This window comes from Pyrus communis, chromosome 7 (genome assembly GCF_041283825.1).
Source record: "Pyrus communis isolate YQ-2024b chromosome 7, ASM4128382v1, whole genome shotgun sequence".
In the NCBI taxonomy this organism is placed as follows: Eukaryota; Viridiplantae; Streptophyta; class Magnoliopsida; order Rosales; family Rosaceae; genus Pyrus; species Pyrus communis.
In genome coordinates, this window is record NC_142571.1 from 20,755,839 (window position 1) to 20,813,656 (window position 57,818).

At 36.4% G+C, this 57,818-nt stretch overlaps 2 protein-coding genes and 3 pseudogenes across 4 annotated transcripts; 3 read left to right on the plus strand and 2 right to left on the minus strand.

Moving 5' to 3' along the window:
* Positions 1-8,891: 8,891 nt before the first annotated feature.
* LOC148695875 (uncharacterized) lies at positions 8,892-10,568 on the minus strand (annotated as a pseudogene).
* A 5,950-nt stretch (positions 10,569-16,518) lies between these two features.
* On the plus strand, positions 16,519-17,103 carry LOC137733591 (ras-related protein RABA3 pseudogene; annotated as a pseudogene).
* A 4,310-nt stretch (positions 17,104-21,413) lies between these two features.
* On the minus strand, positions 21,414-23,588 carry LOC137735092 (AAA-ATPase At2g46620 pseudogene; annotated as a pseudogene). The gene has a single exon (XR_015964018.1). The product of XR_015964018.1 is annotated as an AAA-ATPase At2g46620 pseudogene (transcript).
* Positions 23,589-41,101: 17,513 nt separating this feature from the next.
* On the plus strand, positions 41,102-43,297 carry LOC137734361 (uncharacterized). 2 transcript variants are annotated; one of them, XM_088697602.1, is made up of 5 exons: positions 41,102-41,369; positions 41,560-41,820; positions 42,202-42,361; positions 42,480-42,677; positions 43,060-43,297. In XM_088697602.1, exons 1-4 carry the CDS (start codon positions 41,160-41,162, stop codon positions 42,656-42,658), a joined length of 810 nt encoding a protein of 269 aa, XP_088553728.1. In that variant the 5' UTR covers positions 41,102-41,159; the 3' UTR covers positions 42,659-42,677; positions 43,060-43,297. The 2 variants fall into 2 exon arrangements, with proteins under 2 accessions (XP_088553728.1, XP_068329739.2); XM_068473638.2 differs by lacking the exon at positions 43,060-43,297 and having other exon boundaries at positions 41,103-41,369; positions 42,480-42,862.
* Positions 43,298-48,230: 4,933 nt separating this feature from the next.
* On the plus strand, positions 48,231-50,090 carry LOC137734362 (uncharacterized). Its single transcript, XM_068473639.2, has one exon. It carries the CDS (start codon positions 48,366-48,368, stop codon positions 49,791-49,793), a length of 1,428 nt encoding a protein of 475 aa, XP_068329740.2. The 5' UTR covers positions 48,231-48,365; the 3' UTR covers positions 49,794-50,090.
* Positions 50,091-57,818: the final 7,728 nt, after the last annotated feature.

The window sequence follows — 57,818 nt, forward strand, 5'->3', positions numbered from 1 at the left end:
ATATATCAAAATGAAAATACGAAAGTGTAGAACAAGATTATAACTATTTGGAAGCCCAATGATTGCCAGAGATGGTCGGAAAATAGCTTGAAAGGTGACTGGTCCGAGGGAAAACTGGAAAATTCGCCGAAAACTAGGTGAAATTTAAACGTTCATAACTTCTTCAATACTCAACGAAATCAAGTGATTCAAAAACAAAAAGCATACTTCTCGATGAGACGAAGAGAATGGTATCTTTCTTTACTGCTAACTCGCCATGGTTTGGCCGGAAAACTGCTCGAAAGTGGCTAACTCGAAAATGGTTAGCCACTTTCGAGCTGTTGTCCAACCAAACCATGACGATTTAGCCTTCAAAAAAGGTATTATTCTCTTCATCTCGTCAAGAAGTATTATTTTCATTTTTGAATCACTCAATTTGGTTGAGTATTGAAGAAGTTCTGAACGTTTAAATTTTACCCAGTTTCCGGCAAGTGTTCCAGTTTTCTCACGGACCAGTCACCTTTCAGCCTATTTTTCGGCCATCTCCAGCAACCATTGGGCTTCCAAATAGGTATAATCTTATTCTACACTTTCCTATCTTCATTTTTGATATATCATGGATCGAATTTGGTTAAGAAACGATTGAGTTACAAAACTTTGAAAATTGCCAAAAATCATTTTTAACAGAAATACCAAAATCATGGATGGTGGACAATCTCAGAAACCATTTCTATTGATCATGCAAATCTTAGGGACCATTTTGTATAATAACCCTCCCATTTAATTAAGAAAGTTCATTTGTAGGCCCTATTCATTTAGTTTGATTAATCTAGCTTTTCGCTTTCTTTTCATTAAAAATCAAGTTGGGTAGGTAGCAAATCAAATGTTATCAATTGCTGCAATTAATACTTTATTTTTGGTCTTGAAAATCTAACAGCTTTTTTTTTGGGTTTTTATCACAAATGATCTTTGAAATTGACCTTCACCATTAAGAAGGTCCCTAAAATTGAAAATCAATCAATGTAATCCCTGAAAATAGGTGTCACAAATCAATGTGGTCATTCCATTACAATTTTGTTAAAAATTCCGTTAAGTGCTGATGTGACACATAAATGAGTCACATAAGTTCTTTATTCTCACAAATGGTCCTTGAAATTGACCTGTGACATCAAAATGATCCCTAAAATTGACTTACGATATCAAAATGGTTTCTGAAATTGAAAATTGATCAATGTAGTCCTGCAATTAAGTGTCCCAAATCAATGTACCCATTCCATCACAATTTTGTAAAAAATTATGTTATGTGTTGATGTGACATATAAATAGATTACATAAGTCTAATTAAATTAAAAATTACAAATAGGTTTAATAATTTAATAGTTAATAAAAAGTTGTGAACCCAAAAACTCATTCCTGCAATCACCTCCGATCCCAGTCCACATTCCTCTACCTCCTTCGCTGTCTATTCTCTAAAAAAATATCTCAATACACCCATCTTTACACCCTTCACCAAATTGAACCTGGATCGAGATCACCTTAGGTGATGTCTTGGCTGATTGGCAACGACTTTTGGGATATCACCGTTAACATTTAGGTGATCAACATCCACACAACCTTAATCTTGGAGAGCTTATTCGATGCTTTCCTGGTGGTCTGGTGACTCAAATAACTCGAGGTCTGCTGTGAGATAATGAGGTTGTAACCGAGGTGCGTCTATTGTTGGTTGAAAACTATTTTCAAACCCTCTCTTAGACCTTGGTTAAGCCTTGTGCCCTTGAGAATTTATGGAAGGGAATTCTATTCGGAGTAGGTCCTACTATGAGAAAAAAAAAAATCTATTGTGCAAAAAGGTATTTAGACAACTTTTTTTAATTAATTATTAAACCCACATCTGCACATAACAAAAAAATTTACAGAATTGTGGAGGAATGATCATATTGTTTTGCGACACTTATTTTCAAGGACTACATTCATCGATTTTCAATTTTATGGACCATCTTGATGGTGTGAGTTAATTTCAAGGACCATCTTAATGGTGTGAGTCAATTTCAGGGATCATTTATGATAAAAACCCATAAATCTTGTGAGGCCCATTTATGTGCCACATCAGCACTTAACGGAATTTTTAACAGAATTGTGACCGAATGACCACATTGATTTGTGACACCTATTTTTAAGGACTACATTGAATGATTTTTAATTTCAAGGACCATCTTGATGGTGAGGGTAAATTTTAGGGACCATTTGTAATAAATTAAAAAAAAAAAAAAAACCTTATATTTTTTATTAGGGTAAATTACAAAAAACTACCTCAACTATTGAGTTATTAACAACTTCATATCTCATCTTTAAAAAGTTGCAATGTCATACCGTATCTTTCAAATTTGTTGCAATGTCATACCTTCAGTCAGTTGATTGTCAATTCCTCTATTAAATGCTGACGTGGCATGAGACAGGGTTCTTTTTTTATTAAAACATTATTAAAAACATAAAAAAAAAATAAATATTAACTAAATATTAAAAAATTAAAATTAAAAAATATAAATAAATAAAATTAAAAAAAACCCAACCCCCTACAACCCAAAAGAAGAAGAAGAAAGAAAAACCAAAACCAAAGCCCAACCCGCAACCCATCCTCCACCTCTTCCACACACCTATCTTTCCTATCTTCCTCCCCCTCCACCCGAGCCCAACCTGCAACCCAAAAAAAAAAAAATAAACAAAAAAAACCATCTTCTTCTTCTTTTAGGTTGCAGGTTGGATGAGGGAGAAGGAGGTTGGGTTAGGGGGGACAAACTGGGGTTTTTTTTTTTTTTGTTTCCTTCTTCTTCTTCTTCTTCTTCTTCTTCTTTCTGGGTTGCAGGGGGTTGGGTTTGTTAGGGGGGACGAACTGGGTTTGGTTTGGATGGTTTTTTTTCTTTTCTTTTCCTTCTTCTTATTTCTGGGTTGCAAGGGGTTGGGTTTGTGGGCGCGTAGGGATGGGGGACGAACTGGGTTTGGTTTAGGTTTTCTTTTTTTCTTCTTCTTTTTCTTCTTTTGGGTTGCAACGGGTTGGTTTTTTTTTTTTTTTTTTAAGTTTTTAATAATAGTTTTTTAGTTTTTAATATAAAGTGTGCCACATCAGCATTTAACAAAGGAATTGACAAACAATTGACGGAAGGTATGACATTGCAACAAATTCGAAAAATACGTTAGGACATTGAAACTTTTTAAAGACGAGGTATGAAATTGTTAATGACCCAATAGTTGAGATAGTTTTTTGTAATTTACCCTTTTTATTAAGAAGAACTTCCAATATATTAAAAACTAGTACAAAGCTTAAAAAGAACCAGGTAAATAACAATAGATAAAGTAAAAGGTCCAAGCAAAACAAGAGCCCCAACCCAAGATATAACAGAAGGCCCACATAAGCTTAGTCTCGAAGATTGAAAAAACAAACAACAGAAAACCTTAATCTCAAGAAACATAAACCAAATTGCCGTCACCGCCACATTGTCGGAGGAAGCTAAACTCCAAACCGAGAAAATAAACACCATATCCAAGTTCCTATCACAAATCCCTGCAAATATATACAAATAAAGTATCTTCTAGGTAGAAAGTGAGGATAAGGGGGTATGTAAAATATCCTTATTGTGGCGAAGGCCCCAGCACACTTGGTCTCAATGGGGATCCGGCATACCGGTTGGGGTGGGGATGGAATAACACGGCTAAGAAAGAGGGAAGAAGGAAAGACAAAAGATAGAAAGCAGTAAAAACAGGTGAAAAATGCTAGATAAAGGGCATGAAGCCCAAGATAGTTTAGACTTGCTTCAAGGAAAAATTGAGATTAAACTCAGAGGAGAATTGAGAACTAAAAAGGAAGGGAGAAAACTGGAAAAAGAGGAAGGATGAAGATGAGGGATGCAGGGGAGGGGAAAATGTAGAGGAAATGAGAGGGGAAGAAAAGAGGGAGATGGCAAAGGAAAGAGAAACTCAGGGGAAACAGAGAAACGAGAGAAAAAGAAGAAAAGAAGAAAGGGAGGAAGGAATGAGGGGTGGATGCCTTCGGCACCCAAGCCAAAAGCTAAGGCCGACAACAAAAGTTTCCTGAGTTTCTGTTTCACATAGAGAAAATTTTAGAGAGAGGAAAGGGGAAACTTTTTGAAATCCTTCCTAAGAGATATTATTGACACTAACTAGGATAAAAAGTGATTTTCAATAGCATAAACTTGTTAAACTATTAGAGAACCAAGGATAAAAAGGGGTGACTTTTTGAAATCTATTATTCTTTGCAAAGTTTTATTTCTTTTTTTAGGAAGGAATGAGGGGTGGATGCCTCTGGCACCCAAGCCAAAAGTTAGGGCGGACGACGAAAGTTTCTTGAGTTTGTGTTTCACATAGAGAGAATTTTAGAGAAAGGAAAGGGGAGACTTTTTGAAATCCTTCCTAAGAGCTATTATTGACACTGATTAGGATAAAAAATGATTTTCAATAGCATAAACTTGTTAAACTATTAGAGAACCAAGGATAAAAAGGGGTGACTTTTTGAAATCTATTATTCTTTGCAAAGTTTTATTTCTTTTTTGAGGAAGGAATGAGGGGTGGATGCCTCCAGCACCCAAGCCAAAAGCTAGGGCCGATGACGAAAGTTTCCTGAGTTTGTGTTTCACATAGAGAGAATTTTAGAGAGAGGAAAGGGGAGACTTTTTGAAATCCTTCCTAAGAGCTATTATTGACACTAACTAGGATAAAAAGTGATTTTCAATAGCATAAACTTGTTAAACTATTAGAGAACCAAGGATAAAAAGGGGAGACTTTTTGAAATCTCTTATTCTTTGCAAAGTTTTGTTTCTTTTTTTTTTTCCTTTAGATTAACTATTAGAGAACCAAGGATGGATTTTCAATAGCATAAACTTGTTAACAAAGAGTCCACAACAGTTCCATAAGTTTGTTTTAGTTTAAATTCAAGATATTTGTAATCATGCAGATGAGATATAGTTAAGAGACTTGGTACTCTTGATAGAACTCTACATCATTTTGGACTCTTGAAAACTGAAAGTAATTACCAAATTTTTTTTTCAGTTTTCAGTTTCAAATGGTCCTTAGTGTGCGGCTATCATTTTCCAAGAGACATTGCACGTGGGCGAGTGGAAATGACTTTTTCTAGTGCTTTCTTTCACGAGAAAAATATCAGTCACCATGTTCACCTTGCTCCATGCCTAATGAGATTTTGAGCACCGCACATTTAGTAAATCCATCTTCAAGATGCAATGAAGAAAGCATTGACCAAATAGACTTTGAACACCCTCCAAATGTAGCAACTAGCAAGGCACTCATAATTAGTGCACACGTTGTGATTGGCCAAATTTGTCAATCCCCCAAGACAGGATTATCTCCATTATCTTCTCTATCGACCATTATATTATATTTTTAGACAATAAGTAAATTGTTATCCTCTTGCCCAATAATTCTTTCTAGTGATCATTTCCAAGTATCGAAGACATTATACAAAACATGAGCATTATTGAGCTTACAAACTTATTCATTTATCCAATTTCAATGTTTGGATGGAGATATAGTTAACGGAAATTATTTTTACACACTATTTTTTTTTCAATACTCTATTTATTTTTGTCTCTTCTTGATTCTCCTATAATTGTTCGACTTAAAAGATAAAAAATCAATATAAATTTCCAGGAGAAAGAAAAACAACGTGCGAAAATCATTTTTTGGGTTGTATACACCATTGCTTGTGCAAAGTTTGCATTTTTTACAGATTGCAAATTTTTGCAATCTTCACATTTCTTACATTAATCATACATCAAAGGAAGTTTGCAATCTGTACATTTCTTACAAAAATCATACATCAAAGGAATTCCTTACCAACTTCACTTTCACATTCCCAAACAAGTCACTGTAAATTCTCAGGAACTCCTCCAAAACTTCTTTCACAATCCCCACCTTCTTTCCCACCAACATCTTCACCAAATCCACCAAAGATGGGGTTTTGGTCGAGATGAAGATGCTAGGTTTGGTGGTGGTGGAGTGGAGGTTGTGGAGAAAATTTGTGGATTTTTTATGGGACTTTAAGGACTGAATTGATGAGGCTTGCGAGATGTGCTAGAATGGAGGGTGGGGACATTGAGGATTGAGACAGAGCTTGAGAAGGTATCCATGAAGGAGAAGGAAGTGATGAGGATACATGTCAACAAATGAATTTTGGCTACTGAAGGCATATACTCATTCGTTCTTCCTCTATTCTTTATTTACCTCATTCATGACTTCTCTAACTTCAAATAAACGTACGAGCGAATTCCGACATATCCTTAACGGATTATTGTCATGCATATGTATTGACGTCCACTTTATTAGCCTTGTAGGCTTCCCAAATTATATGTAAAGCAATAACTGTAAACACGATTTCTACTTTATTAGCCTTGTATTGCGTGTGGAAGATGATAACAAATCCGGAAAAGCCGGTCTTTTGAAATTCAGAGAGTGATGCCTTTTCGATCTCTGAACAAGTGGCCTTGTTGCCTCTTTGATTTCTGAACAAGTGGCCTTATTGCCTTTTCGATTTCTGAACAAACGGCCCGACTTTTGGAGAGGTGCCTCTTTGATTTCTGAACGACTATGTTGCTTCCTCGATTTCTAAACAGGCCCTGTTGCCTTTTTTTTTTTTTTATAAAGGCATTAATCGTGTTCCAAAAACACACTTAGAGAGGTGCTGTCTGTAGGAATTTCCTTCCTTTTGTATTTCTAAGAACTCGATTTACACGGCCTCTACTTCCTTCATCATTCCTGCAAATGGCTTGCCCATCTGACCTTTGTCTTGATTTGAATGTTGAGGATGACACTGACACGTCTTCTCAAGACAACATATGTCACCCATCCTTCTTATCCCCTAGCGGTCCTCTAACAGTTGGGGACTCTGTGATGAAGAACGACATAACCGCCACGGTGGTTGCTAGAAATCTTCTCACCCCAAAAGATAACAGGATAATTTCCAAGCGGTTTGATGAGTTGACTGTTCAAGACTCTTTGGCTTTCAGTGTTTAGTGTGCGAGCTCTGTATCAAACATGGGTCAACGCCTTCTTGCTTAAACTCGCCAGGTTGAATCCTTGATGGCTGAGGTGGCGAGCCTTAAGCAAGAGATTAGAGGGCTCCGGCACGAGAATAGAGAGTTGCACATGCTTGCCAATAGTTACTCAACGAGTATGAAGAGAAAGCTTGACCAGCTTCAAGAATCCGAAAGTCGGATTCAGAGTGACCATCAGATGTTTGTGGCTTTACTCCAGAGGCACCTATTACCTTCGACCTCTAGAGTCTTACCGAGTGTTGAGGCTCTAAACAATCAACTTTCGACACCTCTTCTTCTTGGAGTTCCGTCGAGTGATGAGGCTTCACCTGATCAATGAAGGCTCTTTTTTTGTTTTTTATTTATTTTTAATTATTTTTATTTTTATTTTTATTTTTTATTTTTTTTATTTTTTTTAACTCATGTACATCCACATTTCTGTAATTTTTTTTCAAAGATACCAGTAAATGAGCTTTTATTTGACTCAGTGCACTTTTTATTTTTTTTTTCTTTTTATTTTTTAATTTTTTTTTAATTTTTAATTTTTTAATTGTTTTTTGGTTATGTAAATTTTAGATTTGTTGTGAAAATGGATGGTGAGTGGATGGTAAATGAATGCCCACTATGTAGTGGATGTTGTAGGTGAAGTAAGTGGATGATGTAGGTGAAGTAAGTGGATGATGTAGGTGAAATGAGTGAGGATTGTAGGTGAAGTAAGTGGATGTTGTGGGTGACATGAGTGGAGATTGTAGGTGAAGTAAGTGGATGTTGTGGGTGAAATGAGTGGAGATTGTAGGTAAAGTAAGTGGATGATGTAGGTGAAATGAGTGGAGATTGTAGGTGAAGTAAATGGATGATGTAGGTGAAATGAGTGGATGTTGTGGGTGAAATGAGTGGAGATTGTAGGTGAAGTAAGTGGATGATGTAGGTGAAATGAATGGATGTCGTAGGTGAAATGAGTGGAGGTTGTAGGTGAAGTAAGTGGAGGTTTTTGATTTGTCATTTTGCATCTTCATTTTCCTATATAAGAAAGACCAAATGTATGAGGAATTGTACATCTTCTACATATATCTCTCTTTTATCGTGCACATTGTCCTTGCTGCCGCCGCTGTGAGTCTTTGTCACTGCTGCTTGGAGCTCATTCCAGTGCGTCACTTTTACCATGTGGGGTTGTGCAAAAGATTGCAACGAGTTTATGCTGTGTAATGCCTTTTGGTCATAACTTTCCTCGGTGGTGACGTTGTCGTGCACACCGACCTTGCTACTTGTCGTGGGCTCTTTGCCGTTGCTGCTTGGAGCTCGTTCCAATGCGTCACTTTTACCGTGTAGGGTTGTGCAAAAGACTGCAGCGAGTTTATGCTGTGCAGTGCCTTTTGGTCACAACTTTCCTCGGTGGTGACGTTGCCGTGCCCATTGACCTTGCTGCTTGCCTGGAGCTTGTTCCAGTGCGTCACTTTTACTGTGTAGGGTTGTGCAAAAGACTACAACGAGTTTATGCTGTGTAGTGTCTTTTGGTCACAACTTTCCTCGGTGATGACATTGATGTGCCTCTTGCCGCTACTTGGAGCTTGTTGCACCGTCGTCGATGCACTGTTCGCTGCACACCATTGCACTGTCTGCCGTCTCTCGCTTAAGGAGGGATCAAGTCATGACGTAGTTCAAATGAGTGATGGTTTTGATGATGATTTTACCGTACACAGTTTATGCTCTTGCGGGCAATGAGTGTTTGTTGTCGCCTCTTACGCTCGTGCAGACAATGAGCTTTTGGTGCCTTTTGCAGTTTTAGCTCGTGCAGGTAAGAAGCGTTTAATGTCGCCTTTTAGGCTCGTGCGAACAAGGAGCTTTGTGAATTTGTCAAACGATCTTGGAGAGGCATTCTTTGTAATTTTCATAGCAAAGAGTCTTGATCGAGTGATTGAAGAAGACTTTGAGGAAGAAATTGCACATCGTGATGGCAACGGACAATCTTCATGTCACAATTTCATCATCCTCAACACTTTCATGTAGCTTTGGAGGTTGATGAGAGCTGCTTTGCCCCCTTTCCGATTGGTGAACTTGTGGAGAAGACGTATGCTTCTTGTGCATTTTCTTTTGAGTGACATGAGTTCATCCTTCAACTTCACTTAACTTGACTGACATGGTTTTGGAGCATGCCCCTAATGGTTGAGGTGAAGATTTTGAGTCGAAAGAACCAGAAATGACGGTGGTGTAGTTTGACTTCACCACATCGTCAAGATCTAGCTCGATGATTCCTTTCTAAGCCAGCTTCATGATGAGATCTTTCAGCACGAAGCACTTTTTCGTCGGATGATTGTTGAAGCGGTGGAGTTTACAGTACCTTGGACTGTCAGTATGATTCATCTCTTTCGGCCGTCTACACTCAGGTAGGTCGATCACCTTCTTGTCAAGCAAGTCTTTCAACATGGCAACCACATCAGAGTCGGGGAATGGATAAGTCTTCTCCTCAAGCTCCTTTAAAGTGCGTCTACGTATCTCTTGATCACGAAAAGCTTCGGTTTGAATTGCTTTGCCTCATGTAAAGATTTTGACTGGAGTTGTGTTGACCGTCATTGCTTCCTTGGTGGGTTTCCACACAACCTTATCCACCTTTGGCCCTAAAACTTTGTCGTTTTAGTAGTCGGCGATCGGTTCTTTCTTCCCATGATGGGCGATGCTTAACTCCATATCATGGGCGCAGGTGGCTAAATCTTCAAAGGTTCATGGTTTGATGCCTTGAAGGATGTAGTGTAGTCCCCACTGCATTCCTTGAACGCACATCTCAATGGCAGAGGTTTCAAAAAGTCAATGTTTGCAATCCAGACTTAATAAACGCCATCTATTGATGTTGTTAACGACAGGTTCATCCTTCCATTGTTTCGTACTGGTTAGTTCCAACATGCTTACAATGCGGCGAGTACTGTAGAAGTGGTTGAGAAATTCCTTTTCTAGCTGATCCCAACTATTCATAGACTCGGGCTCGAGGTCGGTGTACCAGTCAAAGGCGTTATCTTTCAGCGAACGCACGAACTGTTTGACGAGGTAGTCTCTCTCCGTCCCAGCATTGTTGCAAGTTTCAATGAAATGGGCGACATGTTGCTTTGGGTTTCCCTTCCCATTAAACTGCATGAATTTTGGCGGCAAATAACCCCTCAACATCTTCAAGGCATCAATCTTCTTGGAGGAGGGTTTCGAGTACAACATGGAGATGTGTGAGCTCCCTTCGTACTGTGCCTTGATGGTGTCAGTGATCATCTACTGCAGCTGATGGATAAAAAGAGATCCCATGAGTGTTGCCACTTGGTCTGGCTCCTGCTCTTCTTTGACTTTCTCCACCGGAGGCTCCTCTTCTTCATTAGCACCTCTCTTTAGTGGATTAACCTTTATGTCGGGTTTCTCGTCATCATGCGTCTCCAGTTAGTTGATGAGTGCGGTGGTTTGCAAGTCTTTTTCCTCCACAGCCCTTGTGAACCTTGCAATTGCTTCACTCATTTGAGCTAGTTGTTCTTCAACAGAGGTGACGCCGATGGTCATGACTTATGCAACCAATAGACACGACTTTCTTTCAGACATCTAGGGTGCTGACGAATAACCCCATTGGCCATTTTGGGATGTCATCTTGTGTGCCTTAGCAACATGCTTTGGTGCTCCGAGCAAGGTCAGGTTGATGACCGACTTGCACCTTTGATGCTCCTCTTGCTTGCTTAGTTGTATCAACTTTAAAGCGGCATGTTGAGGAGTGATTGTGGCGCCAATGGATGCTCTATTCGCGAAGGAAGTGCTCAGGCTTCTTTCCTTGATGGTTGCAAGAACGGCTTGTCCCTTGCTTGATGCCATTGATTTTGGAGGTGTGCTTTAGTTTTCTTGAACGGAGAAAGAGATGACAGATAGAGATTGTCCCACTGGGCGTGCCAAATTTGTAAACATGAATTTTCCTGACGACGAACAAGACAAGAACACATGTACAAAGTAATATTTTGTATTAATGATTTTGGGGTTACAATCTCTTTGTAATTTGGTCCTCTAATTCGATCTCCGTAAGATGTTGGTTTGTTGACGTGTTATTGATCCAAGGGTTGTTGAGGCTTGATCTTGGATGAACAGTTGGAAGTTTCTTCAAGGGCCGTCGGGGCTTGATCTTGAAGAACATGGATGAACAGATCGTCAAGGGCTTTTGGGCTTGATCTTGAAGTTGTTAATCCAAATGGCCGTTGGGGCTTGATCTTGAAGTTGTTAATCCAAATGGCCGTTGGGGCTTGATCTTAGGATAAATAGGTGGAAACTTCTTCAAGGGCCGTCGGGGCTTGATCTTTGAATAATGGTTGTGTGGATTTCTTCAAGGGTCGTCGGGCTTGATCTTAAAGGTTGATGGATGAGTGGATCTTCAAGGGCTTTTGGGCTTGATCTTGAAGAACGGTTAGATGTCTGGATTTGTTGATGTTGTTGATCTAAAGGGCCATTGGGGCTTAATCTTGGGATGAACGGATGAAGAACAATGAACACTTTCTTCAAGGGTCGTTGGGGCTTGATCTTGAGTTGGTGGAAGTTCTTCAAGGGCCGTCGAGGCTTGATCTTGAAGGAGAATTTGACGAATAATGAAGAGAGCTTTCTTGATCCTTCGGGATTTTCTTGAGAGCTTTAGAGTTTCAAAGCTTCAAGGTTTTGGTGTGATATCAATTCCCCCCATTCATGAATGCCTTGGCTTCCTATTTATAGAATTTCAAAGCTTGATTTTTGGATTTAAATAATCAGATGAAATAAATCATTTCTGCCAGGTATTGACACGTGTCTTATTTGATGACTTTTCTGATTTATTTGGATTTTTCGTTGAGTCACACGCTACATGTAAAATTTATGTGACACGTGAACGTTGAAATTTTATTTATTGGTCAACATTGATTTCACCGAAATTTCGATATCTACAATAACTTTATAAGCACTGATCATGTAATAATAACTATTAAGCATTGGCCTATGTTCCCTCCACTTAACCAAACATTTTGTCGGTGCAAACATCACAAATTGAGGTCACTCACTTGTATAGTAGTTTCAGTGTAGACAGAAAAGCATACAAAAGATTTTCATATGTCGGAATTTCAATGGGTCACAAATACGAAATGTGGGAATACAAGTATATGATAAATGACAAATACATTATCCAATGTTGTTTTAAGTTGGTATGTGACAAGTTGAAAATTTTATACACTGATACATACTAAATTTTTTTTTTTTTTAAATGATTTTTTTTTTAATTAAAAAGGGGGGACAACTGGTGGTAAGCCACAGTTACCCACCCCTTCCGGGCCTGGAAAGGCTATGGGAATTTCACCCTACCCATGGCCTTAGTGAAATAGACTTAGTAGCTTAGAGCATTGAACCTGAGACCTCACATTATTTTTTTGTTTATTGGGAAGATAGAGTCCATACCTTTAGCACTGGGCCACTTACTGAGGGTTTTTATTTTTATTTTTTATTTTTTTTATTTTTTATTTTTTATTTTTTTTAAGATGAGTTGATTCATGATACATTGTTAATAGAGAAAATTTGTAGCTTTGCCATTCAAGATTTAGAAATATAGTCGTTTGAGTCCTGCTAGAGCAATGCTTTAATTTGAATCCACTTGGGTACAAGGAAAGCGCAGGCCAAGTGCGGGTTGGGCAACCGCCCTGGGCCCAAAAGAATTTGGTTTACCAAATTGTTAGGATGACATATTCATATATGTTTTCATAAAAGTATAAATTTATAAAATTTAGTTAAATAACCAAGAAGTTTAACCAGAACTAGTGATTGTTGTTGTTTAAAATTAACAAGGAGGTTCCCAAGTTCATAACACTATGTGTGTTTATTTACTTTTCAATTTTTACAAATTTTTTTTCATAAGAGTATAAATATATAAAATTTGGTCAAATGATTAAGAGGTTTTACTAGAAATGGTGGTTTATTTTGTTTAAAATAAACAAGGAGGTCCTGGGTTCAAATCATTATGTGATTTTTTTTTTCTTTCTAGTTTTTACGAATTTCTTCTTATAAGAGTATAAATTTATAAAATTTGGTTTGAGAGATTATATTCACACACCCAAAATTACTTCCCCCACACCCTTTTAATTTTTAATGTTTTTCTATCAAGTGTTAATGGTGTGTCAAAAAATATTAAAAAACAAAAAGATGTGGGGGAATTAGTTTGGGTGTGTGAATATAATCTCTATTTGGTTAAATGATCAAGAAGTTTAATCAGTATCAAAGGTTTTTGTTGTTTAAACTTAACTAAAGGTTTTGAGCTTGAATTGTTGTGTTTTTTTTATGAATTTATGTTTGGTTGTTAATTTCTTTTTAATTACTAGCTAGTTGCTACGTGGGTTGTACTTTTTAGAAATTCATTCCAATTCAAGTCCAACCATCAACAAAGAGTAATACTTAGACCAAATTTTTAGACCAAATTTGTAAACCATATGACGTGTCACCAATAGGAAATAAACACATTCATCGACACTTAAGTAATAATTCAATCACCATCAATCACATCATATAGTCTACAAAATTTGGTTAATAAATTTTGTATCCTTAGCATTAGCCTTCAAGAAATTAATGTATGTATGTCTTTACCAATACTAGGTTTACTTTAGAGCTAATTCATTGCTTATAATATCAATTAAAGACTCGAAAATATGATTATATTTTTAGTCCCATATTGACAAGGTTAGTAAATAAGTAAAAACACCTCACGAGTTACACACTTTAAAAGTTCAGATAGAAAGAAAACAACACTCATCATCTATCTACTTATAAGCCCGGGTTTTGTGGTTCCCTTCTCTCAATACAAAATAAATTAGTTTTTCCATGCTTGTAAATTATTGAGTTTAAAGTGTTTTTCTAAGTATAATTTTATCGAAGTCTCACGCGTAAAAATAAATAATTTTTCTTATATATAGTTAGGGCACATTTTTTGGGGATCACTCTAGACCTCAAAAATCTCAAAACCGGTTCTTCTTGAGTAGTTAAAATCTTAAAGTAAAATAGATAGAAAAACAAATTAAAAGTTATGATTTGATTACAAACCTCCCTTCATTTTGCTTGAAATTTGAAATGAGGGCATTAACTTTATAACTAAAATAAGCACAAAGACTGCATGATGGCCTCAAATGAGTTGGTTCATTATCAAACACCAACCCACTTTTGCTTGTTTTATTATGATCAAATCAACTCTTATTATAAGATCCTTGTTAGGCTGTTATTATGTAATTAAATTAACATCCACCTTGTGGAAGTTCAAAAGTATAAATGATGCTTTCGTTGCATCTGAATTCAAATCTCTTTATGCATATTAGAGTAATTTAAAATGTCTTTTTCTCCAAAGAAAATAGTATGTATGCTGCTTTACTGGATCAGTAAACCTAATAAACAAAACGTGTACAGCTTTTAAGTGACAGTGTTAACCTAAATTATGCATGTCACAGACCATTATACCATATGGTTTAATAATGCTGCTGGTACGTCCAATATTGCTTAAAGCTTTTAGGGGGCGTTTGTTTGCCCTCACTAAGTTGGACTGGACTAGCTATTAGTCCAATACTGTGTTTGTTTCATGCTGGGACTAACATTAATGAGACTAAAGGGGACTAGCATGGACAAAACCCTTCACTAAGAGGTCTTAGCGAGACCCCCCAATAACCATGGGACTAGCTAAGACTATCTTCTCTTTCTCGTCCCCGTCATGCTCAACGACCACTCTCGACAGACTCCTCGTCATCTCCGGTCACCTAGATCAATCATTAACTTTCCGACTCTCTTTCAGATCCATTTCACAACCAACTTTCATACAAAATATACCAAATTGAAGCTGGGAGTGACAAGATTACGATTTTACTTGAATCGAGTCCAAAATGTGGTCGAATGTGGCTGGAAAATGGCCTGGAAGTCCCGGCCTGTTCGGGCTTCTTCAAATCCATGACAGATTCGAGCATTCAAAGCTAAGATCTCGGGCTAGGGATGGTGATGAATTTTTTGGCGGTGCTAACTTCATCCAATTTAACGAGGAAATGGTAGGAAAAAATGAAGAAAAAGATAAGATCATAATAAAATATTAATAATTTATATATTAAATAATATAATATTATAATTTGTTATTATCCAGCTTCTTAGTCCAATACTGCACCAAACGCTTCACTAAGTTAGTCCAGTTTAGTCTAGTCTAAGCCAGTCCAGCTTAGTCCTTGAAGCTAATCCAGTCCGAGATAGTCCAGCGCAACAAACGCCCCCTTAAATGACAGAAAAGGACAGCACCATTATTTTCTCGATCTTTGTTTTCCTGTTGGTTTCACTTACTCCCAGCACTGACTTCCTACACTAGACCAAAACAAAGACCAAGCCTTCAACTTCGATATTTTCAGATCAAAATGAACCAAGAAATGAATGGTGTAGAGGCGGAGTTGACGGCTGCGGAGAGGGCAGAGAGTGAGAGGGTGAGGAGGGAGATTAGTGTTATGAATGGACGTGAAAAGATAGATTATGTATTATTTGGTTTGGTTTACCTTGTATAATTAAAATGTGCACAACAATACTTGAGTAATCAAATCTGTTTCTCAAATTACATGTCAATATATGTGTCGTTACCTTACTTTTAACAATAAATATGACAAAAGTTAATTTAATTTAAATCAATCAAATACTGTCATGTCATTTGACGAATAAAATTACTGTATGCATTGATACTCAATTACTTATTAACAAGCCTTCGCTATTTGAGATTTGGGATCTAGCTAGTGGCAGTGTGCCAAATGAAGAAGAGACCAGCTTTCCCTGCCCTAATGTTTCCCCTATTGTATAAATGCAGCTTTAGGAACGTGCTAAAAATAGACATTTAATATTACCTAATGTTAATATAAAGGGTAATGCTAAAAAAACTAAATTTTGTAAATTAAATGACATGAAAATTAATGATTGAATTATTATTTGAGAATTGTTATTGGCACTCCAAAAATCTCATTCTACACTCCAAACTTTTTATATTTGGAAAGAAAAATACACTTGTGAGAAGTGTAGAATGAGATTTTTGGAGTGTCAATAACATTTTTCTATTATTTAAATGTTAATTAAAGTGCTTATTTCTAATTGTTAATTAACACGCTCATTTCTTCTTCCTTTCTATTAAAGGAGAATTCTCTACTCTCCTAATCTCTCTATCCTTCCATCACCTCCTATTTGAACGGTCACGATTAAGCCACGTCAACATCTTATATTAATTTTTTTTAATAGAGATAATAAGATAAAAAACAATATATGAGAGGAGATGATGGAAAGAGATGGGAATAGAAGAGTAGATAATCCTCCTCGATTTCTATTTTTGCCCTACATGACAGACATGCATGTGCAAAGCTGCAAAGGGATCTGCATAAATGCTAAACATCCTTGATTTTCTGCTGGTGCTAGAATTATGTACCAGCTGCACCATTAAATGTACGGCAACAATACATTCAAAACTTTACTGATGGATTTAATTTCCAAAAAGAAATTCCTATTAGAATATAACCAACTCCAATATAATTCTGCGGGACAAATCCATGATTTTTTAAAATTAAATTTCTTTTCTTTTCCTTGTAGGTATAGGGCAGTTACAAGTGCATACTACAGAGGTGCATTAGGAGCAATGCTGGTGTACGACATCACCAAGAGGCAGACCTTTGATCATGTAGCTAGATGGGTTGAGGAGCTCCGGACCCACGCCGACCGATCGTGATCATGCTGATTGGGAACAAGGCCGATCTCGGGGACAAGAGGGGTGTGCCCACAGAAGATGCAGTTGAGTTTGCTGAGGAGCAAGGGCTTTTCTTCTCAGAGACATCAGCCTTCAGTGGTGACAATGTGGACACTGCATTCTTTAGGGTTCTTGAGGAAATATATGGTGTGGTGTCTAAGAAGGCATTGGAATGTAGCAATGGGATAAAATCCAATGGGGTTGATCTTAAAGGGGCTAAAATTGATGTTATTTATGGGTCTGATTTGGAAATTGGTGAGATGAAGAAACTGTTTGCTTGCTCTTGTTAAATTCCAAACGTAGGTCTCATCATATTCTTTTGGGTTTGTACGCCATTTGTATTTATGTATCTTCTATTTGTTTTGTTTTGGGTAGCTAGGGGAAATGTGTAAAAATGAAAGTACTTTACTACTTGAGTTATAAGTTTTTTCAATTGGCGTTGTGATTGTAATTACTATGACGAGCATTATTGCAACAACATATGGTATGGTACTTGCCTTACCTCCGAAAATTGTAGCGTGTTTTTGGGTTTGTTCCGTATCATGTAATGGCCAAAAAGATGCTCAATTGTGGACATCAGCTCCTGAATTGGCATCTTTGCATGACGAAGAACTAACATGGATTGCGTTTACAAATATCGTGACATCGCAATTCAATAATGTAATGTTATGTGTAATTTTCTCTTTATATGACATTATATTATTAGACTAATAAGTTATAATAATTGTAAACTTGTTCTACGTAAGTTGCTTTTCCCTTCTTTATATACACTCCGCACTTGTTTCGGTTGGTTTGGATCATTGAAGAAAAAGTCCTCTGTAGCTAAAATCTCAAATGTGAATCCTAGGCAGAAGTAGCATGGGCCATATACTGGGCCTTTCTTTGTTACGCTAGAAGCAGGGGACGGATTTTGGGTTGTTTTGGATCATTGAGACACTTTTTTGGGAGACCTTCCTCAAAGAGTATCAAACGACATGTCGTCTCTCAATGGGATCATTTGGTTTGAACTTGCTTTCGACAAGATCGAACCTAAAATCTTCCACTAACAAGTCAAAAAGAAATATCATTAGGCCGTAGCGGTGCACATTAGTGGAGCCACGTTAAGGGCTAGCCCACCTTATATATAGTCACTAATCGGAATTCTCTCGATTTAATTAAATAAAATTATATAGTACAATTTACAACCATCTCTTTTTCTTACATCCTCTTTCTCATCGCTTTTGGTACATATACAAGTTTGGATTTGCTTGAATTTCAACACGTATTTGTTTAATAACAAAAATTCCAAAGCTAGCTAGCTGATATTGTGAAAAATACAATATCAATTAAGTTTTTTTGTTTATAAAGATTTAAATCTTCAAGCTAGCTCACCCGGTGAAAAATTCCTAACTCTGCCATTGGCCGTGCGGCATGATTGGGTCATGTTTTACTCCCTTTATTAGGCTAGAAAATTTATATGTTTGAAAAGATAAAAAAAAATTGCTTACAATTGATATTTTTGGTTAGTGATATTCCAAAATTTTGAAGTGAACTCCTGGCGATTGGGTTTAAGGATAAACTCTGTTGATGAATCAGGTGGTTGGAGTGCATGGTTGGCATTCAAGGGCACCCAAAACCCATGAGGTTCTTCAGCTTTCTCCTTATGCTTTTGAAGCCAAGTTTAATTCGGTACGACTCGTGGTTCCCTAGGAAGGGTGAGGTTTGGTGGTTTTTTTTTTGAGTCATTTTGTAGGATGCTTTACAGAATCGTTTGGTATTTCAACTACCTTGGAGGCGAAGCTTACGACCATTAATTATTCATGTAGTAAGTATGACTTTGGAGAAGGGTTGACATTCTCTTTGGATTGAGTATGATTTTGCATTAATGATGCATTTTCTTTATAAGTGATCATGCATGTCGGGTTCCTTGGCATTTATCGGTTGATTGGTCTAACCTTTGCACCATTTTCTCTTCCATTTGGAAACCAGTTTCTCATATTTATCGTAATGGTAATCAAGTGGTTGATTGTTTAGCAACCTTTGATGTTTATATGATGGGCGTTCATTGTGGGATTCTTGCCCTGCAATTGCTGTTGCATCTTTTGTTCATGATCTTTCGGTTCTTCTGAACATCCACTTCTTTTAAGAGTAGTTTTAACGAATTTCTCATCTTCTAGGTTTAAGTTTCGGTGTTGCCTTGTTGGTTTGCGTTGGGATCAGTCTTTCTCGCTCTTCCATTTTTCAATTGTGTTTCCATGTCCCCTTACTTATTTTACCTTTTAAATTTTGCTTATTAATATATTAATAATGTCTTCCTGTGATAATTATGCTGGAGTGAATTTGACATTGTTATCTTCTTATTATTTTTTTTAACGAAACTCATCTTTTTCTTATCGTACTATATATGCATGCCCCATGCTTAGGGCAGTGTTGGTATAGGAAAAACTACACCCATCAACTCTCCTTTTCTATAAAAAGTTTCCTTTTTGTTTCTTTCTTTAAGCTGGCAAAGTAGACGTTTGTTGGACTTACCCCATGTATGTCCTATCAGGAAAACAGCCACAGACACAATCATGAGCGACGTTGTGGGTAGCGGAAAGGATCCTTTCTCAATTCCTTCCATCAATTCCACACAATCATCTAATTTAAATCTTTGAAATTTGATTAAACGATTAAAGTTAGTAACTTTTAAAGAACCCTTTGTTTGTAACAGTTGAATTAAATTTTAAAGATCTGAATTGATTGATTGGATCCGAAGAGGATCCCTTTCCATGGGTAGCAAACTTTCAAATTATAAAAACAACAATTTAACATACAACTAACATTATAAAATTAGAAGGCAATCATTTCACTTTTCAAGTATCATGCTTAATATATATGATATGAGACTTGCTTAGCTTAGCATTTCATTATGTTACAAACTACTATCTGTTGCTTAACAATAATTATCAATTTGTACCGCTAATTGTAAAACTTTAATTTTCTTTTTGTCGATGGAAGAGAAGAATTCAAGCTTAGCTCTTTCGACGCTGAAAAGAAAAGAGAAAATCATTACCATGCACCTGTATGATTACATCTAAATAATTTCAAAAGGCTCTTTTAATTAGGTGGTGTGAGACTGTGTAGGTGGCAAAAGGAATTGGGTTGATCATGCTGTCTGGGCAGTTTGGTCCACATCCATACCAGACATACTCCGCAGGAGGCATCCAGCTTTAAAATTATTAATTCATGATAAAAGAAACCAGCTGGACTGACTCGCAACATACCAGCTTATACATCTATACACACACACACACACACATACACACACACATGCATGCATGCATACATACATACATACATACATATATAATATATATTTGCAAAATATAACCAAACCAAATCAATCCTGAGAAAGAAAAAAGAAAAAAAATCAATCGTGAGAACTTTTGTAAAGAGAGTAGTAAGGTTACTACTGGATTGAACACTCATGTTGTTTGTGAGAACTTTTGAACTCCAAATATCTAATCCACTCATATTCATAACCCTACTCACCTTCACCACTCAACAAACCTCGATGACTTAGAGATTACACGCCTTTGTGTGTCTAAAATCATATAGTTGGGGTACAATAAAAACCACTTAAAATAAGCATTTGGCCAGACACAAATTCCCCCCAATCAATTCAGAATTCCCAAGATTACAATTTTACAGCCACTTATCGATGATTTGAAGCATCATATCTTGAAGAATTGACAAGCAAATGCGTGTTAGCTACGATTATTTTGAGGGGGGGGGGAAACGCAGCCAATGAGACACTTGGTGCATGCTAAATTGCTAATTTCTAATTTTGGCTCATTCTGCGGTTAAAGACAAAAATGACATGAAAAAAAAATCATGACCAATCATGAGTGCAGGAAATGTGGGTAGTTGCACAGCTTTTTATATTAGCTACAGAATAAAAATAGAATCTCATTTTCTTCAGCAAAAATATTACATACCATCATTTGTACTATTTTTCTAATAAATAGAGCTGAGATCTAAATGTATTAATGAACTTTATTTTTATTAGAGAAATAATATAAATAATGGTACAACTGGGTGATAAGTCTATTTGCAGAATAATGGTACAAGGATTGCGGTTTATGTGTTTGCCACTTTGTTACATTTATCTTTTATTTCTTTTCTATTTGCAGAATAAGATTCTAGTGTAACAATTTGTAATATAAGGATTTAGCTTAGGAATCAAACAAATACCACTTCAAGCGGTTGACTTTGTTAAGTGTTAATGTCGCATTTATTAATGTGTAATCGGAATATGAGAAATTGATTGTTGATTAGGTTTTGTTTGATTAGATGTTAAATTAGCTACCGACGGGGTTTAAATCTACCTGTCATGGAAGGGCTCAACACATTTTCACCACTGTGGTAAAGGGCACTTGCGTAACAAATTAATTTAATTACTTAATCTTGGTATTGGACTAATTTGATTACTGATTTTTCGGGTCGAGTGTACTTATGATGAAGGCTTAATTCAATTACTTGTTTTTACATCTTGGTTGGTGAATGATAGTATGGTAACATTTGTGTTTTGATACATTACTTGCTACAAAAGCCACATAGCTCAAATAGTTAAGCGTATCATTTATCCATGCATCCAAGGTCATGTATCTCTACTCGACATCGCTTGTATTGAACAAAAAAAAAGGAAATATACACAATTTTGTACAAGAGATACACAATTTTACAACCCAAAAAAAAAATAAAAAACAATAAAAACAAACCCTAAAACTATTTAACCTATTAACATTGATTAATAATTTAATTAAAAACCACACAAAATTGAAGAAGAACAGAAGAAAGATAGAATCATCAATTAATCTATCCACAAAGCACCCAAATCCCAACTAACAATTATCCAAATTATCAAAACAAATTGGTTTCTCTGTTCAATTATATGCTCTATACTTCTGCATTTCTTCCCTATAACCCCCAATCACATATCGACACGTAATGCCCCCCAAACATTTTAAATTTCAGGCCCTCCGATCAACCCTCCCTGTGCGCCGAATCCGCATCGAACGACTGAGAATGAGAGGGGCTCCTGCTGCTTTTCATCCTCAAGAACCCATACAACTTCCTAATATCCCTAACCGCAGGAACACCGCCTTCCCCGCAAAACGCCCCGCCGGGTTCACCCGATTCGGACTTTCTCGACCCGATATCAAACCCAACCCGCCTTCCGAACACTCCCCCGCCCCTCCCATCGCCGTCCGTCTGCAAAGCCGTGATGACCGACTTAATCGCCCGACTCGGCGAGTTCCGGTTCGCGATCATCAACTCGCCGATCTCCGCCGGACTCAAACTCGACCCGCTTAGGAAAATCTCCTCCACCTGCGGGAAGAGCTTGTGCTCCTTCACCCCGAGATAACTCGTCGCCAGATTTTTGAATGCTCCGAAATCGCAGAGTGGAAAGTGGATGTGGACGTCGATCCGACCCGGTCGAAGAAAGGCCGGGTCAACGTGGTCTTTCGAATTCATCGTGAACACCATGACTCTCTCCTCGGCGCAGCACGAATTCAACAGCCCGTCCATGAAATTCGATATACCCGAAAAGCTCAGACCCGCGGGTTTCTCGGCTAAATATCGGTCCAAGTCCTCGATCACAATGACCGATTTTGTTGTCGTCTGCAACAGCAGAATCTTCAGCTCCGAGTCGTCTTTGACACGCGAGAGATCCAGATCGTACACGTCGTACCCGAGAAAATTGGCCATGGCGGCGACGAAGCTCGATTTTCCGGTGCCCGACGGCCCGTAAAGCAGAAAGCTCCGTTTCCAGACCCGACCCAGTCGGTGATAGTACTGCTTCGCCTTGAGAAACGACTCTAAATCGGATTTGACTTTCGATTTAAGGTCGGACTCCATTGATATGGTCTCCAAGGTCGACGGGTGAGTGAAGGGGACTGGCTTCCATGCTCTGTCGGGCGCGTCGACGTTCATGTAAAGCTTCAACTCCCGTTTCTTCTGCTCGAGCTCGTCGGCGACGACGTGGATGTGTTGTAAATAGGGCCGCAGAATCCGCCGCTTATCAGCTTTCCGAACCTTCAACACTAAGTTCCTACTCCCACCGGCGCCGCTGCCTTCTGTTTGCCATATGACCTTGGCGCCGAGGAAATCGTCCTCGATAGTCTGATTGGGGTCGAGGTGGAGGACAATTTCATTGGGTTTTTTCCCGGTGACGAGGTTGGTGAAGTCTGATTCTTCAATGGAGGTGAGCGAGTTGAGATAGTCGGTGACTCGTCCGTAGAGCTGATTCTCCTGCATGCTCTCGTTGAATTTGGGGACTTTGAACGATTGGTAGACATGGAAGCAGTCCTCGAACCACCACCACCATTTCTTCACGATGTAAACAAGCCCAGTTCTGTACAGCGCCACACGGATTGCTACAAATATACAGATTGTTACGATTACAAGAAATATTGGATTGGAAAGAATCATAATTTGGATTATTGGGAGAAAACCCAATTCAATTTTCCCCAATAAGGTGTGGAATTTGGTGATTAGAGATGGGATTTTTTAGGAGGGCAGGGGATTTTGATGGGTCTCTTCCTTCTTTCCGAAAGGGAAATCATGGCGGATCAGGTGGAGAGTTTGCAACTACAGAGAGTTGGGTGTTGGAGAAGAAGAAGATGAGAAAATTGAAAATATTGAGAAATTTATTAAGGGGAAGAGAAATCAGAGGGAAGAGGGTATTGAATTTTGAAGGGAGTTTTTAATTAGGAGACGGCAACTCGATGGGTCAATGGCGAAGAGTTGAGCAGATTAAGCGAAGTTAAGGGCGAAGCTGTTGTATGTTTGGAATCGACTATTATAAATAATTAAATAAATAAGTACTTTCATTAAAATTAATTTATATATCTTTATTAATTAATAAAACACGTATTATCAATCAAAATCTTATGAAATTATCAGTTTAACTCTCTAATTAAAATAAAACATGAATAAGAAATATGAGGCAGAAATGTAATTTTATACAACCAAGTTTTGTTGTTTTTTTTTCAAAGCCTCACCTACATGTAATCCTAACATATCTCTAATTAATTATAAAAATAAAATAAAAAAAACTTCATACCCCCACATTCTCTATCACTATTTTCCTCTCTCCTATTTCAAAAACAAAAATAAAAAATTTTCTCACACAATTTGTGTGTGTCCATATGCTAGTATATCTCTACTAATTAATAAAACACTCTTGTCAACCAAAATCCTATAAAAATATCAGTTTTACCCTCTAATTGAAATAGAACATAAATAAGAAATATGGGACAGAAATGTAATTTCACACAACCAAATTTTGCTGTTTTTCTTTTCAAAGCCTCACCTACATGTAATCTTAACATATCTCTAATTAATTAATTAATTAAAAAAAAATTTCTACTCCCACATTCTCTATCGCTCTCTTCCTCTCTCCTTTTATTTCATAAACAAAAATAAAAAAATTTTCTCACACACTTTGTGTGTGTCTATATGCTAGTATATATATGTTGACCCCAGAAATTACAAAGCCTACGTGGCGCGCAGGCCAAGTAACTAATAAGCTAACTACATCCTTCGGTTGAATGAGAGGCATGCCAACTCGTCGGGCGAGCTCGGCTGAGGAGTAAAATTTGTTGATGTTGAGTTGAGTGCGTTGCTGACTTCTTCATCTTGCAACTGCGACCGAGGAAGGAACAAATCTCGGCCTTTGGATTCTCGAGCATGAAGACAAGGCTACTAGTTCTGCAAAGTTCACAAATCGTCGGCGCCGGATTCAGTCACGGTGATTATATTCGTGAGAGTATAAGCACGTCGAATCGACACCAGACTGTACGGACACAAGTATTCAAAGGTGATGTATGTCTTGATGGTGAATGTGGTTCGGTCGTCAAAATGCCGAACTCTGAAACTCACTTGTGAGTATCCAATCATAAAATCACTCAACGTTCAATGCGCCGAATGTCGTAACTCGTAACACCTTACTTCGCCGAGAAGGCTTATAAGATGACTTCTGTCAATAAGGATTCGAAAACCCTTCTCGATCGAGACTTGGATAGGTAACCAGTCGGCTTCGACGCAGTGCTGTTTATCCAAACTGAAGGTGCCCCTCGGTCGACTAATTCTACGGCGACAGTGTTGTTTATTCAAATTGAAGATGTTCGCCGGTCGCCTTCACAGTGTTGTTTATCCAAACTAAAGATGTGTTGGCGGGAAAAAGAAAATAAAAAATCTCAAGATGTTTGAGAGGTTTTGCGCAGAGCAATTGTGTGTTGAATTGAAGGTCCTCAAACTGAAGGTGCAGCTCTGTATTTATAATGTGTAAACCCATTGGATGATGTTTTTTTTTTCTTTTTCCAAAACTCCGTCTCCCGAGTTGTATGAGTAAATGCATCCATGCAATTCCGTAAAGAATTGCAATTTAATCACAATTCTTCCCTTAACCCATCATCTGGTCGCTCATCTCCTCCAACGCATGCATAATATTTCATGATGAGGCCACGTGCTTGCTTGATAAGATGTATTCTATCTCAAATGGAACTCTAGGTTGATAAAAATGAGCCATGTGGATGCATCTCTGTAATGTTACATGCATGCCTATCTCCATGCAATCTTCATTAATTCAAATAGAAAATCACAAACCACCTCAATTTGATTGTGAATCAATCCAATCATCACGTGTTGCATGCTTCTCAAATCAGATATGATTAATTCAATCCCTTATCCAAGCAAAAAGGCATGACTTTGTAGACTTTCACAACTCCCCGCACCATGTTAAACCCATTTAATCCATCCCAATCTCCTTAAACCCAAAAGATCTCTCTCAAGATAATTACCATGATTAAAATCAATAATAATATCAAGAAAAATCTGTTTAGTTTTGGATTCATCTAATGGTCTTAATGTAATGGGCCGATAGTGTAAAATCAGGTCCAAACATTGCCCCCCAATTTCCTTGAGCTTCGGCCTGAAAGCCGAATGGTTAAGGAAATTAAGCCTAGAATCAAATAATTGCCGAGAACATTGCAACCGAACACTAGGAAGTTGAGAAACTAGATGCTTAAAAACATCATTCTTGTCCTACCCCAATCGCCATGATGGGACGGCCTACCACAATGGGCGGCCTATCACCTCGGCCAAATCAACTTTAAATTGGAAAATTAGCTATGCATATACAACTCCATGAATTATCATCGAAAGCTGTCGTCTAGCTCCATGATTGCATGATTGTGTAGAATTGTCCAAAATCTATCACCAAGGCTCATATATGCAATATTTTAACCAAAGAATCTCAATCAAACTTTCAACCCCTTCCAAATGGCAAATTCAAAGATAAGTTTTCTCCACCGAATGGCATCAACTGTCCACCAAGCTTTTATGGCATTAACAACTTTGGTTGCAGTTTTTAATCGTTCTGTGACCAGCAAAAAGTCGTTGCATCATTGGAAAAAATCTCTGTCGGCCATAATCAAATCATGACCAAATAGCATCATGGTTCTCTTGGCTTATATGAATACCAAATGAATTCCATCACTAAATCTTTGCATGCAATAGTTCAACGACAAGAGCCTCGGCCGAGAGACAATAGCTGGCTTGGCCGAAGGCTTTTCCACCGAAGTCTACTTAGTTGAATAAACTGGTGCATACCCCAATTAATTACAACTTAGTAGTTATGCCCATTTCTTCACTAATCGAATTATCGAAGCCAGTAAAGCACCTTATTTCATTGGCTTGTGCAATCGAATGGAATTAGCCTTTTTGCCTCCAACTAGTCGCCAAATATGCCATAACTCAAGTACTTTCGAAGTTGAAGAGCTGTAGACAGAGTCTTTCTTCATCATACTTCCACCGAATACACCAGCCGAATATACTAGTTGAAGAGTTGTCATCAATATTTTTTATTTTACCAACTGACAACTCGACGCTCGACGGTGTACTTTTGGTCATGCGCCATGCACTGTCCACCGAATGTACCAAAGCATCCTGCCGAGTAGGCCACCTGTCAAGGAGGAAAAGTGGCCATGGACTTAAGAAAAAAATTTATGCTATTTCTTGTGGTCGTGCATTAGAGACCATGATCACTGGGCTCGGACTAAATAACACCCCCCTTTTTTTCTGCCATAAATCTTAATAGAGACCTTTTTTTTTTAATTTTTAATTTTTTTATTCTTTTTGTACGAAGGCTCAATGCTCATTGCCCCCCCCCCTATTTTTTTAAGTATCAGTCGAGAGGCCGAATGGTTAAGAAAATAATTTAGCAAATGGAAATAAAAGTGGCCGAACCATAAACAGGAGGAGGCCAACGATGCTTTATTCCAAGTCAAGATATTTTAATATCAAAATTCTCAAATTGATTTCGCTCTAGGCCGAATAAAGAATTTTCTCCAAATATTTTTGACTTGGTGAAATATTTTTCATTTTCGGCTGCCGAATGTGTGGATACCATGTCTCCAATTACCATATCAATTGATGTGGTTTTATGTTCTGAAGTCATGTATTGGTCTTGTTCGTCATTGGAATACTCCTCTGACAAATCATTTTCTGAGTCAATTTTTGGCTCAAAAACTAGAACATTTTCTTCTAGGCCTACCACACTTTCAATCTCGATCGAAAAAATAGGTGGCCTAAGTTTTTCTTCTTGGCCAACTATATTTTCAGTCTCGACTGAAAAAATAGGTGGCCTATGTTCTTCGGCCAAATTAACAATTTTCTTAGGTCGATGTCTAATTACGGCTGTAGCGGAAAATTGCCCCCGGGTCTTTTCAACCAACCATTCCTCAAATGGAATCGATTTGTAGTCGCAAAACATAAGGAAAATATTTTCCATCTAGCCATGCATTGAATCGAGCCCTGTCTTCATTTACCCATTGCTCTTGCAGGGTAACATGAGCTTTTATTCTCAACACGTAAGCGAATGACTTTTGCATCTCTTTATGGCCACGAAGAACTTTTTCCACTTCCAAAGATCTTTTTTCGTTCCTCATTGTGTTTTTTCAATTCCTCTAGGAGCTCGTATAATTGGCTACGTGGAACCGGATTGGAATCTTGATATATCATATGAACTTCGTAGTTTTAGCATTAGGTCCCACTGGACGTGCCAAAATGTTGACTTTAGAAATTACAAAGCCTAAGTGGCACACATGCCGAGTAACTAATAAGCTAACTACGTCATTCGGTTGAATGCGGGGCGTGCCAACTCGTCGACCGAGCTCGGCCGAGGAGTAAAATTTGTTGATGTTGCGTTGAGTACGTTGCTGACTTCTTTATCTTGCAATTGCGGTCGAGGAATGAACAAATCTCGACATTTGGATTCTCGAGCCTGAAGATAAGGCTGCTAGTTCTGCGAAGTTCAATATCAAATTCGGCTCTTAGGGTGCCGAATGTAGTAACCTGGTAACACCTCACTTCGCCAAGAAGGCTAATGAGATTACCTCTACCAATAAGGATTCAGAAACCCTTCTCGATCGAGACTTGGATAGGTAACCAGTCGGCCTCGATGCAGTGCTGTTTATCCAAACTGAAGATCTTCGCCGGATGCCTTCACAGTGCTGTTTATCCAAACTGAAGATGTGTCAACGGGAAAAAGAAAATAAAAAAATCTCAAGATGTTTGAGAGCTTTTGCGCAGAGCAATTGTGTGCTGAATTGAAGGTCCTCAATTTTTGCATAATGTCTTGTATTTATAGTACCGAATCCTTCTTAAGATCGAGTCAAAATCATATCTGGATTGGGACTTCTTGTTCCGTTCCAACTCTGCTTCAACCAATCCTACCCCCATTAGGACTTTGTACTTACCCTTTTGTGAGGATTTATTCATTATTGATCGAGAATCTTAATTGCCTTAGGATTTCTTTGACCCCTTTTGCTTATCCGAACCACTCCTCCCTATGGTAGGACTCGACTATCCCTGCTGAATGGCCCAGGATCACCAGACAGCCCATAGTATTTTTGAAACGGCTTTGGGCCAAGCATAAACCTACACTCGGCCCAACAATATTATTTTGGGCTCAAACAATATATAAAGTGAGAAACCCAAATAGGTGAATCTTTTCAAAATGCCAAAAATGTCCTCACTTCTTACTTATACCAACATTAATTGTCCAATAAAATTAGGGTCAAAATTGTAATATCGTACAATTTAGAAGTTATTATAAAATGTGAAATTATCCGCTGCTAATAATATAAACGCCCATCTTAACTATAACAATTGACAACCACCTAATGAAAATACTTGCACTTCAAATTCATTTTGACCCTTGGATTAATCCTCCCACAAATACTGCATTGTGTCTTATCTTTCCAAAAGAAAAAAATGTCAAAAAAAAAAAAAACCTCCACGAAAGAATAGGACTTTCGAACACCACATCTAACCGGAACAGTTGCAAACACCAGAGGAGATGGAACCGCCATCTACTACACGTTCTAGAGTGAACAACAAGTCATACATCAGGAAAAACGAACCCACTTTTGTCTTCCGCATAGACCCCTCTTCTTCGTGTTTTTTCGAAGTTCCTTCGGCATCCATACTTGATTTAGACAAAATTTCATGTGATTTTTCCTAAACTCCTTTGCTTTTTGTCTTTACAATTAATTTCGAATGGATTTGTTGGGTTTTCAATTAGAGAAATTACATTAAAATATGAGATTTCAAATTCTGGGGCCTTTGCGATTCTTTGTCCTAATAAATGACTTGGGTTTTGCATAGTGTGATTCTTCAGTTATTAGAGATTCCAAATTTTTACAAAAGGGGGGTTTTTTTAAATCCTTTCAAAGTAGTAGGATTTGGAAATGAACTCTACTGGAGAAGTAATTCATTGTGTTCAAATTTCACTGGGTAAGTTTAGTTTCATATTAATTTTGGCAATTTATTTATAGTCGTGCAGAAATCAAGGAGAAGACAGCGAGGGGGAGGGAGAAACAGACAGATAGATATAATGACAAAAATTCTTCCTCTACATCGACTGATTTTTATCGTAGGTAACTTTCAATCTCGGATTCTCCATGATCTCTGCATTCTTTCCAGTGCTTGTCCACCATTAACCAAATTCATTTTTCCTTCTATTTTCATGTATGATTGTTGGTTATTTTCTTTTGAGTGAAAAACTTGGATTTGTTTCTTCTCCATGTAAGTGTCTTTATGCTTCCCTCTACATTCGTTACATTCCAATGAAGCATGTTGGTGAGCTTCTTATGCTTACAAGGAAACTGGCTCTAGGGAGTTTTTGTTTATATTAATCCATTTTCCAACTATTTATCATGCTTTTTTCATTAGGTTTCAAATCATTTGCATCGGTGCAGTCAGTGGAGATAAATGTTGTCACATCCCGGCTCGGGTCCCCACCACATCCCAGGCTTGGATCTACTGTAACACGATATTGTTTGCTTTAGGCCCCGACCATGCCTTCAGGGTTTTGTTTCTGGGAACTCACACAAGAACTTCCCAGTGTGTCACCCATCTTGAGATTGCTCTTGCACGAACTCGTTTAGCTTCGGAGTTCCAATGGAACCCGAAGCCAGTGAGCTTCCAAAAGGCCTAGTGCTAGGTAAAGATGGGAATATACATATAAGGCTTACAGGATCCATTCCCCTGGGCGATGTGGAATGTTACAATCCACCCCCTTAAGGGCCCGACGTCATCGTCGACACATATCCGGCCAGGGATTGGCTTTGATACCAAATTGTCAACATCCTAGCCCCAGCCCCTACCATATCCCAAGTTTAAATCCACTGTAGCACGATATTGTCCGCTTTGGGCCCCGACCATGCCTTCATAGTTTTGTTTCTGAGAACTCACACAAGAACTTGCCAGTGGGTCACCCATCATGGGATTGCTCTCGCGCGAACTCGCTTAACTTCAGAGTTCCAATGGAACCTGAAGCCAGTGGACCCCCAAAAGGTCTCGTGCTAGGTAGAGATGAGAATATACATATAAGGCTTACAGGATCCACTCCCCTGGGTGATGTGGGATGTTACAAATGTGATGTGTGTTGTGTGGGCAAGACAATATTGTAGGGTTAGTAGTTTGAAAATTTTCAAATTCTTTCTTCATTAGTTTATGACTCTTATTGGGTTTATGATTTATGTTTTCAATTTTGTTCTGCCAAGACTTTCTATTACTTCGACTTCTTTAAATTGTGGCAGATCATGATGTGAGGAGTGGGCCTTTTGTTGCTTCAGGCAAAAAAAGTGCATAGTGTAAAACTTCATGTACGGCTGTAAGAATTTGGACAAATCGTGAGTGTTCTATCAATTAATGGAATTTTCTTCTACATTTGATTTTGCTTTCAATTCTGCTTTTTATTTTAATGAAATTTCTAATCCTCCTTTAATCATGAGTACCTAATTGATTTCCCTTTCTTTTTTTTATCTACCATTTTCTGTAATTTTGTTGATCAAGATGTGGTTTGCATTTTCTCTTTTCCAATGTATTTGAGATTCACTAATTCAACCTCAAATGTTTGTCATATTCATCTCACATATATAAGCAATGTGTAGAGCTTCGACTGAAGAGTTTGACAACGAATGCTGTATAGGATAAATACGTAGGTCGGTTGTGGAATTTCTTCTCTTGATTTTTCCAGTTTTGTTGAATTTATTTTCTGTTCATATCTTTCCTTTCGTTCACAAGTTGATGCTTGAAACAATTAATTGGCAAATTGCATCATTTGGTTTATGTTTCTGTTGGGTTCTTAGTATGGATGAGTTGGTTGTGCTTATAACATATTAGTCAAAATGTTTAATGTAATATGAAATTATTGTCGTTTTGGTTTTCTTTAATTCCCTCCAAATGGAGTTCATTTCAATTATACTGCATATTTGAGGTTTTTTCTTATTACAACAATGTCTGCTTAATTTCAAAATGGTTTCTTAAATTTTTTGGCGATTGGCATTTGTACGTCACTTTAGGGTCAATCAAGTCCACAATGATTGCTTAATTTCAATTGATTTTTTTTTTCTAGTGTGATATCTTTTAGCTTCTGTTTTCTCTTGGTTGTTTTTACTACAAATTTGGGTTTTTCAATTGCAGAATCGTCCATAAATTTGTACAGGAAACAATTATGGAGAGATGGTTCAAATAAACAATGAGATTGATAGCTTTATAATGTAAAATACTACTCCTTATCATGTGGATTAAGGTGTAAGCGTATATTGTACTACGTTCATGGTAAATATATACAATATTGTTTGTTAAATGTTAGTAAATGTCACATATCTTCTCATTATTTGAAACTTCAATGCATTTCAAGATCCATAGTCTCAAAGGGTTAGGAACATGCTTGCGAAGGTAATATTAAAGAAAAGAAGTTAATATAACATGCTTGCGAAGGTAATGTTAGAGAAGATAGGTAAAGACACTGGCTGTGTGTGAGAGAGTACATATCTTAGGGGGCACTTATCAATAATAGGTAAAAGCCTCTCTCATGCACAATTCATTAAACAATTTCTTATGAAACAACAATGTTAAACATCAAGAAACATAACTAAACTAGACCCCATCTTTAAGGGGCGCGTAGCGCCCGTGATGAAAAAATGCCTCTCGCTTGTGCGTGAGCGCGTGAGGAGAGGCTAGTTAATAAATAAATGGAATAATGAGATTTTAATTTTAACCTTCTTAATCACCATGAAAATTGTTCAAAAAAAAAAATCTTTAACTTTAATCTTTCTTTATTAGCTAAACGCGACTTTTTTTGTTTACTTACTTATTTTTAATTTTTTTTAAATCCAAGTTTATTTTTTTTAATCTGAGATAACAATATGGTTTGCTACTAACCTCAGGACACAGGGCGTGCTTAAAGTGACAATGAATTTATCATGTTTTTCACTTAATTGTTCGTACAACTAATTATTTTAATCTTCTACTTAGTTTCAAGTTCACACTACAAAGCTCGGTAAATACAAATTTAATTTAAAATTTTCATTTTCGTGTGTGCGCGTATGGATCTCTCTAATCTCTACCATGTATTTAGTACCAATATAGAAACCATAATCTCTCTCTATATATAGGGAATAACTTTTATCAATCCACAAATTTATTAAATTTCTAACTCAGACTACGTACTAAAACAATATCTTATTCGGATTCGAATTGTAATTATTGTTGGTTCGTACCAGATTGGCTATTAAAAATTGATTTGAGATGCTAATCACTCCAAAAGAAAAAGGGTTAATGATAATACAATGAGTTTTCTCACCTTCCAAGAAAATTGATTTGAGATGCTAATTGATAGGAATAATTAGTTTTTATTTTTAATTTATTGTGTATATTGTTGCATATCTCTTTCTCACTTCTTTCCTTTTTTTCACTAACGTATCTACTCATCTTTAGTTGAAAAGGAGACATTATTGCTACTTACCAAAGTTTTCAACCAACAAATAACTATAAAAATTGAAATAAGTCGAAATATATTTTTATTGAAATAAATTTGGAAAATTTCGAAACGAAAATTGTGACATCCCACATCGCCTAGGGGAGTGATCCTTAAATGTATATTCACATCTTTACCTAGCACGAGGCCTTTTGGGAGCTCACTGGCTTCGGGTTCCGTAGGAACTCCAAAGTTAAGCGAGAAAGGGGCTAGAGCAATCCCATGATGGGTGACCCACTGGGAAGTTGCTCATGAGTTCCCAAAAACAAAACCGTGAGGGAATGGTAAGCCCAAAGCGGACAATATCGTGCTACGGTGGTGGAGCGAGCCGGGGAAGTGATCCGCCCCGGACGGGGATGTGACAATTTGGTATCAGAGCCTAACCCTGGTCGCGAGTGTGCCGACGAGGACGTCGGGCCCCTAAGGGGGGTGGATTGTGACATCCCACATCGCCTAGGGGAGTGATCCTTAAATGTATATTCACATCTCTACCTAGCACGAGGCCTTTTGGGAGCTCACTGGCTTCGGGTTCCGTAGGAATTCCGAAGTTAAGCGAGAAAGGGGCTAGAGCAATCCCATGATGGGTGACCCATTGGGAAGTTGCTCGTGAGTTCCCAAAAACAAAACCTTGAGGGAATGGTAAGCCCAAAGCGGACAATATCATGCTACGGTAGTGGAGTCGGGCCCGGGAAGTGGTCCACCCCGGGCCGGGATGTGACAAAAATTCAGAGGATATAAATGCACTCTAATTTTTATTATATTTTTCAATATTCGGGATTAATTTTTTTTAGGTTTGGATAAAAAATTATCATGGAGAGATCGGAAAACTCCATTCCAACTTGCACCCACAACCCTAGCCATGAGATGCATGCACCCACAACCCATGCGATGCCGATACTTAGTCGGTAATAATAGTGACAATCCTTGTCGCTCAAAATAAAACAAGAGAGATAGTTTACAGTGCATAGTAGCATAAAATGTATAACGCTAGATGAACCAAGAAATGGAAAAACGAAAACAATAGAAACATTATTTGAAACAAGGTTGACAATTTTTTTATGCATATACAGCATTAAGTGATACTGAAAATGAATAGCTGAAATTGAAATAAATGATCTAATAGTTGTGAAAATCAAATATAACAATTAAAACAGTTGTAACACTAAATATTACTTAGCATTGATGCCACGCCTCAAAGTTGATTCAAACTTATGCTATATGTATAACAATTAAAACACTTGTATATGTAACGTGTCAACAACCAAACAAACAAGTATCTAACTTACACACTTTGAAGACTTCCAAAAGCCAATTTAGCCCAACTTTCCTTTTGATTTTTGACCCATTTTCTTCTTTTATATATATATATATATATATATATATATATATATATTAATAATTAATCTACACTACATATTAATAGAACTCTTATTGTTAACCAAAATCCTATGAAATTTTCATTTTAACTTTTTAATTAAAACTAAACATGAATAAAAAATATAAGTAGAAATGTAATTTTACCAGCCCAACCAAAATTTTACTTTTTTTTTTAAGCTTCATCTACATGTAATTATAATATATCAAATTAAAAAATAAAAAAAATAAAAAAAATAAATAAAATTAAAGCTTTCTCTCCTCTCTCCCCACTCCCACATTTTCTCCCACAAAATTCGACCTCGAAACATTTTCAAATAATGAAGACAGAAGTGTTTAATGGTCGCATGCTCAAAATTTGTAGTCACCAACTTTCCTTTTGATTTTTGCCCCATTTTCTTCTTATATATATATATATATATATTAATAATTAATCTACACTAAATATTAATAGAACTCTCATTGTTAACCAAAATCCTATGAAATTTTCATTTTAACTTTCTAATTAAAACTAAACATGAATAAGAAATATAAGTAGAAATTTAATTTTACTGGCCCAACCAAAATTTTGCTTTTTTTTAAAGCCTCATCGACATGTGATTCTAATATATTTAATTAAAAAATAAAAATAAAAATAATAAATAAAATTAAAGCTCTCTCTCCTCTCTCCCCACTCCCACATTTTCTCTCACTGTCTTCCTCCCTCCTTCTATTTAATAAAAAAAAAAAAAAAAAATTCATACACACTTTCTATGTGGTCATATGCTAGTATAATATAAATATGTTGTATATATAGTGTGCTTTGGTTGAAGGATTTATTTGAGAAGTGCTGTTGTAGGGATTATTTCAAAAGGAAAACTAATAAAAATAGCTTAAAAATTTTGAGTTTTAACGAAAAAGACAAAATAAAGGGTAAAGTGAATAGTACCAGGATTGACTTTTTAGTGTAAAAATATGGTTTTTCGTTAAAATGAACAATACCGGGAACTTTTCGTTAAAGTTCCCTATTTCAAATTGTGTTTCAAAAATCCACTGACTCACTTTTAGGTTCTTTCTAAAAAATCTCATCTCTAAAATTACATAATTTGAAAACCATAGAGATGATATTTGTAAAGTGATTTATAAAATGATCTAATGTTTGGCTTCCCAATGATGAGTAGAAGTTCTTACTCAAAACTCTTCGTGATTGATTTACAGAACTTCATGCTTATGATTGCAACCCATAATTTTACAAATAGTCTATAAAGATAATATGTGTAAAAAAATATTAACTAAGATTGTTTAATCAATTAACTGTAGCAAGTAGATAAACGGTTTATTTAGGCAATCAATTATAGTATTACAAAATGTCTATCTATTTACTATAGTTGATTGAATAGATGGCCAAAGTTTTAATTGACTTTGTGTGAAAATAATGATCTCACTGCGTAAAGAAAAGGATATTCGGCAAAAATACTTACTCTTTTTCCAACTCAATAATAAATACTCACTTGGAAAATAAAACATAAAAAATACTCACAATTTCAAATTTAACCAAACATACTCATTTTGACATATGATTTTACGAATTTGCCCTCCTTTTAAAAAATTCCACGCCTCCATCCCCTCAAATTTGATTTGTTGAAACGCAAAATTGAAAGCTCACGTATTCTGGAACCCCTCTTATTGTCTCTGTCGCTCACTCTCCGTGGAGACTGGGACGAAGAAGACAAAGACCAAAAGTGAAGATTGCTTGTATTTAGTATTTGATTAGTGTATTTAATATTGTTGGAATAATGGTATGTTATAAAGGAAGAAGGGTGATCAAGGGTAAAGTTTGCAATTACAAGATCGGAAAATGAAGCGACACACTTTATTGTGACGCACCATGGAGCGGAGATGAGCGACTTAGTCTAGGTCGATAGGCCTCCATCTTTAATCGTGAGGACGTTTAGTTAAATTTGAAATTGTAACCATTTTTTATTGAATTGAGCAAACAACGAGTATTTTTGCCAAAAAATGTAAAGAAAAACCTCGAGTTGAACTTTTTACGTGTGAAAAATTTCATGGATTAGTATTTTTGAAGTTGGATTGAATTATTCAATTCTTCATTGTGTTTGACAACTTCCTTCTTGTACAAAAAGTTCTGTTTATAACAGGTTACAGTGATACAACCATATTGAAGAAAAAAATAATTACGACAAAAGTTTTAATGCATTTTGTTGGATTAGGTTTATTCATTGATTATTCACCTCATCTTTTTTTATTAATTTTTATTAAATTGTGACAAATGTCATCCTTTATTTATAAGTTTATCTTTTACTCATTTTTATGATTAATTATAGGAAACTTTTACGAAAAGCTTCAAGTATTGTTCATTTTAACGAAAAATCATATTTTTACACTAAAAGGTCAATCCTGGTACTATTCACTTTACCATTTATTTTGTTCTATAGTTAAAACTCATAGTTTTCATACCATTTTCATTAGTTTTCCTTTAATTATAAGAATTCAATATCATTTTTCCTTTTTACTGCTCCTAATTCGTATCTCAATTTTTTCTTCCACCTCCATCACATATTAACCATGTTAACTAATCTATGTTGTAGGTACTCTATATATCTGTATATATACTATGGTATGGATTTATAAATATATAAAAGAAAATTTTCTTTTGAACTATTTTTATGGATTGTAGGTAGATTAATTTTTATTTATTTTTATAAATTCCTCCATAACATGTTAAATGTATTTTATAAACATATGATATAGCTACCACATCTAATGACAAATAATTTTTTTTTTTTTTTTTAACTATTTGTCATGAAAGTCGTTAGATTCTTATATTTATTCATATTAGAATTTGAGTAAAAATACATAAATTAAGATAATTAATTGACTAAATCCGACATTAGCTCAAATTTCTAGACCTCGATCAAAGTATCCCTTTATAAAATAGCTATAAAAGTTTGACGCCATATGGTAAAATAATTTCCTACAGTGTGTTACTTTTCTTTTTCCAATTAATATATGGCATGTGATTAAGGAGTAGGAGTAGGGCCTGACTTGGTAAAGCCTTGATTTGGAAAGAGGATCCTCTCCGAATCTTCTTTGTCGGAATTCTTAGAATTCTCACATCTTAACCGCTTATCGTATATCGTGTGATTATTTTTTGTCAAGTACTATTTGTGTTTAATTTTAAATATAAAAATTCAACTGATTTCTGATCGCATGATGTACGATGAATGATTAAAATGTGATGATTTTTAGTATCCCTTGATTTGTAAATTTCACTGATTATCTTATTAGACGCGGATTAGACACGTTTTTAGACTTGGTGTAGCTCCCTTAATAACAGTCAAGACGTCGTTCACGCGGTACAAACAAGGCACAAGCTTTCCATGCAAAAATTTCAAACTCCTCCGTTTCACTGTTTACGGCATTTGCTTTTGGATCTAATCTCATTATGTATGTCAAGAATCCTTATTTGTCAACTTAATATACTTTTGTTTTTTTTTTTTTGTTCATTCTTTGTTTGTTTGTTTTGGTGAACTATACTTTTGGTTCAACCCCTACTATTCTCCTACTTTAGTTGTTGAATTATTGACTTATTTTTTGTAATTGTTGGTGTTAATACCAACAACATCGTTGTGCGTAACATGTAAATCGTTTTTACTAGAGAACGAAAGAGTTTACCCTATAACTTTACCAAAGAATTTGTCTTACAACGAGACATATGTCCTCGGTGGCACAATAGATTTTCTCTCTCTTCACATGTATAACTTTGGGTATTTGCTAATAAAAATTTCTTACATGCAACCAATGGTTGTATAAAAAATTTATTTACACAGTGTGATTTAGGGCTCGTTTGAATGTGCTTTTAAAATGACTGAAAGCGTTTTTAGAGAAAATATTTTTGGGTTTCAAAAGCACTTAAAGTGCTTTTTCCATGATTTACTTACATCTTTACTAAATATTGGTTTTAAAAATATTTTCACCACAAACGCTTTAATTAAAACACATTCAAATAAGCTCTTAATCTCAAGTGTTAGGTTGGAGTTTAGAGCGTCTTGACATTTGCATTATTGGACTAATTCAAGAAAATTGATAAATTAATTAACTAAGCCGATATTAATGAAGTTAGTTAATCACATAGTTGATGAAAAAACAAATCATATATTGTGAAGTTGGCATCTTGTTGTTATATATAATATATATGGTAAAAGGGAGTTGTCGAAATTGGAGTAGCTGTGGATGTAGAATGATCACCAAATACTACCTACCCAATACCATTACATTAGGAATTTACGAACAAAACAAAAAAATAACCAACAAGGAAACAACGTATATATTATAGACAAATTAAAATTATTTCTTGTATATTCAGTTTTATGTCGTATATATACCTACTAAGTCTACGTGTATGTAATGAGGAACACACCATTTGTTGGCTTAAGGTTTCGTGCTGTAGCTTTCACATTGCAGGCTTCATGAACTTCTTGAACCAATAAACGTACGCATTTTTTAGGTTTCTGACATTTTCGAATAAACTATTATTTTTTTAATTTTAAAAAAGAGGATCAGCTGGTGGCTTTGACACGACAGTCTACATTTTCGAAAGCCGAAAAGACTCATAAAGATATTTCAGCCTCTTTTTGACCGCTATCGTGCGATTCACCTGGTTGAACTATAACCTTTGGATATTCATTTTATGTTTTTCATTTTGGTGAGGTAGAATTGGAAAATATTGGGTATTGTCAAGGCTTCACACAACTTGTTCCCTAGGCTTTTCAATCCATCAAGGTGCCCCTAATATATGCTTGTTCAATTTCATTGGCTCTTGATTCGGTCACCGGACATATTTTCCTTTGCGACATATGAAATGATTATATGCTTGCCCATACTACTAAATTGAAGTGTAGTTAAGAATACTATCACCGTGTCTAAACTTTGATCTACATTGAAATGTAATTCTAATATTATCATCGTGTCTAAACTTTGACTTACTTGCGATACTTCCACCATTCTATTGTCTATGCGATTAAATAAAGTTCACTAGGTGATTTTAGGTAATTATTTCTTGAGACTCTTTCATTAGTTTTCTATTGTAGCTTTGTTGAAAAAGGAAAAAAAAAAGCTTTTATAGCAGTACAAAAAAATCATGCCCCTTTTGTAAGGTTCTTTCAATATGAGTTTTATCTGGATTGGTTTTAAATGGGTTTAGGCTCTGGGCTTTGAATTTTAGGCTCTGAGTTGGCCCATAAGCTTGGGCCTTACGACCACGTTCTTAGGCTGGACCTTATATGATCCGACGTAATATAAATACTTTTGAACTTTCTTTAAAAGAATTAACTTTATTTTAATACTTATTTAATTGACTATACTATGTTAACCAAACAAATATCAAATAGTTAAATGGCCAAAAACTGGGCCGAGATGGGGGGCCTGCTCATAAGCCCAAATTTTTTAAGCCGGTGGGCTGGCCCAAAGCCTCACATAATGGATATAGGATTGACCCGGCTCATTAATTTATAGGGCCCAAAAATTTAGAATCCAGTATGACCTTTTAGGCCCGGCCCGGCCCTTGTTACATTTTCACGAGGCACACCACTACATGTTCGCCGTTGAAGAATCCGGATCCTTATCGGACCCTCTTTATGAGGATTCCAGGAATCCGTGAATCGTGTTCGTTCATCGTACATCGTATGGTTAGAAATCATTTTAAATATTTTTATTTAAAATTAAACACAAACAGTACCTGATAAAAATTAACAGCATGATGTACGATGAACGGACACGATTCACAGATCCCTAAGATTCTCACCAAAAGAATCCGAAGAGGATCTTGTTGGGCTGTCGAAAATTTGTGCTTGCCTCAAGTGGGGGCAGTAGGTGTCTATGGAGTGACGCATCTTTTGCTTTAATCACGAGTACCAATAAGAAATCAACCCATTAAATTGTTAGAGCATTGACCTAGACCATCACTTTGACCGTCATTCGTGACCGCGTAATGCAACTTGAGCATCTTCGATTTTGAATGAAGAGAAAAAAATGCGCAGTTAGAATTATCAACTTATCATGGATAATGATTGAAGACTAGAATGAACATATATGGTCATGCTAACCTTTTCAAATACTGAAGATGGAAGTGTTTAATGGTCGCATGCTCAAAATTTGTAGTCAAAGAAGATGGAGATGAGATTCAAGTGTGACCACATGTAAAAGGTAAACAAAACAAAGAAGTAATCACCAGTTAAGTTTTCTTTCTGAGGCTGTGTATCGATCGTACTCGTTCCTTCCATAAAAGTGAAAGTGAAAGGGGGGCCCATTCCACACGGTCTGCAAAACACAACAAACCAAATGGACACAATCCCCATCTTGCAATCTCACTTCCTTATCTTCGCCCCCCCTGCCCTCTCACTTTTTTTTCCCTTCCGTGTTTTTCTGTTTTGTGTGGTCATGATTAAGCCACGTTAATATTTTATATTATTTTTTTTATAAAGATAATAAGATAAAAAAGAATAGTAATATAAAATATTGACGTGATTTAACCGTGACCACACAAACAGAATAGCACGAGAAGTGGGAGGGCAGAGAATCTGCCTCCCACTTTAAGAATCCTGCTCTGCTGTCTTCTCTCTGCCCTGCAAACAGAGGTAGAAGCATGGCAGCCGCACTCAGCCTCCTCAGACTCCCCATTCTTCCCCAAAAGTCCACTCAATGCCTCTCAAAAATCCAACAGAGTTCATCAATCCCAACAAAACCCAGCAATGTCAAGGACTCAACAAAACTCCTCACAACCACCACTGACCGCCTTAAGTCAACTTCTCTCCCACTCACAGCTCTCACATTGCCCTTTTTGTTGGACACCAAGGCAAGTGCAATTTAGTAATTAAATAAAGATGAGAACTTTCCCAATGTTGCTTATGTATAGGAAGTGATTTTGGCACACCGTTTTCTCCTGATTCGTATCTCTCCATGTCATTTTCGCATGTTCTTCCTTTCTAATTTGGATTTTTGAGAGGTTTTTTGTTTTCTTTTGAATTTTGGGGGGTGTGGATTAGAATGCACTTGCTGCAGGTGGGGAGTTTGGGATACTGGAGGGAAGGACATTTGCGTTGATTCACCCAATTGTGATGGGAGGACTGTTTGTGTACACATTGTGGGCAGGCTACTTGGGTTGGCAATGGAGGAGAGTGAGGACAATCCAGGAAGAAATTAATGAGCTCAAGAAGCAGGTGAAGGCTACCCCTGTCACACTCGAGGGGACTCCAGCGGAAGCTCCCCCATCTCCTTTGGCACTCAAAATTCAGCAGCTCACTGAGGCAGGACGCCTTGTCTTAAACACCTGTCTTTTTGAAAAACGGGGGCGCCTTAAGAAAACCTCACTTATGACTTCGATTTTAGATTTGAAGTATCAAATTTAGGGCGGTTTAAAACTTAAAATCTAAGCGATCAACCAGCTAAAGACTCGAACATATAGTATAAGGTTTTATACCCTAAAACAATCAACCATGTCCATTAATGAGATCAACTGAGAACAATTTTAATATATACATATAAATTAATTTTGATTATGTGTGTGGCATTCGTTATTGTGCAAAGTTTGGTGCACAAAAATTGGTATTTCCACATAATTTAATGGCATATATCATGAAATGTTTTACTCTGTGAAAGTGTCTGATGTATCCGTGTTTCCTTATCAGGAAAGGAAGGAGTTGGTGAAAGGGTCTTACCGGGATAAACACTTCAATGCAGGATCGATATTGTTAGCTTTCGGAGTTTTTGAGTCGGTTGGTGGAGGACTTAACACTTGGTTTAGGACAGGAAAGCTATTTCCAGGTCCCCATTTGTTTGCTGGAGCAGGTAAAGTTTGTATTTCTGCCTGGAAAGCTCAAAGAATATAATTCTAAAGAAATCATGTGCCCGAACATCACTAGTAAAGGCTTCATTGACCTTAGTTGGTTTTCCTTCTTGTCAACAGCTATCACGGTGCTATGGGCAGCGGCGGCAGCTCTTACGCCTGCAATGCAAAAGGGAAGTGAGACAGCCAGAAGCCTTCACATTACATTGAATACGATAAACGTTCTGCTTTTCGTATGGCAAATACCTACTGGATGGGAGATACTTCTGAGAGTGTTCGAGTTCACTACATGGCCTTGAATTGCAGACATTCCAAAGGGTGAGATTATTATTTCAGCTACCATCTGCACTTCCAACCTATGTTCTTTCCCTTTTTCCTCTGCTAATTTTCATAGCCTTGTGCCTAAAATTATCTTCATTAGGTGCTAAGAATTACTTTTAAGCATTGGATGTTGTGTCCATTCCAGTTAATTTTTTGTATATGTTAAGGAGAATTTCACTCTATGCTTTACGGTGCCACAAAATATACTAAGATATATTTCCCTTGCCTAGTACCGATTTACGTTTGAGAGCAGAGTATTGACTGACTACCGTAACGACATTATATTCCTTTTTTCGATTTCTTACCCTTATGTTCAACCTTCATTCGAAATCATCAACGATGAAATGAACGTGTAGTGTGTTTCCTTTAATATCTGCAGCATTGGGAATGGCTTGTTTCTTCCTAGTATCCAAAGAAACTCCGGAACCAACGTATTCTTCTGCATTGATGTTCATAGTTCACTTCATTTCCTCCTGACACGCTTCTTGTTCTAGCTAAATCACATAAGATAATATCAATGCACGCCAATCCTCACGAGTCACAAAAGTCGGCACAGTTGAATCTGCTACCAATCGAGTGCAAAATCATTCCGTTGTAGCATATTGGTAACCATTTTTACTCTTTACTACTTGAAATTAGTTTTCAATTTATGAGCATATTTACATCTTTTTTTCTACTCTCAATAACTAGGCTGTGAATGTTTATGAATGAGAGTTTATAATCTTGAAATGCAAGAACGACAAATAGCTAGAGAGGTGGAAATATGACATCTGAACTACGTCGTTTCTTCAAGCAGGGTTACCGGATACATAAATGAGTAGGTTCAAGGTATCATGGTATAACGTACGTATAAGGTATTCCTAGCATGCAGATGCAGTTTGTGCCTTTCCCTCAGATCAAAGGCAAGGATATTAGGTTATATTCCGAAGGGTGAACTGCCACTTTAGTCTCTAATATTATAAAATTCTGCCAATTACATATTTAATATTAGATTTAAAGTTACTATATTCAATTTTTTGTCAATTTAAGTCATGTTACGTGCATGTGATACATATTGTAGGGTAGATTAGTAATTTTTCATAAAGAAATAGTGTATGGAGTTAGCTTTGGATGATAAATTAGACGTTAGATTCGTAGCCTATATGAAATGTTTAGAGCTTATAGGCGAGAAAATGACGGTATTACACTCTAAAGTGCGTCAACTGACTTAAGTTGATGACAAATTGGATAAAATAGCTTTGAATATAATAGTAGGGATGAAATTAGCAATTTTTAATGAATTTAGGGACTTAACTTACCGAAAAAATAATTCAATGACCTAATTTTTACTTAAGTAATTCAGGGACTAAATCAGCACTTCACCCTATTCCAAAATAATGTAGTATCAGAGAAGTTCCTAAAGGATGTTGGCTTAAAATTATGTTATACTTTGCCTAATTCCATTACCACTTCTATACATTTCAGGCATTGTTCATATGATCACATTTTAGCCATCACATCAGTTAAAAAAAAGGGATTTATGGAAGTTTGTAGGTCTTATATTCCATTTCTATGAAGGGCAGGGTGCATTGTGACCGTCTCAGTGGGAGTTTTTCTCATCTAATTAGACAAGTGGTACTTGTGCCCAGAATTTTAATTTTAACCAATTATCTCCTGAATTTTTATGATTGACAAATTTACCTCTAAACTTTAATTTTAGTCGATTATCTCCCTGAATTTTTACAATTGGCCAATTTCTCCTTTGGAGTTAGATTTTGAAAATTTTCATCCAATTTTTATCCATCTTAGTCACGTGTGTTGTGCACGGCACATGGCAAAAGTAATTACTCATCTCGACAAATTCATTATTAGAAACTAGTCAAGTATAAACGTTCAAGGAGTAATTGGCTAAAATAAAGTTCAATAAGAAATTGGCCAATTAAAAAAATTCAGAGGATAATCGGTTAAATTTAAAGTTCAAGAAAAAAATTGGCAAATTATAAAAGTTCAAGTGTAATTGACTAAAATTAAAATTAAAAAGGAAACTGACCAATTATAAAAATTGAGTAACTAACTAAACTTAAAATTCAGAGAAAATTTGACAATTTCTTACAAATTCGGGAAGAAATCGACGAAGACAATGGAGTTTGACAGAACTGTCGTCCAAAGTACCTAGTTAAAAAGAAAACGGAAAGGCAAAGACAGATATTCTTACGGGCATCGCAACCTTTACCTTTTACTCCCTACTTTTTCAATAGTGGGAATCAGTCGCCATCTGAACATTGATTTTTGCTTCTTGAGCAACTAGGCTGCTGTCTTTCTTCATTTGCCCCATGCTGTCCAGAGTCTTTAGTTAAAAAAGGAAGATTGTGGGGCTCTTTAGTCATTACGGTTAATGAGTCAATTTTATTTATATGTAAATAACAGCATAACACGTATACAAAAATAACAAAACTAAAAGTTCAACAGACATGTTAAATTGTAATTTGGTGGTAAGGAGAAATAACTCCGAACAAGAGAATAAGATGCCTCTTACTTTCCGCTCAAGGGATTTAACCAAAGAACAATACTTGGTTACTTAAAGAAGAAACTCTTACTCAAAACTCTTATTGTTTTAATCATTGACTTTTGTGCTTATGATCAGAACTGTTCATTGTCACATTCCGGCTCGGGCCCCCACCACAACTCGGGCTTGACTCCACCGTAGTACGATATTGTCTGTTTTGAGCCCCGACCACACCCTCACGAGTTTGTTTCTGGGAACTTACACGAGAACTTCCTGGCGGGTCACCCATCTTGGGATTGCTCTCGCGCGTACTCGCTTAACTTCGAAGTTCTTATGGAACCTGAAGCTAATGAGCTCTCAAAAGGCCTCGTGGTAGGTAGAGATGGGAATATAGGCTTACATTCCCTAGGCGATGTGGGATGTTACAATCCATCCCCTTAGGGGCCCGACGTCCTCGTCGGCACACTTCTGACCAGGGATTAGCTCTGATACCAAATTGTCACATCCTGGTTCGGGCCCCCACCACAACCCGCGCTCGACTCCATCGTAGCACGATATTGTTCGCTTTGGGCCCCGACCACGCCCTCACGGTTTTGTTTATGAGAACTCACACGAGAACTTCCCAGTGGGTCATCCATTTTGGGATTGCTCTCGCGCGAACTCGCTTAACTTCGAAGTTTCTACGGAACCCGAAGCCAGTGAGCTCCCAAAAGGCCTCGTGGTAGGTAGAGATGGGAATATAGGCTTACAGGATCCACTCCCTTGGATGATGTGAGATGTTACATTTATACTATGAATCACACAGTAAATATCATCTCTACAAAAAATAAATTAAAACTAAAGACGTTTAGTCAATTTATTGTAGCAAATACATAGACGGTTTGTAATGCTTTTACCAATACCATTCATTTATTTTTAAACAATTTGATGACTAAACAACCTTAGTTTTAATTGATTTTTTGCATATGCGATCTTTATAGGGTGATTTATAATATGAATGGTTCTGATTATAAACACGAATTTCTATAAATTGACAACGAACAATTTTGAGTTGGAGTTCTTACTCATCTTTGAGTAGCCAAATATTGTTCTTAACCAAAATGACCAACCGTACAGTAATGAAAGGCCCTTGGTGAGTAGAAGAATCTAATGAGACAATGAAGAGAAATGAAAAGTGAAAGAAGAAGCAGCCAACAATAGCACCACAAGCAAAGTCAAGTGCAAGACGCAGACGTTAATTTATTAGTGCATGGGACATTAAATCGTCAGAAGATTTGAAGAATCAAATTACAGTGAGAAATGAGAAAAGTAGTAATGTTTTACTTTGTTTTGTGATCGTTAAGAATGTAGAAGAATCCCAACAACGTGTACCTAGTGCGTCTTTTTGCTGTTAGCCAACATTTAGGACTCATGAGAACCGCAGAGGTCATATGCTATTGCAATTGCTAGCCAGCCCATTCTTCAATATAATCAACAAAGTGAGCCGCCAATTGCACATTCGAAACTGCATCTATGAAAATGACAATTGAGGTGACATCAATAACTTAGAAGGCCATATTTTCTTGTTAGATTTATGTTGTTAGAATGTTTATTTGATCATACATTTAGGAAACGCATCGACGTAAAAGAGTTTAGATTGTATTGATAACAGAAACGAATAATCACATTCTCATTCACAATATATATAATCACATTCAAAATTAGCTCCACATCAACGTAAAAAAGTGATTGTACTGATAACAGATAACATAAATGAATAATCACATTCCCATTCACAATAAATATAATCACATTCAAAATTAGCTCCACATCAACGTAAAAGAGTGATAGAGTGATTGTATTAATAACAGAAATGATATAATCACATTCTCATTTGCAATATATATAATCACATTCAAAATTAGCTCCACACTCTTTTGTTCTCTCATAGAAGAAGAGTGTGTGAATGTCTTTTTGAATTGCAAATAAGATTTGATAATGGGGACATGCTAATATTAAAACTGAAGAGCGCATTAACTCCACGTAACAACGTTATTTGCATCCCCCTAGAAATGCACAAGGTGTTTGAGGAAGGCAATCGTAGCACTTTATTGAACAATATTGCATGATGTTAGAACATTTCCAATAAAAAACTTGGAAATTGGTGAATTAAAACTGGTTTTAATCCCTATGCGCCTCCGGGTAGAAAAATTGGAGTTCATTATGATTTGTTTTTGCTCTAATGGGGGAGCTAAATGAGGGTTCCCAAACTTGAAGATGTAAAAAATGTGTTTTAACAACCCCGGCGAGTTGTTTACGTGCTTTGTTTCTCTTTCGGTTGAAATTTAACTGGTAATAAAAAGTTCTAAAATTGGTGGTAGCTCTCATAACACCTAACATTGGTAATGCTCTTAAACATTTGTGCTAATTCCAAATTTCAATGAAAAGGTATCTGACCTTAGACAAACAATTAATTACAAACCAGAAACGGTTGGGTTAAAAAGTAATTGATTTCATAACAAAGAGAGATGCTATTCTTGCAACACTCAAGCACTGAAGACCTGTATCCCAACAAGAAGAGAACATTTTGGAAATAAATGGTATAATTTATGTTGCCAATTAGCTGTCAATTAATATTGTTTATCAAGTAGTGTAACAATAATTTCTCCATTAACATTGTTGCAGATATTGCTTTTGGTTCAAAGAATCCCCCTATGACAAAGAAGGAAGGAGGTCATCCCACACAAAAAAAAGGTACAAAAAAATTAATAAAAAACTTATCCAAAAATTCTTAAACAACCTTTTTTATCATTAAGAGCACATTTTTTTTATTATTATTAAGGACACTTTTTTAGGGGGTGCTACTTTTTTTTATTAATTGATACCAATCTTCCAATGTCAAATTTAATTTGTTGCTTTTTCCCTCCACAAAAGAGCTCAACTACTTCAAGTGGCTCTTCTGCATCTGATGCCTTTCTTTCTGCTGTCAGCATGTTTCTCATGACCTTTTTTTATTTTATTATTTCAAATTTCTCCCCTAACATTTTGTATCAAATCCTGAAATTGCTTGTAGTTAAACTTGTCCCAACTATAAATACAACACACACATCAACTTATATCTCATTGTTTCCATTTCCTATGTTTCTTCATTTGTTCTAAGTTCAATTTTCTTTCGGTTACATTACTAATCTAGAATTAGAAATACAATCTTGTCATCAACAATGGCATCCCAACCTTCTCGTCCGTGGTTCCGGCTGGGCTCCTTTGTCCGTCCGGTCAGCAGTCTAGCCCCTGCCCCAACTCCTGCGTCCGCCCCCGCCCCCATGGTTATACCTTCAATGAGGCCAATGGCTCCTGCTCCTGAGCCTACTCCTCCACCTACCACCACTGCTCTTCCACCGCCCCCTCCTCCTGCCGCAGTGGCACCACCTGACGCCATTGCTCCACCGTCACCACCACCGCCTGCAGCTACTCCATCACCTCCCCCTCCTCCTCGTGTGACTACTTCATCAGTTCCGTCATCACCAGTAAACAAAGCATCAGTTCCGTCATCACCAGTAAACAAAGCTGCATCTTCTTCAGTGCCATCATCCCCTGCAACCAGGGTTTCTGGAGCCCCATCATATTCAGGGGTACCTTCTCCTACTAGAACCAAAGCCACTACTATTTCCACTACTACTTCAGTGCCAAATTCTCCAGCTAACAAACTACAAACTCCCAGCACTTCTCCGCCAAAACCTGCCATCTCCGCTACAAATTCTCCTCCATCTTATAAACCACTCCCACCACACACTTATTCTCCACCAAAACCCACCACCATTTCATCCACTGCTAGGGAGGCTAATAATTACAACAACCAATCTCCCAAAACCATCGGGTCGGCCGTTAATCAAACCCCACCTCAGTCACCAAAGCTCAAACAAACCGCCCCACCGCCATCTCCTCACACTCTTCCACTATCTCAGCTAAGGCCAAACACTTCAGATAATCAAACTGACCAACCCAAGTTTCCCATTGAGGCGGAGAAGACAGTGCTGGTCCAACAGAAAACCATTGATCAACAGAAACCCAATTCATGGTTCAGCAGCTTCACCTCCGGAAACTCGAAGGGCGCAGACTTTCGCGAGTACCCGAAGCCTAGCAATAACTCCCTCAGCTCAAAAAACGAAGAAGAAACAAAAGAGAGACTCATATCTCACAAGAAGTCTCCGTCTAGTTCCGATCACGAGGCAGCTGGCATGAGGGTTATCACCGTTGCAGGGGAAAATAGAGGAGCGCTCATGGAACTCATAAAATCTCCAAAGAAACATGGAAGTGGGGAGCACTCTCATTACATTCACAAGAAGGGCAATGGCAAAACCCTAATGGGGAATCAATCTGATCAGAGCAGCTACAGAAGCAGCAGCGACAGTGGCGGCGAAGAAGGCAAGCACAAAAGCAAAGATAAAAGTCACAGAGCAGGGAAAGCTGCAGCATCAAAGCCTACAAGTGCCTTCATGAACAGCAATGTTCAAGGAATCAACAACTCCATTGTATACAACAGTTCTCTCACTCACCATGATCCTGGGGTCCACCAAGCTTTCTCCAGGAAGCCCAACGGAGCAGGGTTTGAGGCCAAGAGCCACCATGCCAATGGCCGCAACAGTTAGACAGAGAGAGAGAAAAAGTGATGAGAGATGATAAAAAAGATTATTAAATTCAAGTGTCAAACACTATGCTTTTGTGTTTTGAATATGTTAGGGTTATATGGATATAACTTCTGGTGAAATAAGAATAAAAATGGAGGTCGTGAAGTGAGTGTTGGGAAAAAGAGGGCATGGGATCTGATTTGTACGTCTTCATGGTCAGCCTTCCACTACCCATTGATGGGGGTGGGAGTGTGACTGAAGGTTGTTGATCAATGCCTTTGCCTTGATAATAAAACGGGCTATTGCCCTCTTTATGAATATCACAATGCTATCAATTCCTATCACTTGAGTTAGTGTTACTATTCCATTGTAAATTTAGACTTTGTACCGGTCTTGTAAATATGGAACGAAGAAGTTCGTTGAATGAGAGATTAGTCATAAGACCATACGCAATTTGACCAATTGGTTCAATCCGTGGCTTTTAGAGTTTCAAGGCTTGTCGGAGCGACCAGTCGACAAGCTAAGCTTGTCGGAATTTTGCAAATAGAAAATATAATGCTAAATTCCCAGGTTACTATTTTTCTAGTTATTTTGTTTGTTTCTTATTTTCGAAAGTCATTTCCATTTGAATTTGAACAATCACTGATGAGTCGATATTATATTATATATATTTTACTTTTATCTTAGTATTAATTTCTTGGTTTTTTTGTGTGAACTTTGATACTTTGTTATGTATTTTCAATGTAGGACATTCGATTTTCTTTGGAGCAAAACATGATCAAATGGACGAATTTTGGAGTGATTCAAATTGGAGGACGTTCATGTGTCTCTCAACTTGTTTGTGCCAAAGTTTCATAATTTTCTACCCAGTGGTTTATTTATGATGATGAAATAAAGAAGCAGCATGTAATGTTGTTGAAGTGACGTTTTGGGTTTATTTGAGCTTTTTGGCATCTAAGATGATGTCTCTTGGATTCAAGGCCTTCTTCAATTATGTTTGGGGATATCTCAAGCTTTAATTCAAGTTATTTTGGGCCTGTTGAGGCTTAGAAGTCCAAAAACATGGCTGATTTGTGACTGGGTAGATTTTCCAAAGTTAGAATAGGAATGTATTTCCTGGTTATCTTATTCTATTATGTTTTCTAGCTTTTAGAAGACATTTTTCTAGTAAGGATTTTAATTATGTAGTAGTATAAATAAGGCTTTTTAGCCATTAGGGTTTTCTAGGGGAGAGGGAAGAGAAGAACGCATAATATTTTGGAGAACTTTGCTAGGCTTTGATGATTTATATTTCAAGGTGTTTTCTATCCTTATTTTTAATAATATTTTGTTTTATGATTGTTTGTAACTAATTCCGTTTGATAGGGGTGAGGCCATGAGCTTTAGCAAGAATATGTAGTTTCTTTTCAATTTGCTTATGATATTATGCATGCAGGTTTTGAATTATTAATCCCTGGTTTAAACTATCTAATTGTCTTAATGCTTAGCTACCATTAGGGTGTTTAGAAAAGTAATTTGATGCAATTTTGGTCGGAGGTCAGTCCATGAAATTGACGAAGGCTTCTTGTGGTTAATATGTGCAATTTCACTTAGGATGAATACCACGTCTTAAGGGTTGTATGGTTTTTCAAAAGATTTCACAAAGCTTAGTGAGTTATGCATGTTTAGACTTGATCTGAATACCCTAGACAGGTTGCATGTTTAAAATACGCTTTCTGTTGTGAGTCCAAGTAGGCATACTTTAGGAAAACCTAACCTTCAAAATATGCATGTGTAATTCATAAGTAATTGGAAGAACTACATAGGATTGTTAAGGTGACGGCAGAACCTTAGGCTTTTACAATTTAATTTTCAAAAACCATTTTCTTTTAGTTTATTTTATTTTGTCACTTTATTTAATTATTTTCTATTAAATTCGTTTTTATTATTTGAAATCACAAAATCACCTTTTTTAAAAACTTTCTTTTAAGTAATTAATTAACATTTGGTTTGATACAAATTATTCATTCAATCCTTGTGGAGAACGACCTTACTAGAGTCATCTATACTACAATTACCTTATACTCTTGTAAGTATTTTAATGTTTTTTATCCCTACTTTTACAGGTGATAAAAATCCTATCAATCACAATCTTGTTAATGAATGGTTACAACTTATTAAATATCATTTCATTCAAATAAAATAATTAATTCTAACAAACAAAAATTTTAAACAGAGAAAAACCTCACGATCCAACAAGTACGCATGCGTGGAGTGACATGCCCAGACATAATTACTCTATTTGATCCTCATGTTGAATTAGAGAGATTTTCATGAAAGGAAAAATACGAAATAAATTGTGTTTGCTTCACGACACAAACTTGTTTCATGAAGCAAACAGTTTTGCTTAAGATAGTATAGCCCGCATTAGGGTTTATCATTTTCCATTTAGCTTCTTACATTTTGAATGGATGGCTTGTAATTTTCTTATGCTTACATTATACATTACATCATTTTTTTTAATTGAAATAGAGTGTCAATGACGTTAATATTTTTTCCTTTTACCTTATTGATAAACAATGATGCAGAATCTGAACTAGAATTTTTCTAACATTAGAAAGAAAAGTAGCACTAAACTTATAAACCAAGATATATGCCTCATTTGACTTATATGATTTGATTAAATTATTAATTTAAATTTGATTAAACTTATAAGACAAAAGAGGTTCAAATGAAGATAACAAAATGTGAATAGGGCTTGAATCCATGCTAGTGATTTGGTATTCAAAAAGTTGACATTTTTATTGGGATGAATGTGAAGCCAAGGCCCAAAACAAGGAACTTAACCCTACAATATGATCACAAACCTGAAGTAAAGTATACACTTGGGAGGGGTCAAAGCCTATGTAACCCAAATCAAAGTCGTAGCTGAAATTGGGCATTGCACAGCCTAGATAGTTACCAAAACAGTTCGACTTCATTTTAGGTATTCTTGGTGTGTTTTGTATTGACTACAATTTGAATTTAGGGTAATATTTTGGGCCATATATTTATCTCCGTCTCCATTCAAGAAGTATAACAAAAATGGTTAGATACTTTTTGTAATTTCATTATTTTTCATATTGAAAATGGGAGTACATACATGTAGTGATAGAGTGGCCACCAAGGCACTACCTACACGTATAAAGTATAATTGTACAGAACATTGTACTGAAATATATCCCATTATTTTCTTTTCATTTTTTTGACTTGCATGGATCCCACTAAATTCTTCAGGCATAAACAATCCAATAGAAATGGGTCAAAATGTGTTATATACTAGCTCCCTTATTCATGTATTTAGCCTGCATATCAACCATTGGCTTGCTTATGATATGGCATGTTTGCACTGGGTCTATGTGTTGTGTAAAGTCGTTGCATGATAGATATGTTGCATCAATTTTATGGTCCTAGTTAGCTTATCAATTTCTGGTAGTGCTTAAGGAACTTTCCATTTCCTCTTTTGTAAAGCAAAAATAATTATGGGAAAAAAAGAAGAAGGGATAGGCTTTGCCAAGTAACCCCCACCCCAAAACTCTAAACTCCAGTAAAGAAGAATATGATCTACAATCTATTCGACCATTCATACTTCAACATAAATTTAATCATGCAAATTATAACTTTTGTGATATCACCATGGAAACATTGCCTGGCTCTCAATTTTTTCTTAAAAAGAATTATTTATGCTCTCCTTTTTCCTTTAAAAAAATTTCAACTTTAATTGTTCCAATGATCAGAAAAGGACTTTGTAAGAGGTGGGATGCCAAAAGCGGGATGGTCATGTATGGTCCCAATAAAAGTTTAAGTAGTGGTGGTTTGGCCACTAATGCATGGATTTGCATGGTTGTAAGAATTAACCAATGTGACGTGAAGAGCCTTGGGTGCTAAATTAATCATCATCTGTCTTAGGAAATCTCCAAGGTCATCGTAAATATTTATCGATCAGTTGTTAAACAAAGCATATAATTAACCTCATTGGATGCCTACACTGCATTTGATCTCAATGTACTTGTACCGGCATGATAGAATAACTGTTATATGAGTGTTGTACAAATTGTTTCTCACCCTCCGAACTGTAAGTAAAGTTTTCTCCAATGAGAAGAGTTATGTAGTTTTTTGACGAGCACATGTGCATAATGTTAGTTGCTGTCATGAATCTTTAGCAAATAGTAGGTTGCATTAGTAACCTAATAGATATATGTCAGTGGGACATTTTGTAGGAAATAGCACATGAGAAAAGTCAGATTGATTTGAAGTGGAACATGAATTTCTATTATATATGAAGATTAGCCACATTTTTTGGTTTCCTTTCCTCAACCTTTCCTTGTCTGAACCCCACATTTAAAAGATAAAAACATGATGGAGGTTGCTTTAAGAAGAATCCGAAGCATTTTATTCAGCTTTAAGGAGCAGTCAGAGACCAAGAAAGCCTATTCTTTCTTTTAATTTGCTAGCATCCGAAATTGGTTTTAGGCTTCTAGCTAGCCTTCGGAATAAGCAAACAATATGCAAATGGCCAAAACAGAACTCATCTGATTCTTCTATGTGCTTGTTTCCCTTTGGCCAGACCCTTTTGGGAAACCTCTTCCAGCTAAAGCTTTTCAATCCCCCAGAACATTCCAATTTTGAATGTCTTATTTGCCCCCATAAATTATCTGGCCAACTTGTATTTCCTTCCTCACACCAAAGAAAACATAAATCAGAAGGCCAAACTGAACAAAGATCCTATGCATACGTATAATTATCCTAATTTTTTCTCTAATCTTAAAAGTAAATAAAATTATAGAAGGCATGAAATCTTAGAGTAAATGACAATTTTGAGCCGCATTTTGATTTCGATTTGGGTCCAGTCCTTGTCAATCAAGTCTTGTAGTTTACTATTAGTTTAACTTGGTGATACTTGAGCAAATGAAAAGGCACACTTGGTCAAATCCCCCATCAACTTTAATTCTCCAAAGGGATACTTTTGAGACCACATGAAACACAAAGAAAAGCAAACGCAAAGGCAAAATTTAAACAAGGCAAGCATTCTAGAATCATATTTGAAAAAATGTCCCCTTTTAATGGTTTCTTTCAAGATTCATAGAATATTTTACTTGTGTAACAAAGGATGGGTAAATATTTCTCTTCAATCCGCTGCTTTACTGGTTCAAACATTTTCTCCTCCCCATTGTGCAAGTAATATTGCTTATCGTAGATAAAAAGATTTAGTTGACCATATAGTTTTAATTGCATTCAAATCATTTGTCTAATTCACATCTTTCTTTTCTCCAGTGTCATATTTTTGCTTGCTGCCATATTCCTCGAGAGATGTGTAGATTGGCTCAAGTCGTTCTAAAGATGGTCTCGAGCTATGGGATCTAGACAAAAGGTTTGAATGCAATTAAAACCATAGGGTTATTTAAAGTTTTTTTCACATTGTTATTTAGTATATTACGATCTAGTAGTATTCATCTTCACTTGTAAGTGAGAGGTTTTAGTATCGATTCTTGCCAAGGCGAATTCAAACCAAATTATTATGGATAACCCGTTTGTGTTGCTTAACACAATCCTTGACATCTTAGTGTAGATAATTACATATGTATTTTTTTTTAACAAACGATATTATCTACACCAAGAGGGAGGGGTAGGCTTAGCCTTACAATAAGCTAACAATAATGTAGTTCAAATTCGACTTTGACAAGAATCGAACTTAAGACCTTTCACTTATAAGTGAAGAGGAATACCATTGGACCAGTACTAAGTGACAATATCATACGTATTAAAACAAAAGTTTTTTCACACTACCAAAAAGCAAAATACTAAAAAAATTAATAATGGAGACATAAGTCTTTATGGGCCCCTAAAAATGGCAATTTTCAATGTTACTTTCATTACTCTCAAATCCATAATTTTACAAAAAATTCAGCTGTGGAGTACAACCATATTCTTTAGATTACTTATTTTTCTAATATTTTAAATTGATTTTATTTTTTTTCTTCTGAATATTTCATTATGCACTCGATATTTCAATTTATTCTCATTAAAACGTTAACTAGCGCTTGAGAATTAATACGGATTTGGAATTTTGTTAATTTACTGTACAAATTTGATGTCCCTACCATTCCACTATTAGGAGTATCATATAAACGACAATATTTTCTAAAAGAAAAAAAAGAATTTAATTAAAAGTTTAATTAAAATTTAATTTTCTGGTTTGGAAAAGGAAAGGTCATAAAAAGGAAAAAAAAACAAAAATAATGCATGGTAGGAGGGCATCCCCAGTCATAGATTGTCACATGGGAGGAGATCTGGTATTCCATACTAAATAAAGTCTCCTATGAATTATATGGCGCTATGACCGATCACAAGAACTGAAAAAGAGAGTCTTGGAGAGCTGAACCTTTCAATCCTAATTCCGGCCATGCATAGTTCATTACCGTATGTTAATCTGCCATATTTGTTAGTACATTTAACTTGATCAAAATCGATCCAATTACATTATTCAATTCAACATTAGAATAACTTGTTGTCGAATGCAAACAATTGAATTTTTTCTCATAATTTTTGTGGTAATCAATAAGATCAGAGATCAGCATAGTTTGATTTCTAAATTAGTAGTAATCATTAATAGCTTGTTGCTTTTTAGTTCTGTGAAGAGTACCTTATCCCACTTCTTCGTCCGATTTTAGTTCCTAGTATTGTGTTAGGGTGCTTTTGGACAAGCAAAGCTTCTCCCCATACCTAATTTTTTTTGAGTTCCCAGTAATATGACAAAAACAAAACAAGAAAACTAGATATATCATTATCAAAACAACCGGAGTTGTCCACTGCCACTCCTTCGCACCCCCACCCCTCACCCCTCACCAAAGATCCGGAACTTTTTCTTCGCTAGATACAGAAGTTGTTTAAGAAGAGGGAACTCCATTTTTATCAAAAAATACGGATTGTTTGTGAGGTCAATTTGCATTCTTTTATAACAGATATATTCATCTGCATGTGGTTCAACATCTTAGTGGATAGGGTTGGGTTTCTACCCATGTGTCATGGGTTTGAAACTTCCCCTTTCCTAAATTATTGTAATAATTTCGAACTCTCTCGACCTTGCTTTTCTAATAATAACAAAAATTTAAAAAAAAAATCTTATTCATCTATTTTTCAAATCTTCGTTCATAGATTATTCGTATAAAAATTTAATTCAACCCAAAACTATTTGGGCAAGAGTTTCTATTTAAACTCCTCACCTTGTCTAATTCCACATAAAATAAAATGAAGAAAAGAAAATCCACCGCACAGCCCATTGCCAACCCCCACCGATCATTGTTCCCTCTCAGTCCATTGACGTTATATTCAACTCAGCACCTTTCCATATATGAGTTGAGGATTCAATTGATTACAAGAATTATCTTTTGTTTCCAAATTGCCATTTTCTTATGATTTAATTAGCTAATATTATTGACCGTTAGGCCTTTGAGTTTTCAATTTTATTCTTGAATTCAATAAAAAATATTTTTATTAAAAGATAATACATAGGTATTCACTAGTGGGTATTAGGGATGACAACAATTTGGTTTGGGAACGGAAATATCATATCCATCTCCATATTCATGAACACTAACCATATTTGTAACTGCAAATTAACCATAAGAGATTATTCATAATCATACCCATTTTTTTAAAATCTTCGCCTAGCGTCGCCTAGGTGCTAAGCAGTTGGCAACCGCCCCAATTAATCCCTAAGCGTTTGAAAATTAAGAAAGGGCTCCTAGACACCTACCTAGCCTACCCAGCTTACCTAGATACTTGCCTAGGTCGCGACTCTCACTTAGATAGAAAATATATAACTTTCATTTTGCATTTTATTTTTATTCAATAAATTGTAATGGACTTGTTTAATACTTAGATGAATACACACGATATGTGTGTTTCCCATGTTTTCATTATGTTCTAATACTTTATAATCTCTATATTATTCTTTTTGAATTTATGTATTTCAATGAATTTATGTATTTTTTAAAGTATAATCAAACACTTATTTATACGAATATA

What these genes read in the sequence shown, in the direction of transcription:
- LOC137734361 (XM_088697602.1), top strand. Translation starts at nt 41,160, where the DNA reads ATGGCAGCCGCACTCAGCCTCCTCAGACTCCCCATTCTTCCCCAAAAG. An exon ending in CCTTTTTGTTGGACACCAAG is followed by an intron (nt 41,370 to 41,559) that starts GCAAGTGCAATT and finishes GGTGTGGATTAG; the next exon opens with AATGCACTTGCTGCAGGTGG. An exon ending in CCATTTGTTTGCTGGAGCAG is followed by an intron (nt 42,362 to 42,479) that starts GTAAAGTTTGTA and finishes TCTTGTCAACAG; the next exon opens with CTATCACGGTGCTATGGGCA.
- LOC137734362 (XM_068473639.2), top strand. Translation starts at nt 48,366, where the DNA reads ATGGCATCCCAACCTTCTCGTCCGTGGTTCCGGCTGGGCTCCTTTGTC.